Source organism: Solanum verrucosum, unplaced genomic scaffold, assembly GCF_900185275.1.
Source record: "Solanum verrucosum unplaced genomic scaffold, falcon-dt-bn FXZP01000030.1, whole genome shotgun sequence".
Taxonomy (NCBI): Eukaryota; Viridiplantae; Streptophyta; class Magnoliopsida; order Solanales; family Solanaceae; genus Solanum; species Solanum verrucosum.
The window spans coordinates 18,543-90,631 of NW_026020380.1; the positions used below are offsets into that span (position 1 = coordinate 18,543).

Consider the following 72,089-nt stretch of genomic DNA (forward strand, 5'->3'; position numbering starts at 1 on the left):
TCCCCATCGGGACCAACCAGCTTCATAGCTAGGGTCTTTACAAATGTCCATGAAATTTTTTAGCAAAAATGACATTGAAAATCTGGATCACCCAAAAGATCCATGGAACATAGCAGACGACAATCGGTAAAAACGGGAGTTTTACCCGCTCCGGGGCTCGGTTTACCTTGAAAATGGATCGGTTTTCCCGTCGACACCAACTGAATCCATAGCAAAGGTCTTAACGGACGTCCACAAAAACTTTCGGCAAAAATGACGTCGAAAATTTGGATCACCAAAATATCCATGGACTACACACACCAAAATCAACAAAACGGGGGGTTAACCCGCTTCGGGGATCGTTTGTCCTTGAAAATGGGTTGGTTTGCCCATCGGGACCAACCAGCTCTATAGCTAAGGTCTTGACAGATGTCCACAAAAAGGTTTAGCAAATATGACATCGGAAAACCAGATTAACAAAAGATCAATAGACTATAGCACATGAAAATCAGCAAAACGGGGGTTTACCCACTCCGGGGATAGTTTGACCTTGTAAATAGGTCAGTTTTCCCATCGGGACCAATTGGCTCTATAGCTAAGGTCTTGACAGACGTCCACGAATTTTTTTGGCAAAAATAACGTCTGAAATCTGGATCACCAAAAGATCCATGGACTGTAGAGCACGAAAATTGGCAAAACAATGGGTTTACCCGATCCGGGGTTCGTTTGACATAGAAACTGGATAGTTTACCCGTTGGGACCAACCGGCTCCAATGCTAAGGACTTGACGGACGTCCACGAAATTTTTTGACAAAAATGAAGTCTAAAATCACCAAAAATTCCATAGACTATAACACACAAAAATTGGCAAAATGGGGTTTTACCCGCTCTTGGGCTCGTTTGACCTTAAAAATGGGTTGGTTTACCTATCGGGACAAATCTACTCCAAAGGTAAGGTCTTGACAGACGTCCATGAAAAAGTATAGCAAAAATCACATCAGAAATCCAAATCACCAAATGATCCGTGGATTATAGAAAATAAAAATTAGCAAAACGGGTGGTTTACCCGCTCCGGGGATTGTTTGTTCGTGAAAATGGGTCGGTTTTCCCGTCGAGACTAACTAGCTCTATAGCTAATGTCTTGACAAACGTCCACAAATTTATTTGGATAAAATGACGTCGAAAATCTGGATCACCAAAAGATCCATGGAATAGCACACGAAAATTGGCAAAACGTGGGGTTTACCCGATCCGGGGCTCGTTCCACATAGAAAATGGCCAATTCACCCGTCGGGACCAACCAGATCCATATCTAAGGTCTTGACAGACGTCCATGAAAACTTTTGGCAAAAAGACATGGGAAATCTGGATTACCAAAAGATAAATAGACTATAGCACACGAAAATCAGAAAAACGGGGGGTTTACCCGCTCCGGGGATCATTTGATCCTGAAAATGGGCCGGTTTTCCCGTTTGGACCAACCAGCTCCATAGCTAAGGTCTTGACGGACGTCCACAAAATATTTCGACAAAAATGATGGCGAAAATACGGATCACTATAGCATACAAAAATTGGTAAAATGGAGGTTTTACGTGTAACTTTGGTCTTTTGACCTTCAAAATGGGCTGGTTTACCCGTCGGGACCAACCAGATCCATAGATAAGTTTTTGAAGGACGACCACGAAAAATTTCAGCCAAACTGACGTTGGAAATCTAAATCACCAAAAGATCCATGGCCTATAGCACAGGAAAGTTGACCTTACGAGGGGGTTTACCCATTTCGGGTGTCGTTTGACCCTGAAAATGTGCCAGTTTTCTCGTCAGGACCAATCGACTCTATAACTAAGGTCTTGATGGATGTCCACAAAAATATTCAAAAAAAATATCGTAAGAAATCTGGATCACCAGAAGATTCATGGACTATTAGCACACGAAAATTTGCAATACAAGAGGTTTACCCACTCGGGGGATTGTTTGACCTTGAAAATAGGACTGTTTTCTTGTCGGGATCAATCGGCTCTATAACTAAGGTCTTGACGGATGTCCACGAAAAATTGTGGCACAAATGACATCGAAAATTTGGATTACCAGAAAATCCATGGACTGTACCAGCTGAAAATCAACAAAATGGGGGTATTACCCGATCCGGGGTTTGTTTGACATTGAAAATGGCCGGTTTGCCCGTCGGGACCAACCGACTCCTTAGCGAAGATCTTGACGGATGTCCAAGAATTTTTTTGGCAAAAATGATGTCAAAAATTTGAATGCCCAAAAGATACATGGATTATAGCACATGAAAATCGGCAGAACGAGGGGTTTACACGTTCTGGGGATCGTTTGACCTTGAAAATGAGCTAGTTTTCCCATCTTGACCAAACGGCTCATAGCTAAGGTCTTAACGGACGTCCTAAAATTTTCAGCAAAAATGACGTCAGAAATCCTGATCACCAAAAGATCCATGGACTATAGCACACGAAAATCTCCAAAACGGGGGGTTTACCCGCTCCGGGGATCGTTGGACCTTGAAAATGGGTTGGATTGCCCATCGGGACCAACCAGCTCTATATAGCTAAGGTCTTGACAGACGTCCATGAAAAGGCTTAGCAAAAATGACGTCAGAAATTCAGATCACTAAAAGATCCATAGACTATAGCACATGAAAATCAACAAAACGGGGGTTTACCCGCTCCGGGGATTATTTAACTTTGAAAATGGGTGAGTTTTCCCATCGAGGCTAATCGGCTCCATAGCTAAGGTCTTTACGGACGTACACAAAAATTTTCAGCAAAAATGACATCAAAAATTAGGATTACCAAAAGATCCATGCACTATAGCACATGAAAATTGGTAAAACAGGGGTTTACCAGCTCCAGGGATCGTTTCACCTTAAAAATGGGTCGGTTTGCCCATTGGGACAAACCGGCTACATAGCAAAGGTCTTGACGGATGTACATGAAAAATTTCAACAAAAATGACATCGGAAATCCGTATTACCAAAATATCCATGGACTATAGCCCACGAAAATAAGTAAAAGGGAGGTTTACCCACTCCGGGGCTTGTTTGACCTTGAAAATAGGTCGATTTTCCTGTTGGGAACAACCGGATCCATAGTTATGGTCTTGACAGACGTCCACAATTTTTTTTGACAAAAATGACGTCGGAAATCTGGATCACCAAAAGAGTCATGGACTATAGCACACAAAAATTGGCAAAACAAGGGGTTTAACCAATTCGGGGATCGTTTCACATAAAAATGGCCGTTTTACCCATCGGGACCAACCGAATCCATAGCTTAGGTCTTGATGGACGTCCACGAAAAATATCGGCAAAAAGACTTGGAAATCTGGATTACCAAAAGATACCTGGACTATAGCACACAAAAATTGGAAAACGGGGGATTTACCCACTCTTGGGCTCTTTTGATGTTGAAAATATGTCGGTTTACTCATCGGGACAAACCGGCTCCATACCTAAGGTATTTACGGATGTCCACGAAAAATTTCGGCAAAAATGACGTCAGAAATATGGATCACCAAAAGATCCATGGACTATTGCACACGAAAATCAACAAAATGGGGGGTTTACCCGTTCTGGGGCTCATTTGACCTTGAAAATGGGCCGATTTACCCGTCGGGACCAACCGGCTCCATAGCTAAGGTCTTGATGGACGTCCATGAAAAAGTTCAACAAAATTAGGAGTTTACCCGCTCCGTAGCTCGTTTGACCTTGACAATGGGCCGGTTTGCTCGTCGTGACCAACCAGCTTTATAGCTAAGGTTTTGACAGACGTCCACAAAAAAGTTTGGTAAAACTGACGTTGAAAATTTGGATCACCAAAAGATCCATGGACTTATTGCACACGAAAATCGGCAAAACGGGGGGTTTACCCGCTCCGAGGATCATTTGACCTTCAAAATGGGCCGGTTTTCTCATTAGGATAAATTGGCTTTATAGCTAGGTCTTGACAAACGTCCATGAAAAATTTGGCAAAAATGACGTCAGAAATTCAGATTACCAAATGATCCATGGACTGTAGCACACGAAAATTGGCAAAATGGGGTGTTTACATGCTCTGAGGCTCGTTTGACTTTGAAAATGGCCGATTTACCCATCGGGACCAACCGGCTCCATATCTAAGTTCTTGATGGACATCCACGAAAAATTTCAGTAAAAATGACATCGTAAATCCGGATCACAAAAAGATCCATGTACTATAGCACATGAAAATCGGCAAATCGGGGGGTTTACCCACTCCGGGGATCATTTGACCTTAAAAATGGGCTGGTTTGCCCGTCGGGACAAATCGGCTCCATAGCTAAGGTCTTGATAGAACTCCATGACATTTTTTGGCAAAAATGACATCGAAAATCTGGATCACCAAAAGATCCATGGACTATAGCACACGAAAATTGGCAAAATAGGGGGCTTACCTGTTCTAGGGGTCGTTTTACCTTGAAAATGGGTTTGTTTGCCCGTCGAGATCACTTTTCAAGACCCGAGAGCACCCCCTAGTTGTAACATGGAGTAGTTGACCCCGTAGGTGTCTCATACAAGCCATTAGCACATTCATAACATAAGACAATAGAGAAATACGAGAAAATTCGAAACTTTGCAATCGAAGTCTTATCTCATAAAAACAATAAGCGAGAGTCTTTCTATACTCTTTGTCTCAAAACCATCTATTTAAAACTCAAGAAAAAAAGTCAGTGGGACACAGCCCATATAATGTTTAAAACATCAGAATAAAGACATAAAGGCAATGTGGTTGTTGTCCTCGAAGCTATGAGGACTCACCAAGATCTTAAATTTTTCTAAGTCCTTGAAACTCTAGCCTCCAATAGCAACTCAAAGCTCCAACCCTACATTTGGTTAGAATGTAGGCAATATGCGTTAGTACAAAGGTACTAAGTATGAAAGCTAAATAACATCATAATAGCATCTCAAATGGTTAGTCAACATAAGACATAGCATAAGAGATAATAACATAATCATAACATAACCATCATAACCATAGCATAGTTTCCAATATAAGTATCACATAAACATAAGTCAACATAAGACATAATCAATAAGCATAGGAGATACATTAAGTTCATAACATAGCCTCTACTTAGGTTCTCATGGTCACATCCTTCAACCTTAGTGATAACATGGGCAACATGGATGACACTAACATGAGTGGCATATACCCCTCAAGACCATTCACACGGAGTCAAGCAAAGGATCTCCAAGGCCTACAAGCAATGTTCATGAAAAGGGAAGCATTAGAGGAGCTTGAAGGTCACCAAAGAAAAACATACAATGTATGTAAGGAACACCAAAATGAGAAGGAAGAAGGAAAGAGGCCATGTGTGGAAATGACCATTTCATGAATTCAAGAATTCACAAAAGAAGGCAACCAAACAAGGCCCTTATCTCATTAAGGGTAAAATTGTCAAAAAGTGTCTTATTTATTTTTTTAGTATAAATAGTAGTCTCTTTTATTTTGGGAAGACTTAGACTATATTGAATATTGACTCTCAAATTATAGTATCTTCTTAGTGAGTAATTAGTGAGTAATTTGGGTGAACTCTTGGAATTGCTTGTTAACTTCTTGTGTTTGATTAATCAAAGTGTTACCCCTTTGTGATTCTTGGTTTCATTTGATTATTCTTCCTTGGGTTGAATTTAGGTTGTTGAAGTCAATTGGGAAGTGAGTGTTTTAGTCCCTTGTTGCCCATAATTTCAATAACTTGAGTATTAATCCACATATCCTTTCTTTCTTTATTCCTTTCCTTCCTTGATCGTTATCATTTGGTATTAAGAGCCTAGGTTTAGATTTGTTCTTACAAATCTAGTCTTGGTTTTAAAAAAGAGTCCAAAAAAATTGTCAAAAAAAAGAATCTAATTTTTTTTTAAATTTTCATTTATTGTTTTTGACACTAGATCCTTGTTCCCTAGTGTTTTTTGAGTCTAGGTTTCAAATTTTGTTCAATTTGGAGTTGTAGAAGTGAAGTTACCATTGAAGGGTTTCAAGCTTTTCAAACTTTTCAAATTTTGAAAATGGGTCTTTTGATTGAGGAGTAATTGGAGGTCAATTTTCGTGTGCTATATTCCATGGATCTTTTGGTGATCCAGATCTGTGACGTAAATTTTGCTGAAATATTTCATGGACATCCGTCAAGACCTTAGGTATGGAGCAGGTTGGTCCAGACGGGTAAACCCGCCCATTTTCATAGTCAAATGAGCCCCAAAGCTGGTAAACCCCCCATTTTGTGTATTTTCGTGTGCTATAATCCATTGATCTTTTGGTGATCCATATTTCTGACATCTTTTTTGTTGAAATTTTTCATGGACGTCCGTAAAAAACTTAGCTATGGAACCAGTTGGTCCTGATGGGTAAATCGGCCATTTTCAATGAAAAACGAGCCCTAAATTGATTAAACACCCTATTTTGCTGATTTTTTTGTGCGATAGTCCATGGATCTTTTGGTGATTCGGATTTCCGACATCTTTTAGCCAAACAATTTTGTGGACATCCGTCAAGACCTTAGCTATCGAGTCGGTTGGTCCCGACGGGAAAACCGTCCCATTTTCAAGGTCAAACAATCCCCAAAGCGGGTAAACCCCCCATTTTCCTAATTTTCGTGGGCTACAGTACATGGATCTTTTGGTGATCCGGATTTCTGACATCATTTTTGCAAAAACTTTTCGTGGACGTCCGTAAAAACCTTAGCTATGGAACTGGTTGGTCATGACGAGCAAACCAGCCTATTGTCAAAGTCAAACGAGCCACGGAGCGGGTAAACCCCCTGTTTTGCTGATTTTTGTATGCTATAGTCTATGGATCTTTTCCTGATCCAGATTTCCGATGTCATTTTTGCCAAAAAAATTCGTGGAGTTCCATCAAGACCTTAGCTATGGAGTTGGTTGGTCCCTATGGGTAAACCTACTTATTTTAAAGGACAAACGATCCCCGGAGTGGGTAAACCCCCAGTTTTGCTAATTTTCGTGTGCTATAGTCCATGGATCTTTTGGTGATCTGGATTTCTGACGTCATTTTTGCCGAAAATTTTCGTGGACATCCATCAAGACCTTAGATATGGATCTGGTTGGTCCTGACGGTAAAACAGGCCAATTTTCAAGGTCAAACAATCCCCGGAGCGGGTAAACCACCATTTTGAAGATTTTCGTGTGTCATAGTCCATGGATCTTTTGGTGATCCTGATTTCCGACGTCTTTTTTGCCTAAATATTTCATGGACGTCTATCAAGACCTTAGCTATAGATTTGGTTGGTCCCGACAAGCAAACTAGCCCATTTTCAAGGTCAAACAATCCCCGGTGCGGGTAAACCCCCCTATTTTGCCGATTTTCTTGTGTTATAATCCATGGATATTTTAGTGATCCAGATTTGCGATATAATTTTGTAGAAAAATTTTCATGGACGTCTATCATCACTTTTTCTATGGTGCCGGTTGGTTCCGACGAGGGAACTGGCCCATTGCCAAGGTGAAACGATCTCCGGAGAGGGTAAACCCCTTAGTTTTGTCGATTTTCTTGTGCTATAGTCCATAGATCTTTCGGTGATCTAGATTTTCGATGTCATTTTTGCCAAATTTTTTCGTGGACATCCGTCAAGACCTTAGCTTTGGAGCCGGTTGGTCTCAACGGGAAAGACGGCCCATTCTCAAGGTCAAACGAGACTCTGATCGGGTAAACACCCCATTTTGCCAAATTTCGTGTGCTATAGTCAATGGATCTTTTGGTGATACGGATTTTCGACGTCATTTTTGCCAAAAATTTTCGTAGACGTCCGTCAAGACCTTAGCTATGGAGCCGATTGGTCCCGACGGGAAAACAGACCCATTTTCAAGGTCAAATGAGACTCGGATTGGGTAAGCACCCCATTTTACCAATTTTCGTGTGCTATAGTCAATGGATCTTTTGGTGATCCAGATTTCCGACGTCATTTTAGCTAAAATTATACATGGACGTTCGTCAAGACCTTAACTATGGAGCCGATTAGTCCCAACGGGAATACAGACCCATTTTCAAGGTCAAATGATCCCCGGAGCGGGCAAACTCCCTTGTTTTGCCGATTATCGTGTGCTATATTCCGTGGATCTTTTGGTGATTCGGATATCCGACGTCATTTTTGCCAAAAATTTTGTGGACGTCCGTCAAACCTTAGCTCCAGCCGGTTGATCACGACGAGCAAATCGGCCCATTGTCAAGGTCAAACAAGCAACGGAGCTATAGTTCATGGATCTTTTGGTGATCCAGATTTCTAACATCATTTTTGTTGAATTTTTTTGCGGACGTCTATCTATACCTTAGCTATGGGAACGATTGGTTCCGATGGGGAAACAAGCCAATTTTCAAGGTCAAACAATCCCCGGAGCGGTTAAAACCCCGTATTGCCAATTTTCGTGTGCTATAGTCCATGAATCTTTTGGTGATCCAGATTTCCGACATCATTTTTGCCGAAATGTTTCGTGGGATATGTACTTTAGTTATGCAGTTGGTTAGTCCTGACGGGAAAACCGGCCCATTTTCAAGGTCAAACGATCCTCAGAACGGGTAAAACCCCCATTTTGCCAGTTTTTGTGTGCTATAGTCCCTAGATCTTTTGCTGATCCGTCTTTCCAATGTCATTTTTGCCAAAAAATTTCATGCACATCCGTTTAGACCTTAGATATGAAGTTGTTTGGTCTCGATTATCAAACCGTCCCATTTTAAGGTCAAATGAGCCTTGTAGTGGGCAAACCCCCTGTTTTACCGATTTTTGTGTGCTATAGTCCTAGATCTTTTGGAGATCCAGATTTTCGATATTGTTGTTACCAAAGTTTTCGTGGACGTTTACTGGTTTATCCCCGGAGCGGGTAAACCCCCCGTTTTGCCGATTTTCATGTGCTATAGTCCGTGGATCTTTTGGTGCTCCGGATATCCGACGTCATTTTTACAAAAAATTTTGTGGATATTCGTCAAGACCTTAGTTATGGAGTCGGTTGGTCTAGACGGGCAAACCGGTCCATTTTCATGGTCATATGAACCCCGGAGCAAGTAAACCCCATGTTTTGCCGATTTTCGTGTACTATAGTCAATGGATCTTTTGGTGATCTAGATTTACGACGTCATTTTTTGCACAAATTTATCATTGATATCCGTCAAGACCTTAGCTATGGAGCCGGTTGGTCCCGACTGGAAAACCGGCCCATTTTCAGGTTCAAACATACCCCAAAGCGGATAAACCCCCGTTTTGCCAATTTCTGTGTTCTATAGTCCATGGATATTTTGGTGCTCTAGATTTCCAACATCACTTTTACTGTAATTTTTCGTTGACGTCCGTCAAGACTTTAGTTATGGAGTCGGTTGGTCCCGACAGGCAAACCGCCTTATTTTCAAGGTGAAACGAACCCAGAGCGGGTAAACCACTGTTTTGCCGATTTTTGTGTTCTATAGTCCCTGGATCTTTCGGTGATCCTAACTTCCGATGTCATTTTTGCCAAAATTTTTCATCGACGTCCGTCAAAACCTTAGATATGGACTTGGGTGGTCGCGAGTAAACCTCCCGTTTTGCTAATTTTCGTGTGCTTAGTTAATAGATCTTTTGGTGATCCAGATTACCGACGTCATTTTTGCCAAATTTTTTTGTGGCATCTGTCAAGACCTTAGCTATGGAGCCGGTTGGTCCCGACGAGTAAAATGTCCCATTTTCAAGGTCAAATGATCCTCGGAGCGGGTAAACCCCCTGTTTTGCCAATTTTCGTGTGCCATAATCCATTGATCATTTAGTGATCCAGATTTCAAACATCATTTTTACCAAACTATTTCATGGACATCCTTCATGACCTTAGTTTAAGGAGCCGGTTGGTCCTGACCGCCAAACCGGCCCATTTTCAAACTGGTTAGTCCCAATGGATAAACTGGCCCATTTTCAAGGTCGTAAGAACCCCGGTGTGGGTAAACCACCGTTTTGCCGGTTTTCGTGTGCTATAGTCCATGGATCTTTTTGTGATCCAAATTTCTGACTTCATTTTTCCAGAAATGTTTTGTGGACGTCCATCAAGACATTAGCTATGGAGTTTGTTGGCCCGACGGACAAACTGGCCTATTTTCAAGGTCAATTGATCCCCGAAACGGGTAAACAATCATTTTGCAGATTTTGTATGCTATAGTACATGGATCTTTTTGTGATCCTGATTTCCTACATCATTTTTGCCGAAATATTTCTTGGGCATCCGTCACTACCTTAGCTATAGAGTTGGTTGGTCCTAACGGACAAACCGGCCCATTTTCAAGGTCAAACGAGCCCCAGAGCAGGTAAACCCCTTGTTTTGGCAATTTTTGTGTGCTTTAGTCTATGGATCTTTTTATGATCCGGATTTCTGATGTCATTTGACCCAAAAATTTCATTAGACATCCATCAAGATGTTAGCTATGGAGCCGATTGGTCCCGACTGGAAAACAGGCCAATATTTTTGCCAAAATATTTCGTGGACGTCCGTCAAGACCTTAGCTATTGAACTTGTTGGTCCAGATGGGCAAACCGTCCCATTTTAAAGGTCAAACAATCCCCGGAGCGGGTAAACCCCCGTTTTGCCGATTTTTGTGTGCTATAATCAATGTATCTTTTGGTGATCCAAATTTACAACGTCATTTTTCCAAAAAAATTCCTAGACATCCGTCAAGACCTTAGTTATGGAGTCGATTGGTCCCGATGGGTAAACCAACCTATTTTCAAGGTTAAACGAGCTCCAAAGTAGGTAAACCCCCTGTTTTGCTGATTTTCGTGTACTACAGTCCATTGATCTTTAGGTGATCCAGATTTTCGATGTCATTTTTTGCTCAAAGTTTTCCTGGATATCCGTCAAGACCTTAGCTATGAAGTCGATTGGTCCCGACTGCTAAATCGGCCTATTTTCAAGGTCAAACGTACCCCGAAGCGGATAAACCCTCTGTTTTCCCAATTTTTGTGCGTTATATTCCATCGATCCTTTGGTGATATAGATTTCTGACGTCATTTTTGCCAAAATTTTTAATGGACGTCCATCAAGACCTTAACTATGGAACCGGTTGGTCCTGGCAAGCACACCAGCCCATTTTCAAGGTCAAACGAACTCCAGAGCGGGTAAACCCTCCGTTTGGCCGATTTTGGTGTGCTATAGTCCATGGAACTTTTTGTGATCCAGATTTCCGACGTCATTTTTGACGAAATTTCTCGTGGACTTCTGTCAAGACCTTAGTTGTGGATCCGGTTGGTCACGACGAACAAATCGGCCCATTGTCAAGGTCAAATAAGCCACAGTGCGAGAATACCCCCCGTTTTTGCCAATTTTCGTGTGCCATAGTCCATGGATCATTTGGTGATCTAGATTTCCAATGTCATTTTTGTCGAAATTTTTTGTAGACTTCCGTCAAGACCTTAGCTATGGAGTCGGTTCGTCCCTACGGGTAAACTGGCTCATTTACAAGGTCAAACGATCCCTGGAGAGGGTAAACCCCACGTTTTGCCAATTTTCATGTGCTGTAGTCCATGGATCTTTTGGTGATCCGGATTACTGACGTCATTTTTGCCAAAATATTTCGTGGACGTCCATCAAAACCTTAGTTATGGGGTCGATTGGTCCCGATGGGTAAACAGGCCAATTTTCAAGGTCAAAGGATTCCCGGAGCAGGAAAACCACCATTTTGCAGATTTTTGTGTGCTATAGTCCATGGATATTTTGGTGATCCGGATTTCCGACTTCATTTGTGCAGAAATGTTTCGTCGACGTCCGTCAAGAACTTAGCTACGGAGTTGGCTGGCCCGAAGGTCAAGCCGACCCATTTTCAAGGTCAAATGATCCCTGTAGTGGGTAAACCCCCGTTTTGCCAATTTCATGTGCTAAAGTCTATGGATCTTTTGGTGATCCGGATTTCTGATGTCATCTGAGCCAAATATTTTCTTGGACGTTCATTAAGACCTTAGCTATGGAGCCAGTTGGTCCCGACGGGAAAACATTCTAATTATTCAAGTTCAAACAATCCTCGGAGCGGGTAAACCACCATTATGCAGATTTTTGTGTTCTATAGTCCATGGATCTTTTGCTGATCCTTATTTCCAACCTCATTTTTGCCGAAATATTTTGTGGACGACCGTCAAGACCTAAGTTATAGAGCTGGTTGTTCCCGACGGGCAAGCCGACCCATTTTCAAGGTCAAACGAGCCCTAGAGCGGGTAAACCCCCCATTTTGCCAATTTTCTTATGCTATAGTCCATGAATATATTGCTCATCCGAATTTTCGACGTCATTTTTGACAAAATTTTTGTGGACGTCCGTCAACACCTTAGTTATGGATTCGGTTGGTCCCGACAGCCAAACTGGCCAATTTACAAGGTCAAACGATCCCCGGAGCGGGTAAACCCCCCTGTTTTATCAATTTTTGTGTGTTATAGTCCATGGATCTTTTAGTGATCCGGATTTCCAACGTCATTTTTGTAGAAATTATTCATGGACGTCGATCAAGTCCTTATTATGGTGCCGATTGGTCACGACAGAAAAATAGGCAAATTTTCAAGGTCAAATGATCCCCGGAGTGGTTAAACAACCATTTTGCATATTTTCGTATGCTATAGTACATGAATCTTATGGTGATCCTGATTGCCTATGTCATTTTTACTGAAATATTTCGTGGACGTCCGTCAAGACCGTAACTATTGACCTTGTTGGTCCAGATGGTTAAATCGGCCCGTTTTAAAGGTCAAACGATCCCCAAAGCGGGTAAACCCCCAGTTTTACCGATTTTCGTGTGCTATAGTCCATGGATCTTTTGGTGATCTGAATTTCCAATGTCATTTAAAAAATAAATTACAAGACTTTCATCAAGACCTTTGCTATGGAGTCGGTTGGTCTAAATATGTAAATCGACCCATTTTCAAGGACAAACAATCCCCTGAGTAGATAAACCCCATGTTTGGGCCATTTTTGTATTCTATAGTCCATGGATCATTTAGTGATCCGGATTTCAGATGTCTTTTTAGCTGATATTTTTCATGGACGTCCGTCAATACCTTAGCTATGGAGTCGTTTGGTCTCGACCGACAAATCGGCACATTTTCAAGGTCAAATGAGCACCGGAGCATCTAAACCCTTCATTTTGCTGATTTTCGTGTGCATAGTCCAGGGATCTTTCGGTGATCCAGATTTTCAACATTATTTTTACAAAAAAAAATTGTGGATGTCCATCAAGACATTAGTTATGTAGCCGGTTGGTCCAGAAGGGCAAACCAGCCCATTTTAAAGGTCAAATGATCCCCGGAGTGGGTAAACCCCCAGTTTTGCCAATTTCCGTGTGCATAGTCCATGGATCTTTTGATGATCTGGATTTCAAATGTCATTTTTGCTGAACCTTTTCGTTGACATCCGTCAAGACCTTAGCTATGGAACCAGTTGGTCCCGACGGGTAAACTGGCCCATTTTCAAGGTCAAACGAGCCCCGGAGCAGGTAAACCCCCCGTTTTGCCGATTTTCATATGCTATAGTACATGGATTTTTTGGTGATCTGCATTTTCGATGTCACATTTACTGAAATTATTCCTAGTCATCCGTCAAAACCTTAGCTATTGAACCTATTGGTCCAGATGGGCAAACCGGCCCATTTTCAAGGCCAAACTAGCCCTGGAGCGGGTTGACCCCCGTTTTGCCGATTTTCGTGGGCTATAGTCCATGTATCTTTTGGCGATACAGATTTCTGACTTCATTTTTTTTGAAATGTTTCGTGGACGTCCGTCAAGATCTTAGCTTTGGGAACGGTTAGTTTCGATGGCTAAACCGGCCCAATTTCAAGGTCAAACAATCTCCAGACAGGGTAAACCCCCCGTTTTGTCGATATTCGGGTGCTATAGTCCATGGATCTTTTGGTGATCCAAACTTTCGACTTCATTTTTGCCAAAATATCTCATGGACGTCCGTCAAGACCTTAGCGATGGAGTCGATTGGTCCGGATGGGAAAACTGGCTCATTTTCAATGTCAAATGAACCCCGGAGTGGGTAAACCCCCATTTTGCTGATTTTCGCAATAGTCCATGGATCTTTTGGTGATCAAGATTTTCGACGTCATTTTTGCCATAAATTTTCATGGAAGGCCGTCAAAACCTTATCTTTGAAGCCAGTTGGTCACGACGAGCAAACCATCTTATTGTCAAGGTCAAACGAGCCACGAAGCGGGTAAACCCCCCATTTTGCTCTTCGTATAATTTAGTCCATGCATCTTTTGGTGATCAACATTTTCGTCGTCACTTTTGCCAAAAAAATTTGTGGACTTCCATCAAGACCTTAGATAAGGAGTCGATTGGTTCGTACAGGTAAACCTGCTCATTTTCAAGGTCAAACGATCCCCGGAGTGGGTAAACCCCCCGTTTTGCCAATTTTCGTGTGCTTATAGTCCATTGATCTTTTGGTGATCTGAATTTTTGACGTGATTTTAGCCAAAAAAATTCATGGACGTCCATCAATAACTTAGATATGGAGTCGGTTGGTCCCGATGGAAAATAGGCCAATTTTCAAGATCAAACGATCCTCGGAGCGGGTAAACCACCATTTTGTAAATTTTCGTGTGCTATAGTCCATGGATCTTTAGGTGATCCTGATTTCCAACGTCATTTTTGCCGAAATATTTCATGGACGTCCGCCAAGACCTTAGTTAAAGAGTTGGTTGGTCCTGACTGGAAAATCGGCCCATTTTGAATGTAAAAAAGACCCCAAAGCAAGTAAACCCCCTGTTTTGCCAATTTTTGTGTGCTATAGTTGATGTATATTTTACTGATCCGAATTTCCGACGTCATTTTTGCTAAAATTTTCATGGACATCCGTCAAGACCTTTGATATGGATCTTGTTGCTCCCGACGGCCAAATCGGCTCATTTTCAAAGTCAAACGATCCACAGGGTGGGTAAACCCCCTTGTTTTGCCAATTTTCGTATGCTATAATAGTCCATGGATATTTTAGTGATCCGAATTTACGATGTCAATTTGCCAAAAATTTTCATGGACATCCGTCAAGACCTTATCGATGGTGTAGATTGGTCCCAACGGAAAAACAGGCCAATTTTTAAGGTCAAATGATCCCCGTCACCGGTAAACAACCGTTTTACAGATTTTCGAGTGTTATAGTCCATGGATCATTTGGTGATCCTGATTTCTGACGTCATTTTTAACGAAATATTTCATGGACGTCCGTCAAGACCTTAGTTATTAAGCATATTGGTCCAGAAGGGCAAACTGGCCCATTTTAAAGGTTAAACGATCCCCGGAGCGGGTAAACCCCCTATTTTGCAAATTTTCATATTCTATAGTCCATGGATCTTTTGGTGCTCCTAATTTCCGACGTCATTTTTACAAAAATATTTGTGGACATCCGATAAGACTTAGCTATGGAGTCGATTGGTCCCGATGGGCAAATCGACCCATTTTCAAGGTTAAATGACCTTAGAGTCGGTAAACCTCCTGTTTTACCAATTTTCGTGTACTATAGTCCATGGATCTTTTGGTGATCCGGATATCCGATGTCATTTTTTGCACAAATATTTTACGGATATTCGTCAAGACCTTAGCTATGGAGCCAGTTGGTCCCAATCGGGTAAACCAACCCATTTCCAAGGTCAAACGTGCCCCGAAGCGGATAAGACCCCTGTTTTGATGATTTTCGTGTGGCTTTCAAGGGCTCATCATAGCCCTTTTTGTGACTCGACTCAAGCTCATCATAACCTTTTTTGTGATCACGCTCATCATAACCTTTCCTGAAAGTAGACGACAAGTTTGAAAACTTAACGCCTGCATAATCATTGAAAGAGTATCTTCTTTTTCGCCACATCGCATCAAGGTGACAGGATTCGAACCTATGGCCCTCTGTACCCAAAACAGATGCGCTGACCAGACTGCGCTACACCTCTTCCATGGATCTTTTGGTGATACGGATTTTCGACGTCATTATTGTCAAAAAATTTCATGGATGTCAGTCAAGGCCTTAGTTATTGAGCCGGTTGGTCCCTACCGACAAACTAGCCCATTTTCAAGGTCAAACGATCCCAGAGTGGGTAAACCCTTCGTTTTGCCAATTTTCGTGTGCTATATTCCAGGGATCTTTTGTTGATCCAGATTTCCGATGTGATTTTTGTCGAAATTTTTCGTGGACATCCAACAAGACCTTAGTTATGGAGCCGATTGGTCCAGACGGGCAAATCGGCCTATTTTTTAGGTCAAATGATCCCCGGAGCGGGTAAACCCCCTGTTTTGCCAATTTTCGTGTGCTATATGTAACGCCCCTCAAAATGAAGTAGGATAAAGTAGAGCCTCACATGGGTTTTTGTGCATTAGTAACTTGTTTAAATGTTGAGTATTGACTCTTAAGGTCTAGTTTGAAGAGTTTAGTGAGTCAACGTCAAGGCACGTGTTAGACTCCATGCTTTGAGACCTACTCTAGTTGGGTTGAGGGTGCTAGACAAGGAGCCAAGCCAAAAGGGGGTAAGCCTTAGCCAAAAAGCCAAGGCTTTCCCAAGTTGGCTGCCCACTACCCCAAAGACCACAGGCACCACCACTGCCAGTGGTACCCTAGATGGTCAGTATACTTGGGCGTGAAGATCACTTGGTCTCAAGGGAGGCAAGGCAACTTTGCCTAGGTGCTGTCTCATGTTCACGACCTCCACCACAACTCGTGGTGTGCACCACGGATCGTGGGAGCATCCGTGAAGATGCCTTGGGCCCTTGAGGGCTTGACATGGTGGAGAGTCCCACTGGTCAAGGGACCACGGGCACAACCACGAGCCGTGGTACCCTTCACGACCCGTCCAAGTAAGCGTGGTCCCTGACGGGGCTGCCCAAGTGAAGGGCTTTTAAGTAATTTCGTTTTAAGTCTTTAACATGTGGGGTTGATTTTAAATGGTTTATATCATTAATATAAATAGTTTTATGTCTTAAAACGTTCCTTTAACTCATTATTCTCAAATACCCTAATCAAAACCTCCAAAAAAAGTTCTTCTCTCTCAACTCAAGGAAGCAGGAGAAGTGGAACCTAGGGTTTTAGATTTCAAGATTTCTTCATCAAATTTTTGTGGGATTCATCAAGTCTAAGGTATGGTGACCCTTGATCCTTGATTATCCTTTCTTTCAAAGAGTCTATTCAAAAGTCTTCAAAGAACAAAAAGCCTTATTTCTATTCTAAGCATGGGTTCATTGATAAATTGTTTTCAAAAGCATTATATTGGTGAATTAAAGTAGAATTGATGATTTTATATGAACTTTCTTCAAGAATCCATGTTTTCACTAAAACCCTAAATTTGCTATGAAGTGGGTCTATTTCTATAAATTCAAAGTTGATGGAATTATGTGTAAAGTGAATTGTATTGATATCTCTTGTATTGTTTAATGTTTATTTATGATTAATTGTTGATAATGGATGAATTAAGGGTGGTAAGCCTTATGGGTGAAGTATTGATGATTTTGGCTATGGCTTCGGATTATGGTAAGAAAGCTTGAACTCTCTTTATGGAATTGATTGTTATTGGTAGGTTGAATCCACCTTTGGTGAAAGTGTTATATCTTATTCTTGTGTGGTATTATTGGGAATTGAGGCCATGAAGGGAAATATATGAGCGTTATTATATTGTTGTATTTTTATACATATATGAGGCTATATGTAAAGTCCTATATGAACCTATATGTAAAGTTTGTGTGCTATAATGTGAAGATGTTCTAATGGTGTTAATGTGATAATGTATAAAGTGCTATTATGCTAATGTGAAAGCATGTCATTCTTGAAATGGTGATATGTGGTGATGATGGACTATGATGAGTTTTCATAAGATGATGTTGTAGATCATATGCTAGACTTGAGTATCTTGTCTTGTGTCATGGAAGCTTGATTATATATATATGAATGTTTGGTTGGGCTATGACTTAGTAATGGAGCTCTTCCTATAAATGTTAAAAGAGGAATTCTAGGCCAAGACTTGAATTAGTAGACTTAAGCATAGTGCCTTTTTATGAGTCTAGCTTTCCTAAGAAAATGTATAACCTTGAAGGATGGGCCTTAGGGTGATGTTCCCTTCTTGAGTGAAATGATAGACTTAGAGATGGATGGAGCCAGAACGACATGAGAATCCTTATCTAAGAAAGTCAAATGAGCTATCCTTATGAACCTAGATTGGCTATGACTAAGAAATGGGGCCTTTCTTGGGAAGAGGTACTATGAGTTGGTTGAACTAGAAAAGGAATACTCTCTAGTACATATGTGATTGAATACTCTATGGAAACCAAGGCTAAGCACCGAGTTGATGTGGTTAGGATGGTGGCCTAGTTGAGCATGAGATTAGGCACAATGAACATCTTTGGATATCTCTTAAACCATGTGCCAACATGGGTTGCTTTTAGTTCTACCCTTGGCAAGTAGAACAACCTCCACGGAGTAGGATAGACTCTGGATTCCATACCTTGCTAGTGTGGTCTATGTCGGTTAAGGCCTATTTCCATCATGTGGGATGTGCACTCTAGTATTGGATAGGTTCTACAATGTGTAGGGAGTAGTATGGGATGCTATTTACACATGACACGAGTAGGCTTAAAAGATGCTAAAGTGAGTTCCCTAAGACTTAGGGCTATTATGTGATTGTCCCCTATATGCTTGTGTGTCTCTTAAATGGTTTTATAAAGAATGTTGACTTAGTATGTTATAATGTAATGATAAAACCCTTGTCTATGGTAACTCTTAGGAACACTTAGGTGTATATGAAGAGGCTGTATGGGCGGTCCCTTCATTATTCACTTAAGTGTGGCTTAGGGTGACTTGAGATAGATGCTTAAATGGTAATGAAGGAATTACTTTGCTATCTTGTTTAAGTATTGTACACTTGTATTAATTGAGTTGTAAATGATGTGAATATGGTCTTAATTGTGAATGGTGACTTGAAATGTGGGTTTATGCTTGTAGTTGTAAAGGTTTGTTAAAGAAGGTCTTCAAAGCATACATTCCTTGTAAATGCCTGTTGTGCATGTTTTCTTGCATGGTCATCATACTTAGTACTTATTGTACTAACTCCATATTTCTCTATTGTTATAAGTGTAGGTAGTGGGAAGTGAAGAGATCTTTTGAGGAAGCTTGGGATATTGACTCTTCTCAAGAAGCTTGGTATGTCCTCATATATTCAAGGACATAGTTGTTATCTTTCTAGTATTTCCACTTAGACATTGTATAAGACTTATATTTTCTATTGGTGTAAAGGGTCGTGTCCCTAAGATGTTCTATTCGTGTCTAAGATGGTACATGAGACTTAGAAATTCTACTTCTTTACATTTGAAAGATTTTATGAGTATTGTGGATTTGTTTTAAAAAGTGTTCTTATTCCTTACGGTTTTTATTACCGAATGAGATGAATGAATGCTAAGGCTTGTATAAGACCTCCAAGAGGTCGAATACGCATGTAACGGCTAGGGGGTGCTCCCGAGTCGTTACACTATAGTCCATGGAGCTTTTGCTGTTCCAGATTTCAAACGTCATTTGTGTCGAACCTTTTCGTGGATGTCCGTCAAGACCTTAGCTATGGAGTCGGTTGGTCCCTATGTGTAAACCTGCTCATTTTCAAGGTCAAACAATCCCCGAAGAAGGTAAACCCCCCCGTTTTGCCAATTTTCGTGTGCATAGTCAATGGATCGTTTGGTGATCTGGATTTTTGATGTCATTTTTGCCAAAAATTTTCAGGAACATCTGTCAACACCCTAGCTATTGAACTAGTTAGTATTTATGGGTAAACCATCCCATTTTCAAGGTCAAATGAGCCCTGGAGCGGGTAAAACCCTGTTTTGCCGATTTTCTTATTCATAGTCCATGAATCTTTTGGTGATTCAGATTTCTGACTTCATTTTGCAGAAATGTCTCGTGGGTATCCGTCAAGACCTTAGCTATGGAGTTAGTTGGCCTAACGGTCAAACCGGCCCATTTTCAAGGTCAAATGAGCCCCGTAGTGGGTAAACCCCCCCCCCCCCCCCATTTTGCCAATTTTAGTGTGCTTTAGTATATGGATCTTTTGGTGATCCGGATTTCTAATGTCATTTGAGCCGAAAATTTTCTTGGACGTCCATCAAGACCTTAGCTATAGAGTCGGTTGGTCCCGATGGGAAAACAGGCCAATTTTCAAGGTCAAACGATCTCCGAAGCGGGTAAACCACCATTTTGCAGATTTTTGTGTGCTAGTCCATGGATCTTTTAATAATCCTGATTTCCAATAGTGCTGGTTCGTCCCGACGGGCAAGCCGGCCCAGTTTCAAGGTCAAATGAGCCACAGAGCGGGTCAACCCCCAGTTTTGCCTATTTTCTTGAGCTATAGTCCATGAATATTTTGCTGATCCGAATTTCCGAGGTCATTTTTGCCGAAATTTTTGTAGACGTCCGTCAACACCTTAGTTATGGATCTGATTGGTCCCGACGGCCAAACCGGCCCATTTTCAAGGTCAAACAATCCCAGAGGGGGTAAACCCCCTGTTTTGCCGATTTTCATTTGCTATCGTCCATGGATCTCTTAGTAAGTCGGATTTTCGATGTCATTTTTGTCCAAATTTTTCATGGACGTCCGTCAAGACCTTATCCATGGTGCCAGTTGGTCATGACGGAAAAACAGGGCAATTTTCAAGGTCAAATGATCCCTGGAGAATGTAAACAACCATTTTGCAGATTATTGTATGCTATAGTCCATGGATATTTTGGTGATCCTGATTTTCTCCGTCATTTTTGCCGAAATATATCGTGGACGTTCGTCAAGACCTTAGCTATTGAGCCAACTAGTCCTGACGGGCAAAATGGCCCATTTTTAAGGTCAAACGATCCCCGGAGAGGGTAAAACCCCCGTTTTGCTGATTTTCGTGTGTTATAGTGCATGAATCTTTTGGTGATCCGAATTTCCGACGTCATTTTTATAAAAAAATTCCTTGACATCCGTCAAGACTTTAACTATGGAGTCGGTTGTTTCTGATGGGCAAGTCGGCCCATTTTCAAGGTTAAACGAGCCCCAAAGTAGGTAAACCCCCTGTTTTGCTAATTTTCGTGTACTATAGTCCATGGATCTTTAGGTGATCCGGATTTCAAATGTCATTTTTTGCGCAAATTTTTCCTGGATATCCGTCAAGACCTTAGCTATGGATCTGGTTGGTCTCGACTGGTAAACCGGCCCATTTTCAAGGTCAAACATACCCCGAAGCGGATAAACCCCCCGTTTTCCCAATTTTTGTGCGTTATATTCCATGGATCCTTTGGTGATCCGGATTTTCGACATCATTTTTGCCGATTTTTTCATGGACGTCCGTCAAGGCCTTAGCTATGGATCCGGTTGGTCTCGACAGGCAAACCAACCCATTTCAAGGTCAAACGAACCCCGGAGCAGGTAAACCCTCCATTTTGCCAATTTTCGTGTGCTACAGTCCATGGATCTTTTGGTGATCTGGATTTCCGACGTCATTTTTGCCAAAAGATTTCGTGGACTTCCGTTGAGACCTTAGTTGTAGATCCGGTTGGTCACGATGAGCAAACCGACCCATTGTCAAGGTCAAACGAGCCACGGAGCGGGAAAGTCCCCATTTTTGCTAATTTTCGCATGCTATTGTCCACGGATCATTTAGTGATCCAGATTTCTAATGTCATTTTAGTCATAATTTTTTGTGGACTTCCCGTCAAGATCTTAGCTATGGAGTCGGTTGGTCCCTACGGGTAAACCGGCTCATTTTCAAGGTCAAACAATCCCCGGAGTGGATAAACCCCTCGTTTTGCCAATTTTGAGTGCTATAGTCCATAAATCTTTGGGTGATCCGGATCACTGACATCATTTTTACAGAAATTTTTCGTGGACGTCCATCAAATCCATAGCTATGGGGTCGATTGGTCCCGATGAGTAAACAAGCCAATTTTCAAGGTCAAATTATCCCTGAATTTTTGTGTGCTATAAGCCTTGAATATTTTAGTGATCTTGATTTTCAACGTCATTTTTATCGAAATATTTCGTAGACGATCGTCAAGACCTTATCTATAGTGTTGGTTGGTCCCGACAAGCAAGCCGGCCCATTTTCAAGGTCAAACGAGCTCCAGTGCAGGTAAACCCCCCGTTTTATCGATTTTCTTGTGCTATAGTCCATGAATATTTTGCTGATCCAAATTTACGACGTCATTTTTGCCAAAATTTTTGTGGACGTCCGTTAACACCTTAGCTATGGACCCGATTGGTCCCAACGGCCAAACTGGTCCATTTTTAAGGTCAAACGAGCCACGGAGTGGGAAAACCCCCCGTTTTTGCCAATTTTCATTTGCTATTGTCCATGGATCATTTGGTGATCTAGATTTCCAATGTCGTTTTTGTCGAAATTTTTCGTGGACTTCTGTCAAGACTTTAGCTATGGAGTCGGTTGGTCCCTACGAGTAAATCGGATCATTTTCAAGTTTAAACTATCCCCAAAGTGGGTAAACCCCCTGTTTCGCCAATTATCGTTTGCTATAGTCGATGGATCTTTTGGTGATCTGGATAACTGACGTCATTTTTGCTGAAATTTTTCGTAGATGTCCATAAATCCTTAGCTATGGGGTCGATTGGTCCCGACGGGTAAACTTGGCAATTTTCAAGGTCAAATGATTCCCAGAACGTGTAACCCACCATTTTGCAGATTTTTGTGTCCTATAGTGCATGAATCTTTTGGTGATCCAGATTTTCTACTTCATTTTACAGAATTGTTTTGTGGATGTCCGTCAAGACCTTAGCTATAGATTTGGTTGGCCCGACGGTCAAACCGACCCATTTTCAAGGTTAAATAATCCCTATAGTGGTAAACCCACCATTTTGCTGATTTTTGTGTGCTTTAGTCTATGGATCTTTTGGTGATCCGGATTTCTGATGACATTTGAGCCGAAAATTTTCTTGGACGTCCGTCAAGACCTTAGCTATGGAGCCGATAGTTCCCGATGGGAAAACGAGCTAATTTTCAAGGTCAAACGATCCCCGGAGCGGGTAAACCACCATTTTGTAGATTTTTGTGTGCTATAGTCTATGAATATTTTGGTGATCGTGATTTTCAGTGTCATTTTTGCCGAAATATTTTGTGGAAGACCGTCAACACCTTAGCTATAGAACTTGTTGGTCCCGACGGGCAAGCCAGCCCATTTTCAATGTCAAACAAGCCCCAGAGCGGGTAAACCCCGTGTTGCCGATTTTCTTGTGCTATAGTCCATGAATATTTTGCTAATCCGAATTTTCGACGTCATTTTTACTGAAATTATCATGGACGTCTGCTAACACCTTAGTTATGGATCCGGTTGGTCCCAACGGCCAAACCGGCTCATTTTCAATGTCAATCGAGCCATAGAGCGGGAAAACCCCCCGTTTTTGTCGATTATCGTTTGTTATTGTCCATGGATCATTTGGTGATCCAGATTTCCAATGTTATTTTTGTCAAAAATTTTCGTGGACTTCGTCAAGACATTAGCTATGAAGTCGGTTGGTCCCTACGGGTAAACCAACTCATTTTCAAGTTTAAACGATCCCATAGTGGGTAAACCCCCCGTTTTGCCAATTTCAGTTTGCTATAGTCGATGGATCTTTTGGTGATCCGGATTACTAACGTCATTTTTGTCGAAATTTTTCGTGGACGTCCATCAAATCCTTAACTATGGGGTCGATTGGTCCCGATGGGTAAATATGCCAATTTTCAAGGTCAAATGATCCCCGTAGTGGGTAAACCCCCCGTTTTGCCATTTTCGTGTGCTTTACTCTATGGATCTTTTGGTGATCTGGATTTCTGATGACATTTGAGCCAAAAATTTTCTTGGACGTCTATCATGACCTTAGCTATGGAGCCGATAGGTCTCGACGGGAAAACAAGCCAATTTTCAAGGTTAAACGATCCCTGGAGCGGGTAAACCACCATTTTGCAGATTTTTGTGTGCTATAGTCTATGAATATTTTGGTGATCCGAATTTCCGCCGTAATTTTTTGTCGAAATTTTAATGGACATCCACTAACACCTTAGCTATGGATCAGGTTGGTCTCGACGACCAAACCAACCCATTTTCAAGGTCAAACGATACCCGGAGCAGGTAAACCCCTCTGTTTTGCCAATTTTCGTGTGTTATAGTCCATGGATCTTTTAGTGATACAGATTTCCGACGTCATTTTTGTCAAATTTTTTCATGGACGTCTGTCAAGACCTTATTATGGTGTCAGTCGGTCACGACGGAAAAACAGGCCAATTTTCATGGTCAAATGATCCCCGGAGAGGGTAAACAATCGTTTTACACATTTCCGTATGCTATAGTACATGGATCTTTTGGTGATCCTGATTTCTTATGTCATTTTTGCCTAAATATTTCGTGGACGTCCGTCAAGACCTTAACTATTAAGCTTGTTGGTCTAGACGAAAAATCAGCCCGTTTTATAGGTCAAACGATCGCCACAGCGGGTAAACCCCCCAATTTTCCCAATTTTCGTGTGCTATAGTCCATGGATCTTTTGGTGATCCACATTTTTGACATCATTTTTACAAAAAAATTCCTGCACTTCTGTCAAGACCTTAGTTATGGAGTCGGTTGGTCCCAAAGGGTAAACCGGCCCATTTTCAAGGTCAAACAAACCCCGGAGATGATAAACCCCATGTTTTGCTGTTTTTGTGTGCTATTATAGTCCATGGATATTTTAGTGATCCAGATTTCCGACGTCCTTTTAGCTGAAATTTTCCATGGACGTCCATCAATACCTTAGCTATGGAAACGGTTGGTCTCGACCGGCAAATCGGCCCATTTTCAAGGTCAAACAAGCACCAAAGCTTGTAAACCCCCCATTTTGCCGATTTCGTGTGCTATATTCCAGGGATCTTTTGGTGATCCAGATTTCCGACGTCATTTTTTTAAAAAAAAATCGTGGACGTCTATCAACACCTTAGTTATGGAGCCAATTGGTCCAGAAGGGCAAACCGGCCCATTTTAAAGGTCAAATGAATCCCGGAGCGGGTAAACCCCCCGTTTTATGAATTTTCGAGTGCATAGTCCATGGATTTTTTGATGATTTGGATATCAAATGTCATTTTTACTGAACCTTTTCGTGGACATCCGTCAAGACCTTAGCTAAGGAACCGGTTGGTCCCGACGGATAAACCGGCCCATTTTTAAGGTCAAACGAGCCCCGGAGTAGGTAAACCCCCCATTTTGCTGATTTTCGTATGCTATGTACATGGATTTTTCGGTAATTTGCATTTTAGACGTTGCTTTTGCCAAAAAAATTTGTGGTTGTCCGTCAAAACCTTAGCTATTGAACCTGTTGGTCAAGATGGGCAAACCGGACCATTTTCAACGTCAAATTATCCCCGGAGCGGGTAAACCTCCCGTTTTGCCAATTTTCGTGTGCTGTCCATGGATCTTTTAGTGATCTAGATTTCTGACGTCATTATTGCTGAATTTTTTCATGGACTTCTGTCAAGACCTTAGCTATAGAGTCGGTTAGTCCCGACCGGCAAACTGGCCCATTTTAAAGGTCAAACGAGCACCGGAATGTGTAAACCGGGTTTTAAAGGTTTTCGTGTACTATATTCCAGGGATCTTTTGTTGATCCAGATTTTCAATGTGATTTTTGCCGAAAATTTTCATGCACGTCCAACAAGTCCTTTGCTATGGAACTTGTTGGTCCAGACGGGCAAACCAGCCCATTCTATAGGTCAATGATCCCCGGAGCGGGTAAATCCCCCGTTTTGCCAATTTTCGTGTGCTATAGTCCATGGAGCTTTAGATGATCTGGATTTCAAAAGTCATTTTTGCCGAACCTTTTGGTGGACGTCCTTCAAGACCTAAGCTATGGAACCGGTTAGTCCTGACGGGAAAATTAGCCTATTTTCAAGGTCAAACGACCCCCAAAGCAGGTAAACCCCCAGTTTTGCCAATTTTCGTATGCTATAGTACATGAATTTTTTGGTGATCTAGATTTCCGACGTCATTTTTGCCGAAATTTTTTGTGGTCGTTGGTCAAAACCTTAGCTATTGAACCTTTTCTACCAGATGGGTAAACCCGACCATTTTCAAGGTCAAACTACCCCCGGAGCGGGTAAACACCCCGTTTTGCCCATTTTCTTGAGCTATAGTCCATGAATCTTTTGGTGATCCGGATTTCCAACTTCATTTTTGCCAAAATTTTTCGTGGACGTCTGTCAAGACCTTATTATTGGGGTCGATTGGTCCCGACGGGTAAACCGGCCCAATTTCAAGGTCAAACAAGCCCCAGAGAGGGTAAACCCCCTGTTTTGTCAATTGTCGTATGCTATAGTCCATGGAGCTTTTGGTGATCTGGATTTTCGACGTTATTTTTATCAAAATGTTTCGTGGACGTCCGTCAAGACCTTTGTTATGGAGCTGGTTTGTCCCGATGAGAAAACTAACTCATTTTCGAGGTCAAATGAATTCCAGAGCGAGTAAACCCCTCGTTTTCCTGATTTTCATGTGCAATAGTCCATAGATCTCTTGGTGATCCAGATTTCCGACAATTTTGCCAATAATTTTTGTGGACGTTTGTCAAAACCTTAACTATGGAGCCTGTTGGTCACGATGAGCAAACCAGCTCATTGTCAAGGTCAAAACATCCACGGAGCGGGTAAACCCCCTTTTTTGCTGATTTTTGCATGCTATAATTCATGGATCTTTTGGTGATTCAGATTTTCGTCGTCTTTTTTGCGAAATTTTTTCGTGGACTTCCATCAAGACCTTAGCTATTGAGTCAGTTGGTCCCTACGGGTAAACCTGCTCATTTTCAAGGTTAAACGATCCTCGAAGTAAACCGGCCCAATTTATAGGTCAAACGAGCCAAGAAGTAGGTAAACCTCCTGTTTTGTCGATTTTCGTGTGCTATAATCCACGAATCTTTTAGTGATCCAGATTTCTGACGTCATTTTTTGCTGAAATTTGTCATAGACGTTCGTCAAGACATTAGTAATGGAGCCGGTTGGTCCCGACTGGTAAACTAGCCCATTTTCAAAATCAAACAAGCACCGGAGCGTGTAAACCGCTCGTTTTGCCGATTTTCGTGTGCTATATTCCAGGGATCTTTTGTTGATCCAGATTTTTGATGTGATTTTTGCCGAAATTTTTCGTGGACGTCCAACAAGACTTTAGCTATGGAGCCGATTGTTCAGACGGGCAAACCGGCCCATTTTTTAGGTCAAATGATCCCCACAGAGGGTAAACCCCCCGTTTTGCCAATTTTTGTGTGCTATAGTCCATTGAGCTTTTGATGATCTAGATTTCAAACATCATTTTTGCCGAATCTTTTGGTGGTCATCCGTCAAGACCTTAGCTATGGAACTGGTTAGTCTCAACGAGAAAATCGGCCCATTTGAAAGTCAAACGAGCCCAGAGCAGGTAAACCCCCCCATTTTATCAATTTTCGTGTGCTATAATACATGAATTTTTTGGTGATCTGGATTTCCGATGTCAGTTTTGCCGAATTTTCTTGTGGTCGTCCGTCAAAACCTTAGTTATTGAACCTGTTGGTCCAGATGGGTAAACCGGCCAATTTTCAAGGTCAAACGTACCCCGAATAGAATAAACTCCCAGTTTTGTCCATTTTCGTGAGCTATAGTCCATGGATTTTTTGGTGATCCAGTTTTGCAGATTTTCATATGCTATAGTCCATGGATCTTTTGGTGATCTTGATTTTCTACGTCATTTTTGCTGAAATATTTCGTGGACGTCCATCATGACCTTAACTATTGAGCCTGTAGGTCCAGACGGGCAAACCGGCCCATTTGAAAGGTCATACGATCCCCGGAGTGGGTAGACCCCCCGTTTTGCTGATTTTCGTGTGCTATAGTCCATGGATATTTTGGTGATCCAAATTTCCGACGTCATATTTACAAAAAATTTCCTGGACATCCGTCAAGACTACGTTATGGAGCCAGTTGGTCCCGATGGGCAAATCAGAGCATTTTTAAGGTTAAACGAGCCCCAGAGTAAGTAAACCCCCTGTTTTGCCAATTTTTGTGTACTATATTCCATGGATTATTTGGTGATCCAAATTTCCGACATCATTTTTTGCCCAAATTTTTCCTGGATCTCCGTGAAGACCTTATCTATTTAGCTAGTTGGTCCCGAGTGGTAAACCGACCCATTTTCAAGGTCAAACATACCCCAAATCAGATAAACCCCCCGTTTTCCCAATTTATGTGCGTTATATTCCATGGATTTTTTCGTGATCCGCATTTTCGACATCATTTTTGCTGAAATTTGCATGGTCGTCCGTCAAGACCTTAGCTATGGAGCAGGTTGGTCCTGACAGGCAAACCGGTCCATTTTCAAGGTCAAACGAACCCCGGAGCGGGTAAACCCTCTCTTTTGCCGATTTTCGTGTGCTATAGTCCATGGATCTTTTGGTAATACGAATTTTCGACGTCATATTTGCCAAAAATTTTCGTAGACTTCTAATAAGACCTTAGCTGTGCATCTAGTTGGTAATGAGCAAACCGTCCCATTGTCAAGATTAAACGAATAGGAAAACCCCCCGTTTTTGTCGATTTTCGTGTGCTATAGTCCATGGATCATTTGGTGATCAAAATTTTCGATGTCACTTTTGTCGAAATTTTTCGTGGACTTCCATCAAGACCTTAGCTATGGAGACAGTTGGTCCCGATGGGTAAACTGGCCCATTTTCAAGGTTAAATGAGCCCCAGAGTAGGTAAACCCCTTGTTTTGCCGATTTTCGTGTTCTATAGTCCATGGATCTTTTGGTGATCCAAATTTCCGACGTCATTTTTTGTGCAAATTCTTTCTGGGTATCCGTCAAGACCTTAGTTATGGAGCTAGTTGGTCCCGACTAGTAAACCGGCCCATTTTCAAGGTCAAACATACCCCGAATCGGATAAACCCACCGTTTTCCCAATTTTTTTGCGTTATATTCCATGGATCTTTTGGTGATCAAGATTTTCAACGTCATTTTTGCCAAAAAAATTTATGCACGTCCGTCAAGACCGTAGCTATAGAGCGGGTTTGTCCCGACAGGCAAACCAGCCCATTTTCAAGGTCAAACGAACCCCGGAGCAGGTAAACCCTCTGTTTTTCCAATTTTCGTGTGCTACAGTCTATGGATCTTTTGGTGATCCGGATTTCCGACATCATTTTTGCTGAAATTTTTTGTGGACTTCCGTTAAGACCTTAGCTGTGGATCCGGTTAGTCGCGATGAGCAATCCGGCCCATTGTCAGCATCAAACGAGCCACCGAGCGGAAAAACCCCTCGTTTTTGCCAATTTTCGTGCGTTATAGTCCATGGATCATTTGGTGATCCAGATTTTCAAAGTTATTTTTGTCAAAAAATTTTGTGGACTTCCGTCAAGACCATACCTATGGAGTCGGTTGGTCCCTACGGGTAAACCAGCTTATTTTCAAGGTCAAACAATCCCCGGAGTGGGTAAACCCCCTGTTTTGCCAATTTTCGTGTGCTATAGTCCATGGATCTTTTGGTTATCCGCATTACTGACGTCATTTTTGCCAAACAAGCTAATTTTTAAGGTCAAGCGATCCCCGGAGTGGGTAAACCCCCATATTGCCGATTTTCGTGTGCTATAGTCCATGGATCTTTTGGTGATCTGGATTTCCAATGTCATTTTTACAGAAATGTTACGTGGACGTTTGTCGAGACTTTAGCTAAGGAGTCGATTCGTCCCTACGGGTAAACCTGCTCATATTCTAGGTCAAACGATCCCCGAAGTGGCTAAACCCCCCGTTTTGCCTATTTTCATGTGCTATAGTCCATGGATCTTTTGGTTATCCAGATTTCTGACGTCATTTTTGCCAAAAATTTTCATGGACATCTTTCAAGACCTTAGCTATTGAACTGATTACTCCCGACAGGTAAACCGGCCCATTTTCAAGGTCAAATGAGCCTCGGAGCGGGTAAATCCCCGTTTTGCCAATTTTCACATGCATAGTCCATGGATCTTTTGGTGATTCGAATTTTCGACTTCATATTTGCAGAAATGTTTCATTGACGTCAGTCAAGACCTTAGCTATGGAGTTGGTTGGCCCGACGGTCAAACCGGTCCATTTTCAAGGTCAAATGATCTTTGTATTGGGTAAACCCCCCATTTTGCCAATTTTCATGTGCTTTAGTATATGGATCTTTTGGTGATCCGGATTTCTAATGTCATTTGAGCCAAAAATTTTCTTGGACGTCCATCAATACCTTAGTTATAGAGCCGGTTGGTCGCGACGAGAAAACAGGCCAATTTTCAAGGTCAAATGATCCTCGGAGCGGGTAAACCACCATTTTGCAAATTTTTGTGTGCTATATCTTTATGGAACAACTCCGTGTCGCGGACTTATTCCGCGACGAAAATGCAGAAATTCAGAAATCTATTTTATTCTTTAAAGAGTCCATTTAAGTGAGGGGTATTTAGGGTACTTTAGGGGACGTGTATATAATCATTTTTAAGTCAATTTACCTCACTATTATCACTAAAACACAAAACCCTAAAGATCTAAAGCTAAAGTTCCTCCTTCTCTTTACTCTCTCTCTCTTCTCAAGAACTCCATTGTAGAAGATTGGAGCTTCAAGAAGAAGACCAAATCTCCAAGGTTTCAACACGGATTTTCATGGTTAATTCATATATAAGGTATGGTTGCTTATAACTCTTGGGATTCCTTTCCCCAAGAGGCCCCTTCAAGATGAATTTCAAAATCTCCAATTTCTAGGGTTCAATCCAAAAACGTGGGTCTTCTTTCTAAAGTGAAATTGATATTATAAACTGACTTTGATTGATGTTATATGAACAATTATGGATGAATTTATTTTGTATTGGTGGTTTCTTGAAGAATTCCCCATGAGACCCATGTTTCTCCTTTTTTTCCTAATTCTAACCCTAGTTTGTGTTGGATATTGATTGAAGGCTATGAATTGAATGTGATGTTATGTAACTCATGTTTGTATGATGATTCTACCCTAGGTTATGTATAATTTCTATGAAATTAGGGTTGAGTCTTTGAATGAAGCCTTGAAGGCTATGAAGGGAATATGTCAATTGCTTATATTGATGTTGATTATGTTATTACTTCATGAATTACCTTGTATTATGTATTGGTTATGAATTTCTTGGTAATTGAAGTATGGATGTCCCACGAAGGGCAAGAAGGTATGAAGGTTGGTTCTTCTTTGAACTCAAGTATGAAAGGTGAATTACTTAGATTGTAATGATGTTATACCTAATGTGTTATTATGGTGTTGATGACCTAGTTTCCTCATCCTTAACCCTCTACACTTGAATTGGCTATGAAGTATGTACGTATATTATGGTATGATTGCTATATGATTGAAAGGTAGTTCTCATGATTGTATTGTAATGTAAAGTGAAAGGTTTACTCACTTGCTAAGTGTCTCTAAAGTGAAAGGATTGTTACTCACTTATGAACACATATAAGCTATTATGGTAAGATGTCTACATAAGAGTCTAGTAAATACTAATGTGAACTTATGTGATGACTAAAGATGATTACTAAAGGGAATTAGATGATTAGCACCGAAAGGGCATGTAAATGAGATGGGGGTCTCACGTTTAGTAAGTCCGGCTCCCCACATGGGTTTCCTCACGTTTAGCAAGTCCGGATTACCTACGGTATGTTTTGTCTTATGAGATGGAAAACCTAACGTTTAGTAAGTTAGGGTTTCTAGAAGCAATCTCCTTGACCCTTAACTACGTGCCCACATTGGACTCTAGCTTAGTGGATCCACCTAGATAGCTATGTACGAATGGTTACACCTTAGGCAAGTGTTAACCCTCTCTTTTCGGTGTGGGAGTAGAACACCGGATTCCATGTAGCTCTCATGGTCTATGTCGGTTATTGCAATATTTCCCTAATGTAAGAGTAAATGAAGGTATGAAAAGTGTGAACTCTTACTAGGGCTTTCTTAAGGGTTTCTACATAGTGTAAGGGAGGGTATGGGACTTCTCTTGCACATTGCACTTGTGGGATCCTAAGAGATGGTTGTAGTAGTGTTCTCTTATGATTATGGTGATTATGACTTATGTATGTTGAAGCTATGGTATGTATGATCATTATGAATTTGGTAAGTTATGATGAAATATGATCTTATGAATGTATGCATGAAGTAGGTTACTTAATGTGATACTTCGCTTTGAATAGGGTTATGGGGTTCTATGCTTTGCATTGCACTAGTATTGCTTGGGCTGTCTATATGTTGGGATGATATTATGTTGGTTTGGATTATGATACTTAATTTGTGTGTATATTGGATTTACTTGGCAAAAAATATGTTTTGACTAAAATGTCCTTTTATGCATGTTTCAATGATTTTATGCATAGTAGCCATACTTAATACGTGTGTAGTAATAAACCATATTTTATCCCTTTTCCCAAACATTTAGGTTCGGGCCGTTGAGGATTCAAGCTTACTTCTCAAGACACTTGTAGTTACTTCCCCAAGTTGGTGAGTCCTCAAGTCCGAGGACAAGACCCTATGATCTAGCTTTTATCTTTAGTTCTTTGCTTATGTTGAAAGACATTGTTGTACTTCCTATTTTCAAGACTTCTTATTGATGTAAGGGCTAAGTCCCATTTTCAATACCTATATGTCTAGATGGTGCATTGTGACAAAGTTAGATTCTATTTTTCATATATGAAGTGAAGTTGAACTTCCAAAGTAAAAGTTTTAAATATTCCATGATTTTATTCTATGATACATGTTATGATGAATGCTAACGGTTTGTATAAGACCTCTTCGAGATCGAATACGCCGGTAGCGACTAGGGGGTGCTCTCGGGTCGTTACAGCGACGCGCCCCTATTCCCTCCAAGTGCAATTTGCAAGCTGCCTTGGCAGCTTGCTTGGCTAAGGTTGGGGTCTTCCTCGGGTCCCCTTAGGGTAGTCCTGGGGCTTCGTATTCGAACGTTTTGACCCTAGGAACATATATTTACCAATTTTAAACCTTTTCACCAGATTATACCATCATACAACACTTCCAAACCTGCCCAAAACCTAAGGACACACTAGAACACATTCTTCTCTAGTTTCCGGACGTCGTGGTCGTTTCTTAACGTTTAGGCTTTTACTCTTCCAAACCAAGTCAATTACATTAGCTTAGGTTTATAAACATCATTTTAACTATTTTTAAGTCATTATTCATAAGGTGAGGCTCTAACTTAAGTCATAGAATTTTCGGGGTGTTACAATATCACCCCCTTAGGAACATTCGTCCCCGAATGTCACTTGGACTTCTTTCTAGGGAGACAATGACTCAAACTAGCAGCACAACAACCAGTCACATCAACAACATCATATCATCATATCATATAGGGATTTAATCCACAACATCACTACGCTCAAAACTCTATACTTCACATAAGTATAGGAGGAACTACCTTCTCCATATTCAATGAGCATCAACATATATATTATGCAATCAACAAGACATTTCTTTAGCAAGACATCATCAAGCATGCTCATTACAAAGACAACATCACACAACATCTATGGGTGCAATTTCAACCATGAGAAACAAAATTCATGAAAACTCAAAATACAGCCTTAAGCATGAATTTTCACAAATATATGTACATACAAGGAAATCATGTCATAATCATCAACACACATGATTTTCAATTTATACCTAATTAAGAGAGACTACTAACCTCAACTTTGGCTAGGAGTAGGAGGAAAAAGATGAGGGTAGCGGGACTTCATGTCGGCCTCAGCCTCCCATGTTGCACCCTCAACTAGGTGGTTTCTTCATAGGACTTTTTCAGAGGCAACCTCTTTATTCCTCAACTTCTTAACTTGACGATCTAGGACTTCGACCGGAACCTCTTCATAATAAAGGTTCTCATTCACCCCTAAACCTTCTAGAGGGAGAATGGACACCGGTTCACCTATACATTTCTTTAACATAGAAATATGGAACACCGGGTGAACCGGGGCCAATTCGATGGGCAATTTCAACTCATAAGCGACCTTTCCGACACGCTTCAAGATCTCACAAGACCCAACATACTGGGGGTTAAGCTTCCCCTTCTTACCAAACCTCATCACCCCTTTCATGGGTGAGATTTTTAAGTAGACCCAATCACCTACTTCAAATTGAAGATCTCTCTTTCTATTATTGGCATAAGACGTTTGCCGACTATGAGACGTTTTCAACCTATCCCTTATAAGTCAAACTTTTCCGTAGCCTCATAGACTACCTCGGGACCAAGAAGAGCAAATTCACCTACTTCAAACCACCCAACCGGAGATCGACACCTTCTACCATAAAGTGCTTCAAAGGGTGCCATTGCAATACTCGAGTGGTAGCTATTGTTGTAGGAAAATTCTATTAAAGGTAAGTGGTCATCCCAATTACCTTTGAAGTTAACGACACACGCTCTCAACATGTCCTCTAGGGTTTGGATGGTGCGTTCCGCTTGACCATCCGTTTGAGGGTGAAATGCGATACTAAGTTTCACTTGAGTACCAAGCCCACTTTGGAAAGACCTCCAAAAATGGGAAGTATATTGGGCACCTCTATCCGAAATAATCGACAACGGGGCCCCATGCAATTTCACAATCTCCTTAATGTACAAATTAGCATAATCTTTCGCCGAATAAGAAACCTTGACGGGAAGGAAATGGGTTGATTTAGTCAATCTATCCACAATGACCCAAATGAAATCATGTTGCCTATCGATTCGAGGCAAACCTACCACGAAGTCCATATTGATCTCTTCCCACTCCCAAGTGGGGGTATCAATATCTTGAGTTAGACCTCCCGGTCCTTAATGCTCGGCTTTGACTTGTTGGCAATTTGAGCACCTAGCCACAAAATTTGTTGTCTCTTTTAATTCCGTTCCACCAATAAATCTCACGTAATTCACGATACATTTTGGTGGCTCCCGGATGGATGGAGTATCGGGACCCATGGGCCTCCTCTAAGATTGTCTCTCTTAGGCCATCCACATCCGGCACACACAATCTTCCTTGGTGCCTAAGCACCCCATCTTCTCCTTGAGAGAAAGTTTCTATTGTTTTGTTGAGAACCGACTCTTTTAGTTTCATCAAAATAGGGTCAAGATATTGCTTAGACTTCACATCAACAATAATCGATGACTCATAATTATGACAGACCATGACACCTCCTTTTGGGGAATCTTCAAGTCGGACACCCAACAGGGCTAGCCTATGTACATCACGGGCTAACTCCCTTTTCTGTTCTTCCACATGTGACACACTACCCATAGATATATGACTCAAAGCATCCGCAACCACATTTGCTTTTACGGGGTGGTAAAGGACACTCATATCATAATCTTTTAAGAGTTCCAACCACCTCCTTTGTCGGAGATTCAATTCTTTTCGGCTAAAAACATATTGAAGACTCTTGTGGTCGGTAAACGCATCCACATGTACCCCATAGAGATAGCGTCTCCAAATCTTTAAAGAAAAGACTACGACAGCTAGCTCAAGGTCATGAGTTGGATAATTCTTCTCATGCACCTTGAGTTGTATCGAGGCATAAGCTATAACCTTACCATGCTGGATGAGGACACAACCCAAACCCACTCAGGAAGCGTCACAATATACTACAAATATTTTGGTGCCTTCTGGTAAGGTCAAAACCGGAGCGGAGGTGAGCTTATCTTTCAACAATTGGAATCTCGTTTCACAAGATTCCGACCATTCGAACTTGGACTTCTTTTGAGTTAAGGTCGTTAATGGAGATGCAATAGATGAAAATCCCTCAACAAACCTCTGGTAGTAATCGGCCAAACCCAAAAAGTTTCGGATGTCGGAAGGATTCAAAGGTCTATGCCAACTTTTGACTACATCGGTTTTCTTTGGATCAACTTCTATACCCTCACTAGAAACAATGTGACCAAGGAAAGAAACTGATCTTAGCCAAAACTCGCACTTGCTAAACATAGCATAGAGTTGGTGATCTTTGAGGGCTTGCAATACTATCCTCAAATGATTCATGTGATCATCCTCACTTTTAGAGTATATCAAGATGTCATCAATAAAGACAATAACAAATGAGTCTAGAAAATTTCTAAACACACGACTCATAAGGTCCATGAAAGCCGTCGGGGCATTTGTAAGACCAAAGGACATCACTAAGAACTCAAAATGACCATATCTTGTTCGAAAGGCTGTTTTCAAAACATCAACACCTCTCACCCTAAGTTGGTGATAACCTGACCTCAAATCAATTTTTGAAACGTAACTCGCTCCTTGAAGTTGATCAAATAAGTCATTAATCCTGGGGAGTGGATACTTGTTCTTAATGGTCACCTTATTTAAATGTCGGTATTCAATACACAAACGAAGAGATTCGTCCTTCTTCTTCACAAATAACATCGGTGCACCCCAAGGAGATATACTAGGTTGGATGAAACCCTTATCCAACAAATCTTTGAGTTGACCTTTTAATTCCTTCAACTCCGCCGGGGCCATCCGGTAAAAAGGGATTGAAATGGGTTGTGTATCCGGCAATAAATCTATGCCAAAATCTATTTCCTGTTCGGGAGGAATCCCGGGTAAGTCATCGGGAAAGACTTCCGGAAAATCCTTCACTACGGGGACCGACTCCAAAGGGGGAATCTCGGACTCAAGATCCTTGACTCTCACAATATGATAGAGACAACCCTTAGAAATCAACTTACAAGCTTTTAGACATGAAATGATCCTTCCCCTAGGAATGAAATTTCCTCCCTTCCATTCTAAAATGGGTTCATTAGGAAATTGAAACTTCACAATTCGGGTCCTACAATCTATGGACGCAAAAAAAGCATGAAGCCAATCTATCCCCAATATAACATCAAAGTCTAACATGTCAAGTTCCACCAAATCAACCAAAGTGACTCTATTGGGGAAATATATGGGACAACCCCTATGCCCCGTTACAAGCCTTGTTAAGACCTTTGAGATCTTGAGAAAGTCGAAACAAATGTTGATTGGAAAATACGGGCAAACCTATGGGTGAAAGCATGCATTGTGTTCCTCCTTGTGAGTGTGAGCATTGTATCTGATTCCTGAACTTTATATTTATTATACCTTTGCGGGTGAAAATGGAATCATCATTTGTGTGAGGGCATTCGAACGCTTTTGTTGAGCTTGAACTTGCATTTGAAGCAAGTATTGCGAGCTTGAGAATCTTTGGTAATGGTGTGTCACAACTTGAATCTTTGAGTACACAATTGATTCTTACATAAGTAAATTGAGTTTTTTTGTCTGCATTCATGATTGAGTCTTGTGTAGCACTATTCGAGACACACTCTTTGAACAGCTGAACTTGAGTTTGCTTGAGGACAAGCAAAAGTTTAAGTTGGGGGTGTAGATGAGTCCACAAATTGGACTCATTTAGGGATATATTTCAATAGAAATTGTGTCCTCAAATGCTTATTTTATCTCAATATCTGATGTAAACCCTTAAGTTTTAGGTATTTGAAGTTAGAAGGAAACCATGGACACTACGTCGCAAAAGGGAATGAAAGGCTGAAAAGAACGAAGAAATGAAGGCCTGAGGATCGCCGAGTCCACTTGGCGAGTCGCCGAAGGGTCTTACATCGCCTTTTGTTCCAGTGTGTTGAGCCCTAAAGGAAAGGATCAAGTCGGCGGAAAAAGGGAGCAGTTGGCGCATTGCCGAGAAGTTCCGCGAAGCAGTACCATGTTGCCCAATGACCCAGAGCACGACGATGCTGAATGATGGTGCAAGACGGTGATGAACACAAAAAGGCAAATCGCCGAGTTGATCAGCGATTTCGACTAACGACACCGAATGATCCGCTGCAGCATAAATCTGTGAAAACTATAAATACTAGTTAGAGTTATAGTTTTAAGAGTCGAACAATTATTATAATTTTCGTATAGAATAGTACTTTTTGATTTTTTTTTCTCTAAGTTTGAGAGGGTTTTGAAGACTTGAAGTTCCAAAGGGTTTCATCTTCAAGATTTGGATTTGGGTCTCTTGGATTCTTCAATTTTGGCCTGTATCAAGACTTAAATCTCCATACCCAGTTGAATACAAGCTCAATTTGGTATAAATTTCTATCTCTTATACATGTGTGGCTAAAAAGCACAATTCTTGGGGTGTGATTTAGCGAATATAGGTTAAGATAATTGTTGGGTCTTGCTTGCTGATACTCTTTTCGTAGTTTAAATGTGATTTCGTTTAGTGGTTGTGGATGAATTTAATGAATTTGTAGTTGCAAATATAAGTTTATTTATGTGTTTTTGGCTTGCTCGAGAGAGATATCATAAAACTAAGACCACTAGATTGATGGCCAGTGTGAGTGGATCGACATGAGGTTCAGCTCGAGAGAGTGAACCCTAGTCCTATGTCCACACAGTCAGCTTGAGAGAGTGTGATGTAATTCTCACTAGAAGAATCACAACAAACAGTGGAAAACAAGAAAGATAGAAGAAGAGACACAAGATAAGAAATAATTGGCAACTAAAGGATGTATTAAATCCAATAACCTCCAATCTAGATCCTAACAAGTACCAAATCTGGATAAATAGCTACACACAAAAAGAAGAAACAAAGAGCAACCTAAGGGTATATTAAACCCAAAGACCTCATTTCGTTAATCCGTCAAGAAGCACCTAACTCTTACGAAGACTTCGAGGGAATCAATATCCCAAGCAACCTTCGTTTCTAAACAAGGTTTAACAAAAGCTTACCAAGCTTTCAATACTCACACAAGGAGTTTAGGTTTATAACCACAATATTCAAAATCAATCTACCCTAAAATGAAACCCTAAAGGCCTATTTATAGTTTTGGGCATTATTACATAGATGGACCAAAGGTAACCCGAAATGGGTGAGCCAAGTCAGGCTCGCCTAATGGCTCGGCAATGCGCCCAATAGGTTCGGCGAGGAACTCTGCTCCTTGCTTTGGCTTGGAAGCTACTGGAATTTTGGGTGGTCTGGGAACCATCGCCCAATTCAATTGGCGATGCGCCAATGGTCTTCAGCTCGCCTAGTGAGCAGTTTTCCCCTTTGTAGCTCCTTAGGCAGTTGGCGATATTGGGAACCCTCGCCAAAGGGCTTTGGCGATTCGCCGAAGTGTTCTCCAGCTCGCCAAATGGAGCACATTCTTCACTTGCTCCTCCTCGCTTCGTTAGGCCTTCCACGCTCCAAGCTATCATCCAAGCATGGTGTTGCCCAATTGGGAGCTCCTTCAAGGTGCATATGTTCGTTCCTATGCAAGGCATGGAACTCCCTCCTTGGCATCCATACATGCCAAACAACCTCCATCCTTGTGAACACCATAAAAGCATTGAAGTTCGTGAATGGATAGGCGTGATGTAATCCATTTTACATCATTCTCCCATTCTTGAAAAGGATTCGTCCTCGAATCCATACCTTGCAAAACCCTAGGGGGAGAAAACAAGAACAAGATCCTCATGGCATGAGGGTTAGCGTTAGCAATAACAAGTTCATCACCATGCCAAGGATGCACAAACTGAACATATAACCAAGCACCACAAATATCAACCAATGGTTTGTAACCCATCAAAGCAATAGATACTTGGCTAAGTAAGAAACATTGACAAAGGGGTAATGCGTAGGAACCAATACACTTAAACAACCTCATATGTATGCCCTCATTGGTTCCACATACAAACAAGCACAAGACCTCCCTTATGTCAAGTAGCACATAAACATGCTCAAAACTAAGTGCAAGGGCATAAACAAAGTTAACCCAAATTAAGATTCCATCCAATGCACTAGCTAACTTCAAGAATGTAGTTATTCCCAATTCATGAGCGGGGTCAAATACAATAGTATTACCCACACAACTTGGCAAACAAACCTCTTTCAAGCACATAGGATCAAGTAATAACACCAAGTAAAAATCGCATAAAAGCAAAAGGGTATTACTACCATACCCATCATAATTTAGACCAATACCGAGGTCAAATGGGAAGAAAAAATATAGCATCGAGTCAAGGAGACTCTCATTTACCCCATTGATTCCACTATTAACATAAAATATGGTACCCACACAAATATGAGTATCATCATATGCAAATAGATAATAGAGCTTTCATACTTACTAGGGACATCTAAGGTGTTCTCATATGTAAGATCACAACTAGGTTCAAGGATCCTATCACACATCACTTTACAAGAAGAAACATACAAAGACTTCATGGTAAATTTAAAATAAACTTCACCTTCTCTCAACAAAGAGCTCCTACCCTCATAAAATGTACGATTGACAAGATCATTGATAACAGCAAGGTTAAGGGAGATCACAAATAGAGAATTAAATATTAGAATGCGGAAGCACAAAGAAAAGAAACAAAAAAAACTAAATAAAGATATGGGAAATTCGAAGGAAAGATCCACGAATTTCCAAAGATTAGATGTTCTAAGGCCTTGAAAAGATCCAAGTAACAACGTATAGATTTATGGAAGAAATCTAACGCCTTTACTTGAGAAAACGAATCAAAACGATAGATTCGGATCTTGACCGCTTTATGAGTAACTAAAGACAATAATTAGTATGTAGAAACTAATCACCTTCTAAAGAATACCAAAAAGAAACCAAAGATATCACAAGAAGAAGTTACTTTATACCTTAAACTATGAAACTAGTAAAGGTTTAAAGATAAATTCTCAAAGAACAAGTCACAAAGGTTCAAAGAACTCTCTCAAATATTATTAATATCAATCTAAAAATTGTCTTTAATGAATGAAAAGGACTCCTATATATAGGAGAAGGGAAAAACGTCCAAGAAGCCAAACCCTAAAAAAAACAATTACAAGGAATCCTACTCTAGAAAGGAAATAAAGTAACCTAACTAGGAACAAATTTAGTACTTCTAGGAAAGCATTAAATGGTACTTAGGAGACCATAAATAGACTAAGGGAAATATTAATAACCTATATATAAATAAATAAATAAGGTAAATCCCAACTAGGAAAAGAATCTTGACAATCTTGGAAAGTTTGACTAGTCTTCTCTCAAAACTTGGGCAGAAAGCAACTCTTGTTGTGGCTGATTCTTGGACTCTTCTTGACCTTTTTTGCACGAAATTGGACCTTAAAATTCCTCATCTTGGGCTTGAATTTGGGCCACCAAATAATTGTAGCATTTGGACAATTCCTCTCCCTTGGGCTTGAGCTCTTCTTCCCCAATAAGAAACCTTTGGATCAGCGATTGAAGCCCATTGAGCTTATCATTGAACTCCTTGGTTTGAGATCTTGTTATGGGCCTCCTTGGAGTTTCTAAAGCGTCATCCTTGTCCTTCAATGGAGTAGAGCTTCCTTGGATGCTATCATTCCCCTCTTCTTGAAGAGAATTCGTCCTCGAATTCAAATCTGCATCAAAATGGGAAAGATCAGAAACATTAAAAGTAGCACTAACTTGGAACTCACCAGGAAGATCAAGTTTATAAGCATTGTCTCCAATCCTTTCAAGGACTTTGTATGGCCCACTTCCTCTAGGATCTAGTTTGGTCTTTCTTTTGGAAGGAAATCTTTCCTTTCGCATATGCACCCAAACCAAGTCACCAGGTTTAAAAACAACATATTTTCTGCCCTTATTCCTTCGCAATGCAACTTCCTTGTTCTTCTTTTCAATTGCAAGCCTTGTTTGTTCATGAATTTTCTTCATCATATCAGCCTTCTTCTTACCATCAAGATTAGCTAAATCATTAGTAGGCAAAGGCAATAAATCAAGGGAGGTAAGGGGGTTGAATCCATATACAACTTCAAAAGGAGTCTTACCAGTAGAAGAATGGAATGTTCTATTATAAGCAAATTCTACAATAGGTAAGTAATCTTCCCAAGAAGTCAACTTTCCTTTCAAAATAGCCCTCAACATGTTCCCTAAAGTTCTATTAACCACTTCCGTTTGCCCGTCCGTTTGTGGGTGACAAGATGTAGAAAATAGCAATTTAGTTCCCAACTTTCCCCAAAGAATTCTCCAAAAGTGACTTAAGAACTTGGCATCCCTATCGCTAACAATAGTTCTAGGTATTCCATGCAATTTAACCACTTCCTTTACAAACAAGTCAGCCACATGAGATGCATCATTAGTCTTTTTACATGGGATAAAATGAGCCATTTTAGAAAATCTATCTACTACCACAAATATACTATCCTTACCATACTTAGTCCTTGGCAGCCCCAATATGAAATCCATAGAAATATCAATCCAAGGGGAATTAGAAACAGGTAAAGGAGTATAAAGACCATGCGGCAATGTTCTAGACTTAGCCTGTTTACATTCAAGACAATAAGAACACACTTTTTCAACATCCTTTCTCATGCTAGGCCAATAAAAATGTTCAGAAAGTATTTCCAGTGTTTTGGGTACACCAAAATGTCCCATTAGCCCTCCACAGTGTGCTTCCCTAACAAATAGTTCACGCAACGAGCAGTTAGGAACACATAATTTATTTTCCTTGAATAGAAATTCATCTTGAAGATTAAATTTCTCAAAAGGACCTAACTTACATTCAGCAAAAATCTCACCAAAATCAGAATCATTAGCATAGAGGAACTTGATTTGGTCAAAACCCAATAACTTTGAAGTAAGAGTAGAGATCAAAACATACCTTCTTGAGAGTGCATCAGCAACCACATTCTCCTTTCCTTGTTTGTAAGCAATTACATAAGGAAAAGTTTCAATAAACTCTACCCATTTAGCATGCCTACGACTAAGTTTACCTTGGCTCTTCAAGTATTTTAATGACTCATGATCAGTCTTGACCACAAATTCTCGAGGCCACAAGTAGTGCTGCCATGTAGCTAACGCCCTCACCAAGGCATATAGCTCCTTATCATAAGTTGAGTAGTTCAATGTTGCTCCACTTAGCTTTTCACTAAAGTAGGCAATTGGCTTGGAGTCTTGCATCAAAACTGCACCTATGCCCTTACCAGAGGCATCACACTCAACTTCAAAAGACTTAGAAAAATCAGGCAATTGCAAAAGAGGCGCAGAACACAATTTATCCTTCAGCAAGTTAAATGCATCATCTTGTTCCTTTCCCCATGTAAAAACCTTATCTTTTTTAATAACTTCAGTTAAAGGAGCAGCAATGGTGCTAAAGTCTCGCACAAACCTCCTATAAAAACTAGCAAGTCCATGAAAACTCCTAACTTCAGTTACACTATTAGGTTTAGGCCATTCTTTTATTGCCTTGATTTTCTCATCATCTACTTCAACTCCCTTAGAACTGACCACAAAACCTAAGAAAACCACACGATCCACACAGAAAGTACACTTTTTGAGATTAGCAAATAAGCGCTGATTTCTAAGAACTTCAAAAACTTGTTTTAAGTGCTCTAGGTGTTCATCCAGATTTTGAGAAAAGATCAAGATGTCATCAAAATACACCACAATAAATTTTCCATGGAAATCTTTAAAAACATGATTCATTAGTCTCATAAAAGTGCTTGGTGCATTAGTCAAGCCAAAGGGCATAACTAACCACTCATAAAGTCCATATTTGGTCTTAAAAGCAGTTTTCCATTCATCTCCAGGATTCATACGAATCTGATGGTAACCACTCTTTAGATCAATTTTAGAAAAGATTTTGGAACCATACAGTTGGTCCAACATGTCATCAAGACGAGGGATAGGATGGCGATACTTTACCGTTATCTTGTTGATGGCTCGACAATCTACACACATCCTCCATGTTCCATCCTTTTTGGGGACCAATAGGACTGGAACAGAGCATGGGCTCATACTCTCTCGAACAAATCCCTTTACAAGCAATTCTTCAACTTGCCGTTGTAATTCTTTGGTCTCTTCAGGATTGCTCCTATAGGCAGGCCTATTAGGAAGTTGAGACCCAGGCACAAAGTCTATTTGGTGCTCAATCCCTCTCAAAGGTGGCAATCCCTTTGGAGTGTCATCAGGAAAAACATCTTCAAAATTCTGCAAAAGAGAAGAAACACTATTTGGCAAAGAAGGAGTTAGTTGTTCAAAATTAATCAATACTTCTTTGTAAGTAAGTAGTATTATGGGCAGTCCCTCTCTCCTAGCATTCAAACACTCTTTGGCTTTTATATAAAGGCTCTCATTTTTCTTTTCCTTAGCCTCTTTCCTCTCACCAAAACATTTTATTTTTTTACTCACACCCTCTTTTACCTCTTTACTTAGATCGCTGCCCTCTCTCTCTTTCTCTCGGCCATCTCTCTTTTTTTCTATCTCTTGGCCTTTTTCTTTTCCCTCAAGCTCACTTTTTACCTCTCCCTTTTGTTTTCCCATTGTTTCCCTCAATCGTTTTTGATCTTCAAACACTTGAGAAGGAGATAATGGTGCAAGAGTATACTTCTTACCATTATGCAGAAGACTATACCTATTCTTTCTCCCATGATGATTAGTATCCCTATCATACTGCCAAGGTCGGCCAAGTAAAACATGACATGCTTGCATTGGAACTACATCACAAAGAATCTCATCTTCATACCTACCAACATTGAATGAAATCATGCATTGTTTGTTTACTTTTACTTCTCCACAATCATTCAACCATTGGAGCCTATATGGGGTAGAGCGCTTCATGCATGCAATTCCTAGTTTATCCACCAAGTATGAACTCACCACATTTGCACAACTTCCCCCATCAATAATCATAGAATAAGTCTTCCCTTTTATCCCACACCTAGTATGAAACAAATTCTCTCTCTGCCCTTCATCAACACTACCCAAATTGATAGTCATAATTCTCCTAACCACCCCAATTATACCATCATTAGGCAGTTCCAAATCATCTTCCTCACTTACACCTTCTCCCTCTTCTTCTTCCCCCTCACTTTTTTCACTCTCATATTCTCCATTCTCTCTAAGTAGGATGTTTCTTCTACTTGGACATTCATGCATCATATGCCCCCTTCCATGACATTTGTGACATTGAATAGAACTTGAAGGTTTAGAAGATTTAGGATTAAAGGTTTTACCTCCCTCCTCAACCTTACCTTTACCTCTATCATCTTGAGGTTTGGAAGGAGCTTTCCCCTCTTGAGTTGACCATGGCTTCTTAGAGATAGTGTTTGATCGACTTCTCCATGAGTTATTTTGCTGCTTTTTCTCAATTTGTTTTTCAACTTTTACAGACAAATCAACTAACTCATCTAAAGTTACATATTGTTGTATCTCTACTACATTAGCTATTTCTATATTTAAACCATTTAAAAATCTAGCTATTGTAGCCTCTTCTTCCTCCATGCAGTTAGCTTGGATCATAGCCATATCCATGCTTTTGAAGTACTCATCCACCGACATGGAGCCTTGCTTCAAGCGTTGAAGGCGAGATTGTAGATCTCTTTGGAAGTATGATGGAATAAATCGCTTCCTCATTACCCTCTTCATCTCTGCCCACGTAGCAATAGGTGGTAACTCCTCTTGCAATCTGTCCCTAGCAAGCTTTTTCCACCAAGAAGCAGCATAATCAGAAAACTCAACAATAGCAAGTTTAACTTTCTTACCCTCAGAGTAGTTATGGCAATCAAAGATGGCTTCAACTCGTCTCTCCCAATCAAGGTACAAGTCTGGATCCCTTGTCCCCTTGAAAGATGGCATCTTCATCTTTATACTATTTATATTATCATCTTCTACTCTACCTCTTTGTCCCCTCCTATCTCTTCTTTCTAGATTAAATTCAACATCAAAATCATCATTATCATATTCAGGATTTACAAAAGGGATATGGGGTACATTCCTTCTAACTTGGGGTCTAACATTATTTGGGGGTACAACATTATTCTCCCTCCTAATTGCAGCTATGGTGTCATTCTGCTCGATAATCATATCCCTCATCTCTTGAAATTGAAGGGTCCATCTCTCAAATTGTTGGTGCATAGCTTGAAGGGTGAAGTCGTTCCTTCCTTTGACCTCGGCTTCTAAACGAGCCCTTTCCTCATTACCACCTGAATTAGACATCTAAAAAAAAAAGAATAAATGATCAAGTATCACACTTTTAATATGGCTTTTACCCTCTTTTAAACTCACCCACACTTGCCTTTTTCCACTCAAAATCACCTTTGAACGAGAATACTTTGTAGATTTATAATTAAACCAAAACGTGTATCAAGTTCGTAGTAATAAAGTATGGAATCTTGGGGTACAAAAGAAAGTAAAGAACTAGTCCTAGAACAAGTAGGATTTAGTTGAAACAAAACGCGAATAAAAAGGAACTTATTTTAGAATTATAAGAACAAGAAAAAAAAAAATTCCTCTTATTCTTAAAGGTCTAGAATCCCCTCTTCTTGCTACCTTCTTGCTTGGAAACAAATTAATGCAAAACTTGGAGAGCAAGTAATAAGTTTACTTGGAGAGCAAGTAATAAGATTTCTTGAATAGCAAGTAATAAGCTTTCTTGGGTGATAGCATCCAAGGAAGCTCTACTCCATTGAAGGACAAGGATGACGCTTTAGAAACTCCAAGGAGGCCATAACAAGATCTCAAACCAAGGAGTTCAATGATAAGCTCAATGGGCTTCAATCGTTGATCCAAAGGTTTCTTATTGGGGAAGAAAGCTCAAGCCCTTGGAGAGGAATTGTCCAAATGCTACAATTATTTGGTGGCCCAAATTCAAGCCAAGATGAGGAATTTTAAGGTCCAATTTCGTGCAAAAAAAGGTCAAGAAGAGTCCAAGAATCAGCCACAACAAGAGTTGCTTTCTGCCCAAGTTTTGAGAGAAGACTAGTCAAACTTTCCAAGATTGTCAAGATTCTTTTCCTAGTTGGGATTTACCTTATTTATTTATTTATATATAGGTTATTAATATTTCCTTAGTCTATTTATGGTCTCCTAAGTACCATTTAATGCTTTCCTAGAAGTACTAAATTTGTTCCTAGTTAGGTTACTTTATTTCCTTTCTAGAGTAGGATTCCTTGTAATTGTTTTTTTAGGGTTTGGCTTCTTGGACGTTTTTCCCTTCTCCTATATATAGGAGTCCTTTTCATTCATTAAAGACAATTTAGATTGATATTAATAATATTTGAGAGAGTTCTTTGAACCTTTGTGACTTGTTCTTTGAGAATTTATCTTTAAACCTTTACTAGTTTCATAGTTTAAGGTATAAAGTAACTTCTTCTTGTGATATCTTTGGTTTCTTTTTGTATTCTTTAGAAGGTGATTAGTTTCTACATACTAATTATTGTCTTTAGTTACTCATAAAGCGGTCAAGATCCGAATCTATCGTTTTGATTCGTTTTCTCAAGTAAAGGCGTTAGATTTCTTCCATAAATCTATACGTTGTTACTTGGATCTTTTCAAGGCCTTAGAACATCTAATCTTTGGAAATTCGTGGATCTTTCCTTCGAATTTCCCATATCTTTATTTAGTTTTTTTTGTTTTTTTCTTTGTGCTTCCGCATTCTAATATTTAATTCTCTATTTGTGATCTCCCTTAACCTTGCTGTTATCAAGTGGTATCAGAGCGGTTCTATCAAGATTCCGTTCTTGATAAATCTTGGGATTTCTTCTTAGAGCAACAAAAAAAAAAAAAAAAAAAAAAAAAAAATAGCGTGAACAGTAGCGTCGTGAAAAAAAAAAAAAAAAAATTATTACAGTTGCGTGAACAGAAAAAAAAAAAAGTATAACTTGCTCTCAAAGAAATCTGATTACTTGTCCTCCAAGAAATTTGATTACTTGATACCCAAGAAAGCTTATTACTTGCTATTCAAGAAATCTTATTACTTGCTCTCCAAGTAAACTTATTACTTGCTCTCCAAGTTTTGCATTAATTTGTTTCCAAGCAAGAAGGTAGCAAGAAGAGGGGATTCTAGACCTTTAAGAATAAGAGGATTTTTTTTTTTCTTGTTCTTATAATTCTAAAATAAGTTCCTTTTTATTCGCGTTTTGTTTCAACTAAATCCTACTTGTTCTAGGACTAGTTCTTTACTTTCTTTTGTACCCCAAGATTCCATACTTTATTACTACGAACTTGATACACGTTTTGGTTTAATTATAAATCTACAAAGTATTCTCGTTCAAAGGTGATTTTGAGTGGAAAAAGGCAAGTGTGGGTGAGTTTAAAAGAGGGTAAAAGCCATATTAAAAGTGTGATACTTGATCATTTATTCTTTTTTTTTAGATGTCTAATTCAGGTGGTGATGAGGAAAGGGCTCGTTTAGAAGCCGAGGTCAAAGGAAGGAACGACTTCACCCTTCAAGCTATGCACCAACAATTTGAGAGATGGACCCTTCAATTTCAAGAGATGAGGGATATGATTATCGAGCAGAATGACACCATAGCTGCAATTAGGAGGGAGAATAATGTTGTACCCCCAAATAATGTTAGACCCCAAGTTAGAAGGAATGTACCCCATATCCCTTTTGTAAATCCTGAATATGATAATGATGATTTTGATGTTGAATTTAATCTAGAAAGAAGAGATAGGAGGGGACAAAGAGGTAGAGTAGAAGATGATAATATAAATAGTATAAAGATGAAGATGCCATCTTTCAAGGGGACAAGGGATCCAGACTTGTACCTTGATTGGGAGAGACGAGTTGAAGCCATCTTTGATTGCCATAACTACTCTGAGGGTAAGAAAGTTAAACTTGCTATTGTTGAGTTTTCTGATTATGCTGCTTCTTGGTGGAAAAAGCTTGCTAGGGACAGATTGCAAGAGGAGTTACCACCTATTGCTACGTGGGCAGAGATGAAGAGGGTAATGAGGAAGCGATTTATTCCATCATACTTCCAAAGAGATCTACAATCTCGCCTTCAACGCTTGAAGCAAGGCTCCATGTCGGTGGATGAGTACTTCAAAAGCATGGATATGGCTATGATCCAAGCTAACTGCATGGAGGAAGAAGAGGCTACAATAGCTAGATTTTTAAATGGTTTAAATACAGAAATAGCTAATGTAGTAGAGATACAACAATATGTAACTTTAGATGAGTTAGTTGATTTGTCTGTAAAAGTTGAAAAACAAATTGAGAAAAAGCAGCAAAATAACTCATGGAGAAGTCGATCAAACACTATCTCTAAGAAGCCATGGTCAACTCAAGAGGGGAAAGCTCCTTCCAAACCTCAAGATGATAGAGGTAAAGGTAAGGTTGAGGAGGGAGGTAAAACCTTTAATCCTAAATCTTCTAAACCTTCAAGTTCTATTCAATGTCACAAATGTCATGGAAGGGGGCATATGATGCATGAATGTCCAAGTAGAAGAAACATCCTACTTAGAGAGAATGGAGAATATGAGAGTGAAAAAAGTGAGGGGGAAGAAGAAGAGGGAGAAGGTGTAAGTGAGGAAGATGATTTGGAACTGCCTAATGATGGTATAATTGGGGTGGTTAGGAGAATTATGGCTATCAATTTGGGTAGTGTTGATGAAGGGCAGAGAGAGAATTTGTTTCATACTAGGTGTGGGATAAAAGGGAAGACTTATTCTATGATTATTGATGGGGGAAGTTGTGCAAATGTGGTGAGTTCATACTTGGTGGATAAACTAGGAATTGCATGCATGAAGCGCTCTACCCCATATAGGCTCCAATGGTTGAATGATTGTGGAGAAGTAAAAGTAAACAAACAATGCATGATTTCATTCAATGTTGGTAGGTATGAAGATGAGATTCTTTGTGATGTAGTTCCAATGCAAGCATGTCATGTTTTACTTGGCCGACCTTGGCAGTATGATAGGGATACTACTCATCATGGGAGAAAGAATAGGTATAGTCTTCTGCATAATGGTAAGAAGTATACTCTTGCACCATTATCTCCTTCTCAAGTGTTTGAAGATCAAAAACGATTAAGGGAAACAATGGGAAAACAAAAGGGAGAGGTAAAAAGTGAGCTTGAGGGAAAAGAAAAAGGCCAAGAGATAGAAAAAAAGAGAGATGGCCGAGAGAAAGAGAGAGAGGGCAGCGATCTAAGTAAAGAGGTAAAAGAGGGTGTGAGTAAAAAAATAAAATGTTTTGGTGAGAGGAAAGAGGCTAAGGAAAAGAAAAATGAGAGCCTTTATATAAAAGCCAAAGAGTGTTTGAATGCTAGGAGAGAGGGACTGCCCATAATACTACTTACTTACAAAGAAGTATTGATTAATTTTGAACAACTAACTCCTTCTTTGCCAAATAGTGTTTCTTCTCTTTTGCAGAATTTTGAAGATGTTTTTCCTGATGACACTCCAAAGGGATTGCCACCTTTGAGAGGGATTGAGCACCAAATAGACTTTGTGCCTGGGTCTCAACTTCCTAATAGGCCTGCCTATAGGAGCAATCCTGAAGAGACCAAAGAATTACAACGGCAAGTTGAAGAATTGCTTGTAAAGGGATTTGTTCGAGAGAGTATGAGCCCATGCTCTGTTCCAGTCCTATTGGTCCCCAAAAAGGATGGAACATGGAGGATGTGTGTAGATTGTCGAGCCATCAACAAGATAACGGTAAAGTATCGCCATCCTATCCCTCGTGTTGATGACATGTTGGACCAACTGTATGGTTCCAAAATCTTTTCTAAAATTGATCTAAAGAGTGGTTACCATCAGATTCGTATGAATCCTGGAGATGAATGGAAAACTGCTTTTAAGACCAAATATGGACTTTATGAGTGGTTAGTTATGCCCTTTGGCTTGACTAATGCACCAAGCACTTTTATGAGACTAATGAATCATGTTTTTAAAGATTTCCATGGAAAATTTATTGTGGTGTATTTTGATGACATCTTGATCTTTTCTCAAAATCTGGATGAACACCTAGAGCACTTAAAACAAGTTTTTGAAGTTCTTAGAAATCAGCGCTTATTTGCTAATCTCAAAAAGTGTACTTTCTGTGTGGATCGTGTGGTTTTCTTAGGTTTTGTGGTCAGTTCTAAGGGAGTTGAAGTAGATGATGAGAAAATCAAGGCAATAAAAGAATGGCCTAAACCTAATAGTGTAACTGAAGTTAGGAGTTTTCATGGACTTGCTAGTTTTTATAGGAGGTTTGTGCGAGACTTTAGCACCATTGCTGCTCCTTTAACTGAAGTTATTAAAAAAGATAAGGTTTTTACATGGGGAAAGGAACAAGATGATGCATTTAACTTGCTGAAGGATAAATTGTGTTCTGCGCCTCTTTTGCAATTGCCTGATTTTTCTAAGTCTTTTGAAGTTGAGTGTGATGCCTCTGGTAAGGGCATAGGTGCAGTTTTGATGCAAGACTCCAAGCCAATTGCCTACTTTAGTGAAAAGCTAAGTGGAGCAACATTGAACTACTCAACTTATGATAAGGAGCTATATGCCTTGGTGAGGGCGTTAGCTACATGGCAGCACTACTTGTGGCCTCGAGAATTTGTGGTCAAGACTGATCATGAGTCATTAAAATACTTGAAGAGCCAAGGTAAACTTAGTCGTAGGCATGCTAAATGGGTAGAGTTTATTGAAACTTTTCCTTATGTAATTGCTTACAAACAAGGAAAGGAGAATGTGGTTGTTGATGCACTCTCAAGAAGGTATGTTTTGATCTCTACTCTTACTTCAAAGTTATTGGGTTTTGACCAAATCAAGTTCCTCTATGCTAATGATTCTGATTTTGGTGAGATTTTTGTTGAATGTAAGTTAGGTCCTTTTGAGAAATTTAATCTTCAAGATGAATTTCTATTCAAGGAAAATAAATTATGTGTTCCTAACTGCTCGTTGCGTGAACTATTTGTTAGGGAAGCACATTGTGGAGGGCTAATGGGACATTTTGGTGTACCCAAAACACTGGAAATACTTTCTGAACATTTTTATTGGCCTAGCATGAGAAAGGATGTTGAAAAAGTGTGTTCTTATTGTCTTGAATGTAAACAGGCTAAGTCTAGAACATTGCCGCATGGTCTTTATACTCCTTTACCTGTTTCTAATTCCCCTTGGATTGATATTTCTATGGATTTCATATTGGGGCTGCCAAGGACTAAGTATGGTAAGGATAGTATATTTGTGGTAGTAGATAGATTTTCTAAAATGGCTCGTTTTATCCCATGTAAAAAGACTAATGATGCATCTCATGTGGCTGACTTGTTTGTAAAGGAAGTGGTTAAATTGCATGGAATACCTAGAACTATTGTTAGCGATAGGGATGCCAAGTTCTTAAGTCACTTTTGGAGAATTCTTTGGGGAAAGTTGGGAACTAAATTGCTATTTTCTACATCTTGTCACCCACAAACGGACGGGCAAACGGAAGTGGTTAATAGAACTTTAGGGAACATGTTGAGGGCTATTTTGAAAGGTAAGTTGACTTCTTGGGAAGATTACTTACCTATTGTAGAATTTGCTTATAATAGGACCTTCCATTCTTCTACTGATAAGACTCCTTTTGAAGTTGTATATGGATTCAACCCCCTTACCCCTCTTGATTTATTGCCTTTGCCTACTAATGATTTTGCTAATCTTGATGGTAAGAAGAAGGCTGATATGATGAAGAAAATTCATGAACAAACAAGGCTTGCAATTGAAAAGAAGAACAAGGAAGTTGCATTGCGAAGGAATAAGGGCAGAAAATATGTTGTTTTTAAACCTGGTGACTTGGTTTGGGTGCATATGCGAAAGGAAAGATTTCCTTCCAAAAGAAAGACCAAACTAGATCCTAGAGGAAGTGGGCCATACAAAGTCCTTGAAAGGATTGGAGACAATGCTTATAAACTTGATCTTCCTGGTGAGTTCCAAGTTAGTGCTACTTTTAATGTTTCTGATCTTTCCCATTTTGATGCAGATTTGAATTCGAGGACGAATTCTCTTCAAGAAGAGGGAAATGATAGCATCCAAGGAAGCTCTACTCCATTGAAGGACAAGGATGACGCTTTAGAAACTCCAAGGAGGCCCATAACAAGATCTCAAACCAAGGAGTTCAATGATAAGCTCAATGGGCTTCAATCGCTGATCCAAAGGTTTCTTATTGGGGAAGAAGAGCTCAAGCCCAAGGGAGAGGAATTGTCCAAATGCTACAATTATTTGGTGGCCCAAATTCAAGCCCAAGATGAGGAATTTTAAGGTCCAATTTCGTGCAAAAAAAGGTCAAGAAGAGTCCAAGAATCAGCCACAACAAGAGTTGCTTTCTGCCCAAGTTTTGAGAGAAGACTAGTCAAACTTTCCAAGATTGTCAAGATTCTTTTCCTAGTTGGGATTTACCTTATTTATTTATTTATATATAGGTTATTAATATTTTCCTTAGTCTATTTATGGTCTCCTAAGTACCATTTAATGCTTTCCTAGAAGTACTAAATTTGTTCCTAGTTAGGTTACTTTATTTCCTTTCTAGAGTAGGATTCCTTGTAATTGTTTTTTTAGGGTTTGGCTTCTTGGACGTTTTTCCCTTCTCCTATATATAGGAGTCCTTTTCATTCATTAAAGACAATTTAGATTGATATTAATAATATTTGAGAGAGTTCTTTGAACCTTTGTGACTTGTTCTTTGAGAATTTATCTTTAAACCTTTACTAGTTTCATAGTTTAAGGTATAAAGTAACTTCTTCTTGTGATATCTTTGGTTTCTTTTTGGTATTCTTTAGAAGGTGATTAGTTTCTACATACTAATTATTGTCTTTAGTTACTCATAAAGCGGTCAAGATCCGAATCTATCGTTTTGATTCGTTTTCTCAAGTAAAGGCGTTAGATTTCTTCCATAAATCTATACGTTGTTACTTGGATCTTTTCAAGGCCTTAGAACATCTAATCTTTGGAAATTCGTGGATCTTTCCTTCGAATTTCCCATATCTTTATTTAGTTTTTTTGTTTTTTTTCTTTGTGCTTCCGCATTCTAATATTTAATTCTCTATTTGTGATCTCCCTTAACCTTGCTGTTATCAGAGGGGATGGTCAACCACTAAGGAAGAATCAAAACATACAAGTTCACCCTCAAAAGGACAAATATAATTTTCGAAGTATGTTCAAGCACATGATCTCTATGAAAAAAACAAGCAATCGGATCTTCCGCAAAAGATATGCTCATAGAGTCACTCCTATTCAATAGATCAACATTATCATTAGCACCACTTACTTGAGGTTCCTTAATCACATTACAAGGACCCTCAACCAGTGAACTACACTCACAAGTAGGCTGATCAACACAATTATCTCACGATAATGAACTAGCATTCAAAGTACAGGTGTCAACACTAGGTGGACACAAATCGATCTTACTAGAAGAATCAAATTGGTCATCAATAGGATCAACTAGTGTATCCACACTCTCAACAAGCACATTATCAATATAAGGTAAAGAATCAATAGGCTCACTCAAAGACAAGCTAACATTCACACTTTGTTCACTTGAAAGGGTAAAAGTGTTAAGATTAGCTATTGTACCTTGACGCCTGCAAGAAAGATCTTCTTTACCTTGGATGTTGGAATATCCCATTAGTGAATCCATCACACCTTCGACTGTAGGCTCTTTGGCTGGAACTTGTGTTCCTTCATTCGTCATGCTTGTACCTACATAAGATTCTTACAAAGTGAAGGATGATCAAAAAGGTTAGATTGAGATTGTGGCAACCCTCTCACTTCACTCCTCTCAACCACTCCATTTTCCACTCTAAGGTTGCCACCTTGGTTTCCCTTACTCCTCTCAATCTCTTGTCTCTCATTTTCACCCTAGGAAGAGGAAATAGAGGTGTTCCCCAATGATCCACAACACACTTGTACCCATTCTGCTCGTTTGGGACCCCATGTTCAATAAACCAATTGGCCCCCAAACGTAAGTGACAAGAAGCCATGGGCTTATATTACACCAAACCTCCTCATAGTATTTGCCGCGTGTGAAAGAGATTCTTACCCCTTCGGTAATCTTACATCCCTCCATGGTGTATAGATAAGTCCTTTGTAGTCGAGGTAGTCTCAAATAGGCTACCACCTCTGGAGTGATGTAGTTTAGATTGTACCATCATCGATGACAAGGTCAAATCCCAAATCCCCACAAATTCCAACCTTTGTCCTAAGAACTGGTCTTCTCGGATTGACATTGAAAAGTTGTGTACCCCTTTAGCACATACTTGAACCTCATCAGCCCTTTCAATCCTTCCCATGTCAATGGGTGGGTACTTCCTTGGAGTGTTCGGAACCTTTCCTCTTGAGTCCATCAACCCAATGCAAGACCTTTCAAATGACCAAGGGAATACAAGGGTTGCTCTGGACCTCTGAAATCATGGCATTGGAAAATCTGCTCACATTGCCACTCCCAATTAAGATATGCCTCGGGATCACTCCATCCCTTAAAGATAGGGAAATCAATCCTTTTGGTATCGAGACCCTTGACACATCTTTCATACCTGCCTTGGTTCCCACATCCCGATAAGTGTGAATTACCTTGAGAAGTATACGATATAGTATCCTTAAGACTTTAGAGTTGCACACTCTTTTCTTCCCCTCGGATGACTTTTACTTGAGCTAGCATGGCCATACACACTACTTCGACTAGGGTGAGGATTAACACAAGAGTAAGAATACAAATCTTCACAAGCCCTAGGGGCATGCTCCTCATACTTCTTATATAATAGAGTATTATACCTCACCTTACCTTCATCCTGGAAGTGGGAAGTGTAACATGTTCCGGCTTCATCATAGGAACCATCATAAGCCCTCTCACATGCTCCCACATCATCATAGGAGCTTCCACAAGAGCATTCTTCCTCTCTATCTTCACCATAAAAGTTGTGTTCAACATTTCTCTAATATTCTCCTCCGGAATAGTAGCTCTCATTCTCATTTGGCTATTGATCATGACTATCATCATAGCCCCAATAATCACCATTATCCTCTCATCCATAGCCCTCATCATCACAACCATAATCTCCCATATCATAGTCACATGTGTCCGAGGCTATTGAGGACATGCTTTCTTATAACTCTGTGTACGTACAAAGTGACAACTCACAAAAACAACAAACAACGTTAGCGTTAATAAAATGAACTCACAATCGCTCGTGTTTACACACCTTTGATTGCCTCTCAAATTGGCGCAACTAATGTTGAAGATTGCTTATACTGAGTTGATCACAAGGTCTCGATTTCTACTCTTGGTCAGAATAGATTTTTATTTCAAGAAGAACAGACGACCCGATTTAAGCAAACGAACTTGAATCAAGAGGTTAACTACGAAGTAAAAACGAATAAAAGCACACAAAGAAAAGGCACCAACAAAGAAGGGAATTCAATAACCAATAGTCAACAAGTAGAGTAGTTACGAGTTGAAAATCAGTTTAGGATTCTTGACAACGAACTAAAAACAAAAGAAAAAGAAACTTGAATTAGGACATGAGAAGAAAGGGTCATAACATGAGCTTCCGATCACCAAATGCACTGTTTTCTTTGCCTAAAGTGAAGTCAGCTCGCCAACTTAAAGATTGACTCACCAAACTCTACAAACGGACAAGGAAACTCGGCGATCTGGGTGGAAGTTCGGTGATGTGCCAAATGGATTCGGCGACCAGGGCTTAGCTCACCGAAATTTCCAGTGTGTTCACCAAAATGAGGTCCAACTCGGCGACCTAGCTGCCCAAAGGGCAAGGCACCGAGTGGAATGGGCGATCCAAGTTGGGATTCGCCCTAATTTTTCAAGTTGCACTTGCAAGACTCCAAAAATTGAACCTTGGTGGTCCCCCCTTTTCCTTGGCCTTTAGCTTTACCCTTTTAGGTAAATTCCTTTTGAACAAACACCTTTAACGCTTTCTCTTTCTTCCCTTTTTGGATCAAACTCTTTCTCTTTTGAAGATACGTTACTTAAAGGTTTGAATGTTCTTCAAGAACTTCAAGAACACTATGAAGATCCAAAAATAAACCACAAAGATTTTTAGCTCGAAATTTCACAAAATTCGAGATCCAAGCTCTCTTAGATATAGGGAACAAACCCTAATACTTTAGCACGTAATTCTTCAAAGCTTCTTCAACCAACAACGGTGGAAACTTCAATAGTGAATCAAACCCTTTCAAATCTTAGGGCTAAACTCGAAATAGGTTAGGGAACACTAATCTAACCTTGGAAACTCCAAGGAAGACTCAAATAAACAAGACCCATTTCTGAATTTCTTCAAACACGTTTTGAACACTTTTTTTTTATTTTTTGTTTTCGTAACAACCCAAGACTAGAATCGTAGGAACGAATCTAAGACTTGCTCTAATACCAAATGATGTAATTCTCAAAAGAAGAATCACAACAAACATCGGAGAACAAGAAAGATAGAATAAGAGACACAAGATAAGAAACAATTGGCAACTAAAGGATGTATTAAATCCAATAACCTCCAATCTAGATCCCAACAAGTGCCAAATCCGGATAAATAGATAGACATAAAAAGAGGAAACAAAGAGCAACCTAATAATATATTAAACCCAAAGACCTCACCTCATTAATCCGTCAAGAAGCACCTAACTCTTACGAAGACCTCGAGGGAATCAATATCCCAAGCAACCTTCATTTCTAAACAAGTTTCAACAAAAGCTTACCAAGTTTTCAACACTCACAGAAGGAGTTTAGGTTTACAACCACAATATTCAAAATCAGCCTACCCTAAAATGAAACACTAAAAGCCTATTTATAGTTTTAGGCATTATTACATAGATGGCCCAAAGGTGACCCGAAATGGGCCAATGGGCGAGCAAAGTCGGGCTCGCCTAATGGCTTGGCGATGTGCCCAATAGGTTCGGCGAGGAACTCTGCTCCTTGCCTTGGCTGGGAAGCTACTGGAACTTTGGGGTCTGGGAACCATCGCCCAATCCACTTGGCGATGCGCCAATGGTCTTTAGGTTGCCTAGTGAGCAATTTTCCCCTTTGTAGCTCCTTGGGCAGTTGATGATATTTGGAACCCTCGCCAAAAGGTTTGGTGAGTCGCCGAAGTGTTCTCCAGCTCGCCGAATGGAACACATTCTTCACTTGTTCCTCCTCGCTTTGTTAGGCCTTCCACACTCCAAGCTATCATCCAAGCATGGTGTTGCCCAATTGGGAGCTCCTTCAAGGTGCATATCTTCCCATGCAAGGCATGCAACTCCCTCATTGGCATCCATACATGCCAAACAACCTTCATCCTTGTGAACACTCCAATGGATAGGCTTGATGTAATCCATTTTACATCAGAGTGAGTGGGTTAAGACGAAGGCTGGTATTCATGCGGCAAGTGAGTATCCGAGAGGAACGCATTTGAAACGGTGTAAGTTGCTCGAGAGAGAGCTTATCCCCCTTAAAGTTTAGCCTAGTCACAATTATTCTATGAATCTTCTATCGAAGGCATGTACCCAATAATCTAGTTTAACCCGTATTCCCGTCACATCCCAAGGATCCCCTCTCACTACTTAGAAATCCTTGTTTATTTTGTTGTTTTTACTTACTAGTGACAAAACCCCCCATTGTTATTTGACATTCTTGTGTCCCCCTTTAATTTACAATGTTTTTAATCGTTAATGTCTTTAGCTACGACTAGTTAGAACTTAATTTTATTTTTCTATTAATTCTCCAAACCACTCTCTTGGGAACGATCCAAACCCTTGGTTGGGTTACTAAACTATTGTATCATGTACATGATATTCTTTTCTGTAATTCTCTTTACATTGCGATCTCTGTAAAGCATGTGATACAAACAACCAACTGATCAGTGGTAAAAGAGAATGACCCATGCTAGGCATTTTAATCCCTGAGATGCTGTCCTCAAATATATAACTTTGGGATCGACCCATGCTAGGCTTCCGCCCCTAGTCTGCCACCCTTATACACAAATTGGGATCGACCCATGCTAGGCTTTTGCCCCTGGGCTGCCACCCTTACACAAATTGGGATCGACCTATGCTAGGCTTTTGCCGCTGGGCTGCCACTCTTACACATATACCGCTTCATATAGTTTCTTTAATCTTTGAGATTGTTATTTTGGTGGTCATAATTATTTTTGAGCATCAGAACTGTGGATCAGTAGTAGGAAACATGTGAATATGCACTTAGGGCAGTAACAATAACACAAGATGGAAATGTAACACTAATGAATTACATAAGAGCTCAAATGACACAATGGACCTCATTTGATTGACAGGAGGAATCACAAAGCTACTGCTGAAATTACCCTTTTCTCATATCAATACTTGGAAAAGTAAAGATTCACATATATTGAAGCAATTCGACACACTAAGGAGAGGGAAAATATTGTTAGCTGTGTTTGGGATTGTACGCTGCCACTATGTGTCTTTTACTTGAAAGAGCACCTAGGAAGCTCACTTATTGGTAGTGACACAAGCAGAGTTCATGCCAAAGAATATAGAATCGAATAGCCTTACATACCTTGCTGTACCACTCAGATAGTACAACGAATTAACCTCCTTCCTTTTCGATTATTAATCTACAATGAAATAAGTAACACAACTAATATTAGTAGCTAACCAACAGATTGGGCTACTTGAACTTGGCAAACAGTAATCAAGCAGCAAACTCATACTTATCAAACCGATGGTATGCATTCCACCCCTTCTCCTTTAATAACGTCATATACAATACGACCTTCTAATAAGGTCCCCTGAAACTCCTCGGGCTTTATAACATATGCAAAACAGTATACAAAGGGGTTGCAGGCAGCAAGCTCATGCAACGCCCAATTAGATGGTACGTTACTGCACCCTTTACCGTTTTATCCTTTAACAAGTTCTCATGACTTCTGCATATGCCTCCTTATGTTACTATACACAAATCAGTCTCTAAACATCAGAATGTGGCAGTAGCAATATGAATTCACGGTTTCGACCACTATCCCTTGAGCATCCAACTAACATTACATTTAAAATGCTCAAATGGGCTAACAATTGAGTTAAAGGGGACTCCCCTCCGTGGTTGTCCCAACATGCACAATCAACCAGAACATTCCCCAATCTCACACCATGTAAAAGGAACAATTCTCAGCTCATTAACACATACCAAATCCCCTAACCGATTCAAGCACAAAAGAGGGATGAAAATTTCAGTAACTCACCTTGTTGGACAGTAACCTCACTTGCTAACTTCAAGGTTTAGGTTGTCTTTTCCAAATTATCTTGAGAATAGTGAAGGATTACTAAATCAGCAGACCATATTCTTACGAATCCAAACTTTAAATAAAATTAACATATGGCAGTAGCCTTACCTTTAGGTGAAATCAGTTCCTCCTCTTGAATTTCTTAAGATGGGAGATGTTACACCAACTTGTACTTGAAAAATAAAGGGTTTTCTCAGTTTTTTAATGGTGAACTTGCAGGCCAGCACTTTGGAGCTTCTAGGGTTTCTTACTGGGAGTAAATTGTTGTAGAACAAGTGAGAGATATATGAAATGAATTTCATTCTCTTAAGGGTCCTTTATGGACGTTTTTACATTAAGAAATATGTAGAAATATCTAGTCCCTCACTTTAAGTAAGCAGGTACATCACTCCCTTAATTTCTGCCACAAGTTCTTTAAGTAGCTGCATCACCTAGTTGCCCTTTTCTTTTAAAATGCAGTCCACATATTTCCTAAGTAGGTGCATCACCTACTTACCACTTATTTAAGTAGGTCAACAGTTAATCTACCATTAAGAACCTATGTCATCCTTTCTACGTAAGCTACACATGTACGTAAGTAACTTAATTACGTAAGACATCCGAATCAGTAGCTTAAGCAAGTAGGTTGATTACTATGACAAATTATAGTTTACTTACTCTATTTAGCCTCAAACCTCTTTCGAATATTGTCAAACCTATTTCAAACCCTCACTACTCACATAGAACTAGTATATGCAAAATATGGGACGTTGCAGCTACAACTAGTTAGAACTAAATTTTATTTTTTGTATTAATTCTCAAAACCACTCTCTTGGGAACGATCCCAACCCTTGGTTGGGTTACTAAACTATTGTATGATCGTAGACACTCGCATCGGAAGTTGTATCTTGATTACGCAACCTTCACAATGATGAAAATATGTAAAATTTTGATATTTCATTCGTATCGATATTCTAAGGTAACTAGTGCGATTCAGGAATTTTTTGAGGTGTTTTAATGTCTTTTTATTGATTTTTATATTTTTCAGACGTTTATGAATTAAAATTTTTGATATTTTTTGGGCAGTCATGAAAAAATATAAAATTTTGATATTTTATTCGTATTCTAAATTTAATGGTGCGATTCAGAAATTCTTAGAGGTATTTTTATGCATTTTTCTTGATTCTTATATTTTTCGGTCGTTTACGAATTAAAATTTTGATATTTCTCAGGCAGTCACGGAAAATATGTGAAATTTTGATATATTATTCATATCGATATTCTAAGGCTACTTGGGCGATTTGGGAATTTTTTGAGGTATTTTTCTCAATTTTCATATTTTTTCTAACATTTAAGAATTAAAATTTTTGATATCTTTCGGGAAGTCATGAAAAATGTAAATTTTTGATATTTTATTTGTATTGATATTTAAAGGTGACTGGTGCAATTTTGAAAGTTTTGAGGTGTTTTTATGTCTTTTTCTTGATTCTTATATATTTTAGACGTTAACGAATTAAATTTTTTGATATTTTTCGGGCAGTCACGAAAAAAAGTTAACTTTGATATTTTGTTCGTATCGATATTCTAAGGTGACTGGTGAGATTTGAGAATTTTTTGAAGTGATTTTATGCATTTTTTTTATATTTATATTCTTCGGACGTTTATGAATAATTTTTTTTGATATTTTTGAGCAATCATGAAAAAATGCGAAATTTTGATATTCTATTCTTATCGATATTCTAAGGTGACTGGTGTGATTCAAGATTTTTTGAGGTGTTTTTTATGTCTTTTTGCTTGATTTTTAAATCTTTCAAACGTTTACAAATTAAATTTTTTAATATTTTGTGGGCAGTCCCGAAAAAATGTAAAATTTTGATATTTTATTCGTATCGATATTCTAAGGTGATCGGTGCAATTTCGGGAATTTTTTGAGGTGTTTATATGTCTTTTTCTTGATTTTTAGATATTTCGGACGTTTACAAACTATAATTTTTGATACTTTTCAACCAGTCACGAAAAACTGTGAATTTTTTATATTTTATTCGTATCGATATTCTAAGGTGATGGGGTGATTCGAGAATTTTTTGAGATGTTATTATGTGTTTTTCTTGATTTTTATATTTTTCGGACGTTTATGAATTAAAATATTTGATAGTTTCCGGGAAATAACGAAAAATTGTAATATTTTGATATTTTTTCGTATCGATATTCTAAGGTAACTAGTGCAATTCGAGATTTTTTTGAGGTGTTTTTATGTCTTTTTCTGGATTTTTACATTTTTCGAACGTTTATATATTAAAATTTTTTATATTTTTTGGGCAGTCACGAAAAATATTAAATATTACTATTTTATTCGTATCGATATAATAAGGTGACTGGTGCGATTCAGGAATTTTTGAGGTGTTTGTATGTCTTTTTCTTGATTTTTATATTTTTCAGACGTTTATGAATTAAAACTTTTGATATTTTTCAGTCAGTCAAGAAAAAATATAAATTTGGTATTTTATTCGTATCCATATTCTAAGGGTACCTGTTCGATTTGAAATTTTTTGAGGTATTTTTATTTCTTTTTCTTGATTTTTCTATTTTTTGGACGTTTTTGAATTAAATTTTATTATTATTTTCAGGCTGTCAAGAAAAAATGTATTTTTTTTATATTTTATTTGTATCGATATTCTAAGGTGGCTGGTGCGATACGAGAATTTTTTAAGGTGGTTTTAAGTTTTTTGCTTGACTTTAAAATCTTTCAGACGTTTATGAATTAAAATATTTGATATTTTTTGGGAAGTCACGAAAAAATGTAAAATTTTGATATTTTTTTTGTATGAATATTCTAAGGTGACTTGTGCGATTGTAGAATTTGTTGAGGTATTTTTATGTATTTTCCCTAATTTTTATATTTGTTAGACGTTTACGAATTAAAATTTTTGATATTTTTCAGTCAGTAACGAAAAAATATAAAAATTTTGAGATTTTACTCGTATCGATATTCGAAGGTGACCGGTGCGATTCGGAATTTTTTTGATGTGTTCTTTTTTCTTTTTCTTGATTTTTATATTTTTCACACGTTTACTAATAAAGATTTTTTATATTTTTTAGGTAGTCACGAAAAAATTTAAATTTTTGATATTTAATTTGTATCAATATTCCAAGGTGACTGGTATGATACGGGAAGCTTTTGAGGCGTTTTTATATTTTTTCCTAATTTTTAAATTTTTTGAACGTTTACGAATTAAAATTATTGATATTTTTTGTGATGTCACGAAAAAATGTCAAAATTTTGCTATTTTATTCGTATCGATATTGTAAGTAACTAGTGCAGTTCGGGAATATTTTGAGGTGGCTTTATGTATTTTTCTTGATTTTTATATTTTTCAAACATTTACGATTTAAATTTTTTGAAATTTTTTCGGCAATCACAAAAAAATATAAATTTTTAATATTCTTAGTATCGATATTCTAAGGTGACTGGTGCGATTCGTGAATTTTTTGAGGTGTTTTTTATGTCTTCTTCTTGATTTTTATATGTTTCGGACGTTTACGAATTAAATTTTTTGATATTTTTCGGGCAGTCATGAAAAAATTTAAAATATAAATATTTTATTCGTATCGATATTCTAAGTTGACTAGTGCGATTTAGGAATTTTTTGAGGTGTTTTTATTTCTTTTTCTTGATTTTTATATATTTCAAATGTGTATGAATTAAATTTTTTGATATTTTTTGGGCACTCACGAAAAAATGAAAAATTTTGATATTCTATTTCTATTGATATTCTAAGGTGACTGGTGCGATTCAGGAATTTTTTGAGGTGTTTTTATGTCTTTTTCTTAGTTTATATTTTTCAGACGTTTATGAATTAAAATTTTTGATATTTTTTTTGCACTCACAAAAAAATGAAAAAATTTTATATTCTATTCGTATCGATATTCTAAGGTGACTGGTGCGATTCGGTAATTTGTTGAAGTGTTTTTACATCTTTTTCTTGATTTTTAAATTTTTCAGACATTTTACGAACTAATTTTTTTAATATTTTTCAGGCAGTAGTCACAAACAATGTAAAATTTTGGTATTTTATTCGTATCGATATTCTAAGGTGATTCGGGAATTTTTTGAGGTGTTTTTATTTCTATTTATATTTTTCGGACGTTGACGAACTAAAATTTTTGATACTTTTTGGACAGTCACGAAAAAATGTAACATTTTTATATTTTATTTGTATTGATATTCTAAGCTGACTAGGGCGATATAGGAATTTTTTGAGGTGCTTTTATTTCTTTTTCTTGATTTTTATATTTTTTAGACATTTACGTATTAAAATTTTTGTTATTTTTTGGGTAGTCATGAAAAAATGTAAAATTTTGATAGTCTATTTGTATTGATATTCTTAGGTAGCTGGTGCGATTAGGGGAATTTTTTAAGGTGCTTTTACGTATTTTCTTGATTTTTCTTATTTTTGAATTAAAATTTTTGATATTTTTTGGGCAACCACGAAAAAAATTTAAATCGTAAACTTTTGAAAAATATAAAAATCAAGAAAAATACATAAAGACAACTCAAAAAATTCCCGAATTACACCTGTTACTTACAATATCGATACGAATAAAATAGCAAAATTTTGACATTTTTTTGTGACATCACAAAATATATCAAAAATTTTAATTCGTAAACGTTCAAAAAGTTTAAAAATTAGGAAAAATATAAAAACACCACAAAAGCTTCCCGTATCGCACCAGTCACCTTGGAATATTGATACGAATTAAATATCAAAAATTTAAATTTTTTCGTGACTGCCTAAAAAATATCAAAAATCTTTATTAGTAAACGTCTGAAAAATATAAAAATCAAGAAAAAGAAATAAGAACACATCAAAAAAATCCCAAATCGCACCGATCACCTTCGAATATCGATACGAATAAAATCTCAAAATTTATAATTTTTCGTTGCTGACTGAAAAATATCAAAAATTTTAATTCTTAAACGTTCAAAAAACATAAAAATCAGGAAAATTACATAAAAATACCTCAACAAATTCTAGAATCGCACAAGTCACCTTAAAATATCGATACGAAAAAAATATCAAAATTTCACATTTTTTCAGTACTTTCTGAAAAATATCGAATATTTTAATTCATAAACGTCTGAAAGATATAAAAATCAAGAAAAAAAAATAAAAACACCTTAAAAGATTCTTGTATCGCATCAGCCACCTTAGAATATCGATACGAATAAAATATAAAAAAATTCATTTTTTCTTGACTGCCTGAAAATAAAAAAAAAATTTAATTCGAAAACGTCCAAAAAATATAAAAATCAAGAAAAAAATAATTAAAACACCACAAAAAATTCCCGAATCGAACCAATACCCTTAGGAATATGGATACGAATAAAATATCAAATATATATTTTTTCTTGACTGACTGAAAAATATCAAAAGTTTTAATTCGTAAACGTCTGAAAAATATAAAAATCAAGAAAGAGACATAAAAACACCTCAAAAAATTCTCGAATCGCACTAGTTACCTTAGATATCGATACGAAAAAAATATCAAAATATTACATTTTTTCGTTATTTCCCAGAAAATATCAAATATTTTAATTCATAAACGTCCGAAAAATATAAAAATCAAGAAAAACACATATAAACACCTCAAAAAATTCTCGAATCACCCCAGTAACCTTAGAATATCGATACGAATAAAATATAAAAAATTCACAGTTTTTCGTGACTGGTTGAAAAATATCAAAAATTATAGTTTGTAAACGTCCGATATATATAAAAATCAAGAAAAAGACATTAAAACACCTCAAAAAATTCCCGAAATGGCACCAGTCACATTAAAATATCGATACAAGTAGAATATCCAGATTTTAACATTTTTTTCATGACAGCCCAAAAAATATCAAAAATTATAATTTGTAAATGTCCGAAATATATAAAAATCAAGAAAAAGACATAAAAACACCTCAAATTTTTTTTTAATCGCACCAGTCACCTTAGAATATCGATTCGAATGAAATATCTAAAATTTACCTTATTTCTTGACTGCTTGAAAAATATCAAAAAAAAATAATTCGTAAAAGTCCAAAAATATAAAAAACAAGAAAAAGATAAAAAAAGAACACCTCAAAAAAATCTCGAATCGCACCAATCACTTTAGAATATCGATACGAAAAAAATATAAATTTTTTATTTTTTTTCGTTACAGCTTGAAAAATATCAAATATTTTAATTCGTAAACGTCCGAAAAATATAAACATCAAGAAAAAAACATAAAAACACCTGAAAAAATTCTGAAATCGCACCTGTCACCTTGAATATCGATATGAATAAAATATTAAAATTCCATTTTTTTGTGACTGCCCAAAAATAAAAATAAAATTAATTCGTAAACGTCCAAGAATATAAAAATCAAGAAAAACAGATAAAAACACCTCAAAAAATTTCCGAATTGCACCGATCACCTTAGAATATCGATATGAATAAAATATTAAAATTTTACATTTTTTCGGGACTGCCCGAAAAATATTTTATATTTAATTTGTAAACGTCTGAAATATATAAAAATAAAAAAAAGACATAAAAACACCTCAAAAAATCCCGAATCACACTAGTCACCTTAGAATATCGATAAGAATAAAATATCAAAATTAACTTTTTTCGTGACTTCCCAAAAAATATCAAAAATTTTAATTCGTAAACGTCTAAAATATATAAGAATAAAAAAAAGACATAAAAACACCTCAAAAATTTCAGAATCGCACCAGTCACCTTTAAATATCAATACAAATAAAATATCAAAATTTTGCATTTTTCATGACTTCCCGAAAGATATCAAAAATTTTAATTCGTAAACGTTAGAAAAAATATGAAAATCGAGAAAAATGCATAAAAATACCTCAAAAAATTCCCAAATTGCCCGAGTAGCCTTAGAATATCGATATGAATAATAATCAAAATTTCACATTTTTTTTGTGACTGCCTGAAAAATATCAAAATTCTAATTCGTAAACGCCCGAAAAATATGAAAATCAAGAAAAATGCATAAAAACACCTCTAAGAATTTCTGAATCGCACCATTAACCTTAGAATACGAATAAAATATCAAAAATTTACATTTTTTCATGACTGCCCAAAAAATATCGATAATTTTAATTCGTAAACGTCCTAAAAATATAAAAATCAAGAAAAAGACATAAAAATACCTCAAAAACTTCTCGAATCGCCCTAGTCACCTTAGAATATCGATATAAATAAGATATCAAAATTTTACATTTTTTCGTAACTGACCAAAAAATATTAAAAATTTCAATTCGTAAACATCCGAAAAATAGAAAAATCACGAAAAAACATAAAAATACCTCAAAAGATTCTAGAATTTCATTTTTCTTGATTTTTCTAATTTTTGAATGTTTTCGAATTAAAATATTTGATATATTTTGGGCAACCACGAAAAAAATGTAAAATTTTGATATGTTATTTGTATCGATATTCTAAGGTGAGTGGTGTGATTCGGGAATTTTTTGAGGTATTTTTTTTCTTTTTCTTGATTTTTATGTTTTTCGGACGTTTACGAATTAAATTTTTTAAATATTTTTTAGGCAGTCACGAAAAAATATAAAATTTTGATATTCTATTCGTATCAATATTCTAAGGTGACTGGTGCGATTCAGGAATTTTTGAGGTGTTTTTATGTCTTTTTCTTGATTTTTATATTTTTTCGGGCAGTAACGAAAATATGTAATTTTTTTATTTTTTATCCCAATTCGGAGCTGTTGATGTTTAAATTGATTAATCATAAAAGAAAAATTATTATTCATTCCAATTAAGCTTCCTTCCTATTAATTTGGAAGTTCTTGTCAATTACAAGTAAATGATTTAGTTCCTGAGCTAAATATCGTAGTTTTCGAATGAGCAATCAAAAAGATTCTGGAGCATCTTCGAGATTAGGTAGTGTTCCCTTGCATGTGTTAAGCATGCCGCTAGCGTTCATCCTGAACCAGGATCGAACTCTCTATGATATTCATAGCTGCATTACTTATAACTTCCTTGTTTGTAGACATGTAAGCCATGTTAATGTGCCTTGGATGAGCCACATCTCAGGGTGAGGCACCGTTGAGTGCATTGAACTATCCATGTGGCTCTCTTTTCTTTTATTTCCTAGATCGTGCGATAGAACCAGTGTTGTAGGTGAATCATATATAATTTCTAAATTGTTTTATTATAGCAAATATGCTGGTTATGAGGAGTAAAAGTACTGGTAAGCGAGTAGATGTGGCTGCTCAAGAAGGGACCAGCCAACCACCACCTAGTCAAGCTGTTCAAGGTGAGGCTCAAGATGAGTCTCTATCACAGACTTCCCTGACCCCTCCATCTCCAGAAGATCTAAGGAGGGAAGTTGCACCTCAAGAACCCCCTATTAATGCTACCGAACAAGATTTGAGGAATGTAGTCCAATTATTGACTTGTATAGTTGCTGGCCATGGCCAAAGACATAAAGGTCTAGTTGCCGGTACTAGTGGTGTAGATAGAGCAGCTGGCACGCGGATACGTGATTTCCATAATTCGGGCCTCCATCATTCACCGGGTCAGATCCTAATGAAGATCCACAAGACTATATAGATCAGATCCAACACACTTTCGATGTTATGCATGTAAGTGGTAAAGAAGCGCTCGAGCTAGCATCATATAGATTAAAGGGTGTGGCTATATTGTGATATGAAGCTTGGAAGCAATCTAGGGGAACAGATGCACCTTCAGCTACATGGAAAGAGTTCAAAAGGGCATTCCTACTCTACAGCTAGTTCCCCACCTCGGTTTCAAGAGTCTAGGGGCAATCAGTTTGGGCAAAGAGGTGAAAGCCAAGGTTTACGAACAACGGGGTACCAAAAGCAGGGAAGTATGAGCCAATCAAGACCACCTCGACAATCTTGTAAACAATGTGTAAGAAATCAACCTACTAGATCAGTTGTTGCATCCTCATCATCAACACATTCTTTAGGTAGGGGACAGAAGCCTACTGGTCGTGGCAGAGGAGCTAGGGGAGCATCTAGTTCTAGTGGAGTTCAAAATCACACAAATGCTTTCGGGGATCGAGAAAATTTAGAAGCCTCGTCAGGTGTGGTTACAGGTGCATTGTCCATCTTTTCACATATTATATATGTATTAATTGATCCGGGGTCTACACTATCATATGTTACTCCATTGATTGCTGAAAGTTCAAAATAACACCAGTATTATTAGTCAAGCCATTTGAAGTGTCCACACCGATTGGTGAGTCTATTATAGCTAGAAAGGTTTATCGTAATTGCATTGTAACTGTTTGTGATCGTGATACATTGGTTGACCTTGTTGAGCTAGAAATGGTGGATTTTGATGTTATAATGGGTATGGATTATTAGCTTCTTGTTATGCCACGGTAGATTGCCGAACTAAGATGGTGCATTTCCATTTTTCAAAGAGGTCGTCCTTGAATGGAAAGGTAATATTGGGACACCAAGAGGTAAATTTATTTCTTATCTGAAGGCAAAGAAGATGATGTCCAAAGGATACATATGTCATCTAGTGAGAGTGAAAAATATAGATGCGGAGCCACCAACTCTTCAATCCATTCCAGTGGTAAATGAATTTCCCGATGTATTTCCCGAAAATCATTCGGGTTTACCTCCAGAACGAGAAGTAGAGTTTGGTATTGATGTGATTCCAGATACTCAACCTATATCCATCCCTCCATATAGAATTACCCCAGCAGAATTACGGGAGTTGAAGGAGCAATTAAAATACTTATTAGAAAAAGGATTCATAAGGCCTAGCACCAGTTTTATTGTACGCAAGAAAGATGGCTCGTTGAGAATGTGTATCGACTACCGGCAGTTGAATAAGGTAACGATTAAAAACAAATATCCCTTCCTAGAATTGATGATTTGTTTGATCAGTTACAAGGTGCTAAGTGTTTTTCAAAGATCGACTTGAGGTCGGGGTATCACCAAGTAAGGGTCAAACACAAAGATATTCCCAAGATAGCTTTTCGGACACGGTATGGTCATTTTGAGTTTTTAGTCATGTTATTCGGGCTAACAAATGCACCAGCATCTTCTATGGATTTGATGAATAGGGTATTCAAGCCAATTTTAGATATGTTCGTGATAATATTCATAGATGACATTTTGGTGTGGCATAAACAACACATGTTGACTTGCTGAACTGATACATGTGACAAGTGAAACTATGAATTTAGATGATAGCTTTACAATGTCTACAAAGCCTCTACTAGAATCCATACGCATAGTAAAGACTCGGCAAACCCTGAATCAACTTGGACCTCACCAACAACCGCTGAGTAATGTGCTTCTATTGGGGAGATCTACTAATTGAGTACATGTACTTGCAGTATGAAATGCAGAGTCCCCAATAAGGGACGTCAGTACGAAAGACTGTACTGAATATGTAAGGCATAATACAACCATATGTAAAATGAGAGCTCAAGTGAAACCAAATACCAATATATAAGGATTAGAGACCACCTTTGCTTATACTTGTGGAATCGTGTATGTTACCTTATTTTCTTTACTTTTCTTTGCATTATAATATTTATAAGACATATGATACAAATGCAACTGATCAGCGGTAGAAGAGGATGACTCATTCTAGGCATTTTAACCCCTGGGATGCTGTCCTCATAATTCCACAAACTGGGATCGGCCCATGCTAGGCTTTCTCCCCTGAGCTGCCACCCTCTTATACCAATTGGGATCGGCCCATGCTAGGCTTTCTCCCCTGAGCTGCCACCCTTCTATACCAATTGGGATCGACCTATGCGAGGCATTTGTCCCTGGGCTGCCACCCATAATTATATAGATTGCTTCACTTAGATTCTTTAATCTTTGAGATTGTTGTTTTGATGTTCATAACTCTTTTGAGATTGATCTTTTGATGATCATAACTCTTTTGAGATTGCTGTTTTGGTGGTCATAATCATTGTTGAGATTTGGAACTATGGACCAGTAGTAGAAGACATATGAATATGGACTTACGTTAATAACAATGACCTGGGAAGCAAATGTGACATGAATGTGTAATACTTAGGAGCTTCTATGACTTAGTAAGCATTTTGACATCTTAAATTGAAGCACATATCAAGTGAAGACATTTAACATTCAACCAAGAGATTTGAACTCTATATGATAGCCAAATACTCACTAACTAATATCAAATACAAGGTATACGTGAACGTGGAACCAAGAGAGAACGTGGGCAGATTCAACTTTAGGACGGATACATATTCCAAGTAAGTACATATAAAATGTACAATAGAGCAAGTAGGGATCTTGTGAGGTAACATTATAGTCTAACACAATGGGAGTAATAACCAATAAAGGGAACATATGAACATGTGAAAAGATGACATATATATGGATAATTGAAGCAAGTTGGCAAGATATGGGTAGATTGTATATCCAACATATAAACATATGTACCATGTGTAATCTAGGATCATTTTGATTTATATAAGGGAAACACGTGCCAAGGGTACTTTGACAATGAAACAAGTTTAAACCTTGCATGCTAATACTTGGTAGAGTAAGCACGTACATTTAGTAACAAACTCATATTAGAGTACTCACTTTACTGCTCTAGGGAGTAGGAACTGCAACTATGGATCAGTCACTACCAATGGCACTTAGAAAGCTTACTTTTTGTAATGCAATTGTTGGATTCATGCCAAAGAAATAGGAAATCGAATAGCCTTACATACCTTGCTATACAATTCAATACGTATGACTTAAGCTCCTTCTCTTCAAATTACTAATCTACAATAAAAATAAGTTGTAAGACTAGTGTTAGTAGCTAATCAATCAATTTGAGCTACTTGATCTCACCCAAATAGTAACCAAGCAGTAAGCATGCAATTTATCTTGCCAGTGTTTTCTTTCCTTCCCTTTCCCTTTAATCGTGTCTATATACTGTACAACCTTCGTATCAAGTCCTCCCCTAAACTCCCTGCAATATTTAAGTCCTTTAACGTCTCCATAACTTTCCCGCACATCCAATCACATCCCTTATCATAACATACATAAAACAATCCTTAAACATAATAATGTAACAGAAGCAATATGAAACACAGTTTCTGATCACCAAAACTTGAAGAGCTAATATTACTTTTAAAGTGCTCAAACAAGCTCATAACTGAATTTAAAGAGGACTCCCCTCCATGGCTGTCCCAACATG

At 38.6% G+C, this 72,089-nt stretch overlaps 1 protein-coding gene and 1 non-coding gene across 2 annotated transcripts; both read right to left on the reverse strand.

Annotated features, from left to right (window-relative positions):
• Positions 1-15,818: 15,818 nt before the first annotated feature.
• Positions 15,819-15,893, reverse strand: TRNAP-UGG (transfer RNA proline (anticodon UGG)). The gene has a single exon. It is a non-coding gene; the product is annotated as a tRNA-Pro (tRNA).
• Positions 15,894-38,810: 22,917 nt separating this feature from the next.
• Positions 38,811-45,436, reverse strand: LOC125839114 (uncharacterized; the record flags this gene model as incomplete). Its single annotated transcript, XM_049518085.1, has 7 exons — positions 38,811-39,238; positions 39,346-39,445; positions 41,378-41,498; positions 41,652-42,430; positions 42,548-43,185; positions 43,627-43,883; positions 44,334-45,436. Coding segments are annotated over 7 exons (3,426 nt in total), but the record flags the coding sequence as incomplete, so codon positions are not given.
• Between the last annotated feature and the right edge of the window lie 26,653 nt (positions 45,437-72,089).